At 39.3% G+C, this 72,089-nt stretch overlaps 3 protein-coding genes across 4 annotated transcripts; all 3 read right to left on the reverse strand.

Annotated features, from left to right (window-relative positions):
- Positions 1–8,897: 8,897 nt before the first annotated feature.
- Positions 8,898–54,834, reverse strand: LOC116569527 (olfactory receptor-like protein OLF3). Of its 2 annotated transcripts, none has more exons than XM_032305822.1 (3): positions 54,777–54,834; positions 19,329–19,462; positions 8,898–9,874 (listed from the first exon to the last, which is right to left on the reverse strand). In XM_032305822.1, exon 3 carries the CDS (start codon positions 9,849–9,851, stop codon positions 8,898–8,900), a length of 954 nt encoding a protein of 317 aa, XP_032161713.1. In that variant the 5' UTR covers positions 9,852–9,874; positions 19,329–19,462; positions 54,777–54,834. The 2 variants fall into 2 exon arrangements, with proteins under 2 accessions (XP_032161713.1, XP_032161712.1); XM_032305821.1 differs by lacking the exon at positions 54,777–54,834 and adding an exon at positions 34,240–34,320.
- Positions 29,992–30,945, reverse strand: LOC116569529 (olfactory receptor-like protein OLF3). Its single transcript, XM_032305823.1, has one exon. The coding sequence runs from the start codon at positions 30,943–30,945 to the stop codon at positions 29,992–29,994; it is 954 nt and encodes a 317-aa protein (XP_032161714.1).
- A 14,397-nt stretch (positions 54,835–69,231) lies between the features above and the next one.
- On the reverse strand, positions 69,232–70,185 carry LOC116569622 (olfactory receptor-like protein OLF3). Its single transcript, XM_032305992.1, has one exon. The coding sequence runs from the start codon at positions 70,183–70,185 to the stop codon at positions 69,232–69,234; it is 954 nt and encodes a 317-aa protein (XP_032161883.1).
- Between the last annotated feature and the right edge of the window lie 1,904 nt (positions 70,186–72,089).

A 72,089-nucleotide genomic window follows, 5' to 3' on the forward strand; every position in this document is an offset into this window, starting at 1 on the left:
CCAGGAGGCCGCTATTTTCATTCCGGTCCTCCGGAACTCTACGAAAAGCGCTCAGGGGACAAAAGCTCCCAAAAGCGAACCCGGGAGGATTACTCAGCCCGGCCCCTGGTAAGGGTGGTGCAATTCCGCCTCGGAAAAAGACACTGGAGAATCACTACAACAGGCCTCTCTCCAAGAAGATCAGCAAGAAATCCAGCCAAGACCAAGTTCACGTACCAAGGAGAACAGCAGAATTTCAGAGAAGGAGAAAGCAAAGCATGGAATTCATGGCTTTCTCCCCATGATTCCTTAGTCTTGCAGTTAATTTAATTTTTTTAACTTTATTCTTTTTCTTCTTCTAAATTTTTTTTAACTTTTACCCTTTCCTTTGAACATTTTTTAACTAGTTTATCTTAACAATACTTTTCATTTAAAATAATAATAATAATAATCTTTTTTGAAACTTCATTATTATAGTCATATTTTATCCTTCATTGTATCTAACTTAATTTTTTTGTATGCACACAGGGTTTTTTCTTCTAAAAAGTCTGGGGTACAACTTCTTCTAAAAGATCAAAATATGCCTTAAATCTAGCTCTAAGCTTGTTCTAGTCTCCAGCCCTAGCAACATCTCTCCACTTTCTTTTTCTTTATTCTCCCAACCAACTTACTTTATCAACTCCTTTTTTAGAAATTAAAAAAAAATTTTTTATCATCTTTATAGGCATATTCCATCCCTTCATTGTGTTTACCCCTATATATGTTTTTCATTCTTTAAAATTTTGGGAGGTAGTTTCTCCTAAGAGACCAAAATACTCCCAAAATTAAGTGGGTGACCCTGTTCTAGCCACCAGTCTAATATATTTTTTTTCTTTTTTCTATTTTTTAAATTTGTTTTCTTTTTTTTTTAATCTTTTTTTTTCTGAACTTCTTTTTTTTTTTTTTTAAAGATTTTTATTTATTTGACAGACAGATCAGAAGTAGGCAGAGAGGCAAGCAGAGAGAGAGAGGAGGAGGAGGCAGGCTCCCTGCTGAGCAGAGAGCCTGATGTGAGGCTTGATCCCAGGACCCTGGGATCATGACCTGAGCCGAAGGCAGAGGTTTTAACCACTGAGCCACCCAGGTGCCCCTCTGACCTTCTTTTTATCCCCTTTCTCCCCCCCCCCATGATTTGGGGGTCTCTTCTGATTTGGCTAAAGTGCATTTTCCTAGGGTCTTTGCCACCTTTTTAGGATTTTATTTGCTCCTTCATATATTCTTATCTGGACAAAATGACAAGGTGGGAAAACTCACCACAAAAAAAAAAAAAAAAAGAACAAGAGGCAATACCAAAGGCTAGGGATCTAATCAATACAGACATTGGTAATATGTCAGATCTAGAGTTCAGAATGACAATTCTCAAGGTTCTAGCCGGGCTCAAAAAAGGCATAGAAGATATTAGAGAAACCCTCTCTGGAGAGATAAAAGCCCTTTCTGGAGAAATAAAAGAACTAAAATCTAACTAAGTTTAAATCAAAAAAGGTATTAATGAGGTGCAATCAAAAATGGAGGCTCTTACTGTTAGGATAAATGGGGCAGAAGAAAGAATTAGTGATATAGAAGACCAAATGACAGAGAATAAAGAAGCTGAGCAAAAGAGAGACAAATAAATACTGGACCACGGGGGGAGAATTCGAGAGATAAGTGACACCATAAGATGAAACAACATTAGAATAATTGGGATGCCAGAAGAAGAAGAAAGAGAGAGGGGAGCAGAAGGTATATTGGAGAGAATTATTGCAGAGAATTTCCCTAATATGGCAAAGGGAACAAGCATCAAAATCGAGGAGGTGCAGAGAACCCCCCTCAAAATCAATTAGAATAGGTCCACACCACATCACCTAATAGTAAAATTTACAAGTCTTAGCGACAAAGAGAAAATCCTGAAAGCAGCGCAGGAAAAGAAGTCTGTAACATACAATGGTAAAAATTTTAGTTTGGCAGCAGACTTATCCACAGAGGCCTGGCAGGCCAGAAAGAACAGGCATGATATATTCAGAGCACTAAATGAGAAAAACATGCAGCCAAGAATACTATATCCACCTAGGCTATCATTGAAAATTGAAGGAGAGATAAAAACCTTCCAGGACAAATAAAAACTGAAAGAATTTGCAAACACCAAACCAGGTCTACGGGAAATATTGAAAGAAGTCTTTTAAGCAAAGAGAGACCCTAAAAGTGGTAGATCAGAAAGGAACAGACAATATACAGTAACAGACACTTTACAGGCAATACAATGGCACTAAACTCATATCTCTCAATAGTTACCCTGAATGTTAATGGGCTAAATGCCCCAATCAAAAGACACAGGGTATCAGAATGGATAAAAAAACAAAACCCATCGATATGCTGCCTACAAGAAAATCATTTTAGACCTGAAGACACCTCCAGATTTAAAGTGAGTGGGTGGAAAACAATTTACCATGTTAATGGACATCAGAAGAAGGCTAGGGTGGTAATCCTTATATCAGATCAATTAGACTTTAAGCCAAAGACTATAACAAGAGATGAGGAAGGACACTATATCATACTCAAAGGGTCTGTCCAACAAGAAGATTTAATAATTTTAAATATCTATGCCTCTAACATGTGAGCAGCCCACTATATAAACTAATTAATAACAAAATCAAAGAAACACATCGACAATAATACAATAATAGTGGGGGACTTTAACACTCCCCTTACTGAAATGGACAGATCATCCAAGCAAAAGATCAACAAGGAAATAAAGGCCTTAAATGACACACTGGACCAGATGGACATCACAGATATATTCAGAACATTTCATCCCAAAGCAACAGAATACACATTCTTCTCTAGTGCACATGGAACATTCTCCAGAGTAGATCACATCCTCGGTCCTAAATCAGGTCTCAACCAGTATCAAAAGATTGGGATCATTCCCTGCAAATTTTCAGACCACTATGCTCTGAAGCTAGAACTCAATCATAAGAGGAAATCTGGAAAGAACCCAAATACATGGAGACTAAACAGCATCCTTCTAAAGAATGAATGGGTCTACCAAGAAATTAAGGAATAATTGAAAAAATTCATGGAAACAAATGATAATGAAAACACAACAAAATCTGTAGACACGGCAAAGGCGGTCCTGAGAGGAAAATATATAGCGGTACAAGACTTTCACAAGAAACAAGAAAGGTCTCAAATACACAACCTAACCCTACACCTACAGGAGCTGGAGAAAGAACAACAAAGAAAGCCTAAACCCAGCAGGAGAAGAGAAATCATAAATATCAGAGCAGAAATCAATGAAATAGAAACCAAAAAACAATAGAACAAATCAACGAAACTAGGAGCTGGTTCTTTGAAAGAATTAATAAGATTGATAAAAGCCTGGCCAGACTTATCAAAAAGAAAAGAGAAAGGATACAAATAAATAAAATAATGAATGAAAGAGGAGAGATCACAAACAACACCAAGGAAACACAAACAATTATAAGAACATATTATGAACAAATCTATGGCAACAAATTTGACAATCTGGAAGAAATGGATGCATTCCTGGAGACATACAAACTACCACAACTGAACCAGGAAGAAATAGAAAACCTGAACAGACCCATAACCAGTAAGGAAATTGAAACAGTCATCAAAAATCTCCAAACAGTGGCACCTGGGTGGCTCAGTGGGTTAAAGCCTCTGCCTTCGGCTCAAGTCATGATACCAGGGTCCTGTGATCAAGCCCCGCATCTGGCTTTCTGCTCAGCAGGGAGCCTGCTTCCTCCTCTCTCTCTCTGCCTGCCTCTGCCTACTTGTGATCTCTCTCTGTCAAATAAGTAAATAAAATCTTAAAAAAAAAAAAAAAAAAAAAGCTCCAAACAAACAAAAGCCCAGGGCCAGATGGCTTCCCAGGGGAATTCTACCAAACATTTAAAGAAGAATTAATACCTATTCTCCTCAAACTGTTCCAAAAAATGGAAATGGAAGGAAAACTTCCAAACTCGTTTTATGAGGCCAGTATCACCTTGATCCCAAAACCAGACAAGGATCCCATCAAAAAGAGAATTACAGACCAATATCCTTGATGAACACAGATGCAAAAATTCTCACCAAAATACTAGCCAATAGGATCCAACAGTACATTAAAAAGATTATTCACCACGACCAAGTGGGATTTATTCCAGGGCTGCAAGTTTGGTTCAACATCCGCAAATCAATCAATGTGATATAATACATTAATAAAAGAAAGGACAAGAACCATATGATACTTTCAATAGATGCTGAAAAAGCATTTGACAAAGTACAGCATCCCTTCCTGATCAAAACTCTTCAAAGTGTAGGGATAGAGGGCACATATCTCAATATCATCAAAGCCATTTATGAAAAACACACCACAAATATCATTCTCAATGGAGAAAAACTGAAAGCTTTTTCACTAAGTTCAGGAACACAGCAGGGATGTCCAGTATCACCACTGCTATTCAACATAGTACTAGAAGTCCTAGCTTCAGCAATCAGACAACAAAAAGAAATTAAAGGCATCCAAATCAGCAAAGAAGAAGTCAAACTATCACTTTTTGCAGATGATATGATACTATACATGGGAAACCCAAAGGCTCCACTCCAAAACTGCCAGAACTTGTATAGGAATTCAGTAAAATGTCAGGATATAAAGTCAATGCACAGAAATTAGTGGCATTTCTCTACACCAACAACAAGACAGAAGAAAGAGAAATTAAGGAGTCAATCCCATTTACAATTGCACCCAAAACCATAAGATACCTAGGAATAAACCTAACCAAAGAGGCAAAGAATCTATACTCAGAAAACTATAAAGTACTCATGAAAGAAATTGAGGAAGACACAAACAAATGGAAAAATGTTCTATGCTCCTGGGTTGGAAGAATAAATATTGTGAAAATGTCTATGCTACCTAAAGCAATCTACACATTCAATGCAATCCCTATCAAAATCCCATCCATTTTTTTTCAAAGAAATGGAAAAAATAATCCTAAAATTTATATGGAACCAGAAAAGACCTCGAATAGCCAAAGGAATGTGGAAAAAGAAAGCCCAAGTTGGTGGCATCACAATTCCAGACTTCAAGCTCTATTACAAAGCTGTCATCATCAAGACAGCATGGTACTGGCAAATTAACTTTGGGATTTCATCAAGATCAAAAGCTTTTGCACAGCAAAGGAAACAGTTAACAAAACCAAAAGACAACTGATAGAATGGGAGAAGATATTAGCAAACAACATATCAGAGAAAGGGCTAGTATCCAAAATCTATAAAGAGCTTAGCAAACTCAACACCCAAAGGACAAATAATCCAATCAAGAAATGGGCAGAGGACATGAACAGACATTTCTGCAAAGAAGACATCCAGATGGCCAACAGACACATGAAAAAGTGCTCCATATCACTCAGCATCAGGGAAATACAAATCAAAACCACAATGAGATATCACCTCACACCAGTCAGAATGGCTAAAATCAACAAGTCAGGAAATGACAGATGCTGGCGAGGATGTGGAGAAAGGGGAACCCTCCTACACTGTTGGTGGGAATGCAAGCTGGTGCAGCCACACTGGAAAACAGCATGGAGGTTCCTCAAAAAGTTGAAAATAGAGCTACCCTATGACCCAGGATTTACCCTAAAGATACAAATGTAGTGCTCTGAAGGGTCACGTGCACCTAAATGTTTATAGCAGCAATGTCCACAATAGCCAAACTATGGAAAGAACCTAGATGTCCATCAACAGATGAATGGATAAAGAAGATGTGGTATATATACACAACGGAATACTATGCAGCCATCAAAAGAAATGAAATCTTGCCATTTGTGACGACGTGGATGGAACTAGAGGGTATTATGCTTAGTGAAATAAGTCAATCGGACAAAGACAACTATCATATGATCTCCCTGATATGAGGAAGTGGAGATGCAATGTGGGGGATTTGGGGGATAGGAAAAGAATAAATTAAACAAGATGGGATTGGGAGGGAGACAAACCATAAGTGACTCCTAATCTCACAAAACAAACTGAGGGTTGCTGGGGAAGGGGGCCGAGGAGAGGCGGGTGGGGTTATGGACATTGGGGAGGGTATGTGCTATGGTGAGTGCTGTGAAGTGTGTAAACCTGGTGATTCACAGACCTGTACCCCTGGGGATAAAAACATATGTTTATAAAAAATAAAAAATTAAAAAAAATACATTATATGTTTATAAAAAATAAAAAAATTTAATAAAATTAAAAAAAAAAGAAATGCAGATCTGGAAAAACTTTCAGGTACACCCAAACAAGCTAAGCTGCTGGGTAAGAGCAAAGAGATCTTTGGATGGGAGGTGGAGAAAACTAACTCTGGGACCACACATCAGTCACAGAAATGAGGTATAGCACCTGCCCATATTCTCCTCCATGAAGTGTCCTGCATATATTTGATGAATTTCCTTCTTTTATATCTTTCTCCTACACTGCACATAGGACATGTTCATAGTAGTCAATTTTTCAGTTGACTCCACAATTCATAGAATATTTAGACAGGAGATTGATATTTTAGAAGACAAATGAGATCCACATGGGAATTCCAAACTGAGAGCGGTTGAAGTATTCCTCTGGAATATCTTTTTAAATCACAGGATCTGACTTTTCTCTTTTCTCTATTACCACTATCTTAATTCAGATTCCTCTAATGTCTCAAACAGTGATTGTGGAGTAGTCCCCTAGCTAGTCTCCTCCATTCCAATCTTTTCTTCGTCTGACTTGTTTGCCAAAATGATATCTCAGGAATGTAAATTTTCATATGATCTCACTGATATGTGGAATTTGAGAAGCAAGGCAGAGGATCATAGGGGGAGAGAGGAAAAAATGAAACAAGACAAAACCAAAGAGGGACACAAACCATAAGGGATGTTTAATCTCAGGAAACAATCTGAGGGTTGCTGGAGTGAAGGGGATGAGAAGGATGATGGACATTAGGGAGTGTATGTGTTGTGGTGAGCACTGTGTATTATGTAAGACTGATGAATCACAGACCTGTACCCTGAAGCAAATAATACATTATAAATAAATAAATAAATATCGTTACCGGCTTGAATCTGGCATTCAAAGCACTCTAAGACCAGGCCCCTGTTTATCACCTGCCTTATCTTCACTAGTTCCTCATCCTCTCTGCCCTGTAAGCCCAGGTTTGGATATTTTTGAATTTTTGTGCTTGCTTTCAGCTCAGCACACTTCACAAGGTGCTCCTTTGCTTGGGTTGCTTGTTATCTGGATCATTTGTTCTCACTTTCATGGCCTCCAGCAAGATATTTTCTGGTCCTTTTATACAGGAAGACTTCTACAATCATCCCCAAAGCTTTACTCTCTGTGACTGTTCCCACCCTGCATTTTAATTGCTTCACTGTCATCCTTGCTATGCCCTTATATTGTCAGCACTGATTCATATTGACTGTTGTGTCTCAACAATTCACTGTCACTGATACACAGTAGATATTCCACTGATATCTGAATACCTAACGAGAATTTTAGCCCAGTACCACTGACATCTACCAAGACATATGCCAATTTTGAAAAATTTATGATTGATCACCTTTAGGTAAATTTAAAATGTCCAATGAGCTTTGGATTATATGAAACTTCAACTCATCTTGAACACTGTAATTGTATGATAACATGTTCACAAGTGGAAGAAGTGTGAATCCCCTGACTTACACAAGACACAGGAAGGAAGGACTTTGAGATTTTTTCTAGGGAGTGAGAAGATGAGCTACTACCATTCATTCTTCTCTTTCCCCTTCCTTGCCTATTGTACAATTCTTCTTCCCCCTTTTGTTCCTTACTCAGGTGTTTCTCAGCGATGAGCCCCAGTCTCATGTATTCCACCTCACCAATTTAGAAAGATCAGCTAGGACCCTGTTGTGTGTGGGAGGAGGAAGGGGTGAAGGTGTTCAGATAGAGACTAGAGGGCAATACTGAACAGCTGACCAAACTATCCTGATTCCCAAAATACATATTGAAATTGTCTTATCTTTCAGTGGCTTTGGCTCAGAACACTGTCCTTTCTCAGATTAACTGTATCTCTTGTATTTTATATGTTAATTCATATTTTATGTGCTTATTGTTTCTAAAGTCTCAGAAAAGAGGTTATGGATTTTTCAGAAATTGGACAGTTTTAATATTTAAATGGTACCTCTTACATATGCAGGAAAATTCCTCTCCAATTGCTTGTATGCTGTCAAGTAGTACCCAAATGTGGCTTTTCCTTGGTCAGTAGTAGCCTTGTCCAAACAGCTTTACTTATATTCCTAACACTATAAAGCAAAACCCTCAGTTAATGCTCCTTTGCTGAGGTATGCCCCACACTCAGATAAGATGATATGTGCACACTTAGTGGTCTAGCACAAAGATATCTTGACAGTGTCCATAGCATTTCTCTCAGAACAGTGACTCACACAGTTACTGGATGTGGCTTCATACGTCACACATTATTTTAAGTAAGTCTAAAATATGAAAATGTTTTAGTTCCCAATGGAAACACAATTACCTTGTACAAAATTTGGACGAATAAGAATGAGTGGTCCAAAACAGGTCCATGATTACAAACAATGTGACAAATCAAAAAGCAGTATGTTTTTCTTCTCATTATCCTCAGGCCATATGAATGGAGACAGAGAAAGTGTGGGAAGTTCTATTACAGCTGTGCTCAACTCCACTGAACATGCTGCTTTGACATAAAAATATATCCACACACCACACCCCAACCCAACCTCCAGCCTCCTATCCAGCATCACTAGCACATGGGTCACCATCTCCTTCCTGGTTGCTATGGCAATGCAGATGATGACTGCCATAAGTGAGTCAAGTGGGAGAAAACACAGGCAAAGTTACTCTCTCTAAGTGATGCTCAGGATTCATCAAGTTGCCAGTTTTGAAGTTATTCCAGTTAATTGACCTACTAATTTCTGCCAGGCCCCCTTCACCTCCTTATTTCTTACACTATAAATCATGGGGTTCAGCATGGGTGTCAACACAGCATAGAAGAGAGAGATCAACTTCTCCTGAAGAACAGAGGGGCTGGAGCGGGGCTGGATATAAGTGAAAATGGCCATGCCATAGCACAGGACAACCACTGTGAGGTGAGAGGCACAGGTGTGGAAGGCTTTCTTTCTTCCCTCTGTGGATCGGATCTTTAGGATGGTGGAGATGATCTGGATGTAGGACAGGAGAACCAGGCAGAAAGGTGTCATCAGCAGAACAATGCTAGAAACCATGATTGCGATCTCATTGGAGGAGGTGTCCACACAAGCCAGTCTGACCACAGCTAGGAGTTCACAGGATATGTGATCAATATACTTGTTTGTGCACATGGGCAGCTGAAAGGTGATTACAGTCTGTATGAGAGAGTTGACAGAACCACTAACCCAGGATGTGATGGCCAACCTAATACAGAGGCCTCCATGCATGATGACCGAGTATCTCAGGGGGTTACACACGGCCACATAGCGGTCATAGGCCATCACTGCCAGTAGAACAAACTCAATCCCACCCAAGCCCAGGGAGAAAAATAACTGGGCTGCACAGCTCACAAATGGGATTGCTTTATGTGCTGCAAGGAAATGTGCCAGCATCTGAGGAACGACGCTTGTGGCATAGGAGACATCAACGAGGGAGAGGTTGGTGAGAAAGAAGTACATGGGAGTGTGGAGTCGGCTGTCCAGTCTGATGAGAAGAATGATGAAGAAGTTCCCCAGCACTGTCACCAGGTATGTGATCAAGAAGAAGATGAAAAGGGAGATCTGTGTGTCCCAGTCACTGGACAGGCCAAGTAGAATAAACTCTCTCACCCAAGTCTGGTTACCCGTTCCCATTAAAAAATCTGAAGTTTAATAATCTGCAGACAAAGTCAGAAACAATTGAAATGGCTGAATCGAAGAATTATAAAAATAACTTTCTATGAATACAATCGGCCAGCCTTAACCAGATGTTTCAGACCATTTACTGGCCAAGATGACAGGCTTTGCCCCAACATCTATTACCTTTATTGTGCATCAGAGCCAAGCCAGCACTTTCATAAGAACATGAGATGGTCTCAGGATAACCCATTTAAAGGCTGGGGATAATGCAATGCAATTTTAGGAGCTCATATCTTTACCATCTTACCCCAGAGAGAGAGAGCTTGGTAGGTGATAGCAGTAGGTAAAATGACAAACAATGAAAAAAACTTTGGTTGGGATGTTACAAAAACTACCTTAATCATGATAAAATGGATAAATCATCCATTTTATCATGATAAAATGGACAAATCATCCATTTTATCATGATAAAATAGATAAATCTATTTACCCATCATGATAAAATGGATAAATCTATTACAAGAGACAGGAATTCACTCTTTGGGAAGTAGCAGGGCCTTGTGGAAAGTTAATCAGAGAAGCTGGGTTTGAAAACTGATTTTATTTAACAGCTTTGTTACTGTGGTTTAGTGACAAACTTTCATATATGAAACAGGACAATATTATACAACCCACAAACACTTTCAAGCTGAAATGTAGGTAACTTTGGAGAAAGTACTTTATAGACTGGACTGGTAATAATAGTACTATATTAGTCTGAGTAATTAGTAGTAACATGACCTCTGCCTTGTAGTAGAAAGAATAGCAAAGGATTTTACCATGTATAAACTCCACAAACTCAGATATAAATGAAATTGGAGGCATTCTATAATAGAACTGAGGACTTTAGGATGACTGGTCACCTTGAGGGACTGGGGATCATTTGTCTTTTTTATAACCCTGATCTATTCAGCCCTCAGTAGGATCAAAAGGAAAAGGGAATTATGTTCTTTTTATTTTTCTTCTCAACTTGATATTCTTAAGAATATATCCTTTGCTTATGGGCTCAAAATAAAGGAAAAGACAGTCAGTATGGGTGTTTGGCTTTCTTTCTTTTTTTTTTTTTAATTTCTTTTCAGCGTAACAGTATTCATTACTTTTGCACCACACCCAGTGCTCCATGCAATATGTGCCCTCCCGAATACCCACCACCTGGTTCCCCCAACCTCCCACCCCCCCACCCCTTCAAGACCCTCAGATTGTTTTTCAGAGTCCATAGTCTCTCATGGTTCACCTCCCCTTCTAATTTTCCCAAACTCCCTTCTCCTCTCCATCTCCCCTTGTCCTCCATGCTATTTGTTATGCTCCACAAATAAGTGAAACCATATAATAATTGACTCTCTCTGCTTGACTTATTTCACTCAGCATAATCTCTTCCAGTCCCATCCCTGTTGCTACAAAAGTTGGGTATTTGTCCTTTCTGATAGAGGCATAAAAGAGGAAGGGAAGCAATTGTTTAAGGTACATTCATCATTGACAAAAGCCGAGTACAATATATGTATGAATGTATGTAGATGAATGCCGGAATGGAGTTTCTTTTGTGTTTGCTTTCATCCTAGAAAAGCTTCTTAAGTAGAACTGTATGTTACAATATCAATGTTGAACACTAAACAGAAACTGTTAAAATTCTAAAAAAAATTTTAAAGTAAGGAAAAGGCAGTAAAAGGGCTTGAGGGCAGAAATAGAGCTGCTTGCCTGTCCTAGACTCCATAGGGGTCTTCCGAGGGTCTGTGAGCAGAACAGTAAGACTATCTATGCCTCTACTCTCTTATCTGATAAAGGTTGAATCAAAACAAGCAGTTCCCCCAAATGCCCATCTCTTTCAAGTTTCAGTCACATACATTTTCATAAACTCTGCTTAACTGATATCCCGTTTCAACTGTTCCTCCTCTTTGGCTCTGTCATACACCTTCCACCACCACTCTAAATTGGCTGTTCTTCAGTCACGGTCAGACTAAATGCCTCAAAGATGACATGCAAATTTAATTCCAAAATCTCAAGAAAAAAAAAATCTGTTAGCTGTTACTGAATTTTAACAAATCTGCAACAGAAAGTAGACGTTTCCTTTTCTACTCATCTGGCAAACATCCATGAGGTGCCATTGCTGCTAGATGCTGAGATTTGAAAGTTAGTATTACACTTTCCTATACTTAGGGTTCATGTAGATGAAAAAGACACAGAACAGATTGTCATCTTATCACTACCCCCCTGTTGCATGTGCAAGCTGCCTGGAGAACAAGCCAGACCATGACTCATTCTGGTCTTCCTGCCCACCCTGCATATCTCTCTACTACAGCCCTTGTCTCATGACAAATGAACAACAGTACCACATCTCACTGTAGGTGCGAGCTTCAGAGCTTAACAGTCTGTGTCCTGAACCCATTCTTTTCTGTTTCCTGGGACTTGAAGCAAGTCACCCAACCGCAACCTGTCTCACAGTTCTTCAGTGGTACAATGTGGATAATATTGGCCAAATAAAAGGGTAATTGCTGAAAGTAAGGAGTTGAAGATCCAACCTTCCTATACTAATGACTGAATCAGGGCAGGTATCCATTATTTGGCGATGGTAATTGACCTAAACCTTTGATTTCATACTCTCTATCTCTTTCATTATCTTTTTCATCTATCTCTTTCAATAAGAATCTTATTCTTTCACTTATTTCCTCTTTTTGCCATCCTTGAGTTTCTCTGGTCTCTCATTTCCCTTTCCCTCACTGAAAAAAAAATACACACACACACACACAACCTTTCAATATGGGAAGAGGAATCTGCTATTTATCATCCTAATTATTTCCTCTTTCACATCAAGAAATCTCAAATGATTGGTGTCTACCTGCTGGAATTATTTCCTCATAGGATTCATCCTTTGAGTCATAAAAATATAGTTTTCACTTCACTACATCATGGAAATTATACTCTTAAAGATCACTGATAACTTTCTCATATCAAATATACAGGTTTTCATTTGATTTTCCACTGTTTAACTTTTAACACTGTCAAATATTTCTCCTTCAAACCCATGACTCTATCCTGTGCTTCTGTCCTCACTTACCTCTGATCTGTTTTCCTTATCTGCATTCTTGGGGGGATTTCTCCAAACCCTCCCACTCCACTGTTGTGAAATTCTGGTCAGTTCTGTGCTCACCGACTGTATTCTTCTATGGTTTTTTCTCTTGAGGGGCTTGTAATTTCTAACAAGAATAATTGTGATCAGCTGTGTACAGCTCACCCTCAAGTCTACATTTCTCTCCTGGACTTCCCTCTGAAGGCCCAGGTGCTTTCCCCAACACCACAATGAATGTCTGTCTCATAAATGTCTCACCAAGGCTTTCTCTAACCTCCCCACACATGGGGTCCCTCCTGACTCCTTCATTTCTGTCAATACCACAAAAATTCTCCCACTCTCCCAACACTTCATGCTTGACTTTTTCCTCCTCTTCCCCACTCCATGGAATAAATTCTCTTTCTTCATTTGCTTTACTGCATATTCCCCACTTCACCTAGTGTGAATGCACACTTAAACACTTGCCCTCAACACCCCACTTCGTGGAGTGCAGGGCACCCTCATAAATGTCCCCGACGCCACCTCCACCCACTCCATACTCTTACATGCTCCCTCCAAGTTCATCAGGAGATACAAGTGTTTTTCCATCACTTCCCCACACAAACATATCTATGATGTCTACATGTACATAGAATTAAGGTTTTCCCACACAGAAGAATTTCCACACAATCCCAATCTGGTCTTGTTCTATTTCTAACTTTTATTATCTCTAGCATTTATTATCATACTTTGTGTTTTACAGCAAAGCATTTTATTAAAATAAGCTGTTAATACTCAAGTAACTTTCAGTGATATGTTAGCTGATTATCTTTAACCTCCTGAGGCTGCTATTCATTTCCAAAGACCACTGCCTTACTTCAAAATCATTTATATCCAAGTATACCTTTTGTTCACACTCACAGAGCCCTTTTTGGGACTCATAGTAGGTAAAGAAAATAGATACACCTTTGGAAAGGCAAATGCAGGAGGAAACATGTGCTCATCAGATGCTTTTAGCATGCCCTGCAGTTAATATGATCACCTTATTACTTTAGGAGCGGCTCCATTTAAATTTAGCTGGGTTCCATTCCTGGCCTACGGTGGAAAATGGACTGAGTGCCAGATGAAGACTTCAGACCTCACCACTCCTATCAGAAAGCCAGGATCTGTAGCTTTCCCTGAGCATGCATATTTCACTGAGGTCAAAAAACAGAGGAGAAATGTAGGAATGTTTGTTCTACTTGTCTGCATAATAAGATAAGAGAAACCTTTTAGTACAGGGTTAAGCTGGCAGCAGATGTTCAAACCAGTGTTGAACAATGACCACACTTAAGAGCCACATCTATTTAGCTCTTCCTCCTGCACAGTGTTTTGTTCTCTCTTCTGAGAATTTGTTCTAACTGTAGCTACTTTATTTTTCCTTGCCAGATTCACAGTATTCCTTTAATAAACAACAAAATACTATTTTACATATATCCTCAAAAATCCCAAACCATTCTCTATATGTTTTGAGCTCTCATGGTCTACTCACAAATGAATAATCCATGCTGTCTGTTTAGAACATAGTATCAAAGAATGACATATTCCTTCATTAATCTCCTCGGACGCAAACACCTTGCAGGAAGGACATCAGGCCTGGGTTTTACAAGGTAGGGTGGATGTAGGATAATTATTAGAGCCATAACAAATAGAGCATACTGTGTGACTTAGTATGAAAGATGCCACAGAAATAGTCAATGAAAAATTTTCTCTGGAAGATACTGATGCTAATGTCTGAAATGTGTTATTTTATGTGGAACATCTCCTTTTGAGGACATATTTAAATATGAAAAATATTAAATGGAAGTTTTACAATACAAAGCAAATAATCTTTTTGTGAACTAGTATGTAAATGACTCCGATGTTGCAGAAAAAGTCCAGGGTGAAGAATAGACAGCAAGATCAGATTTTCCCAGTTAAAATATTACATTTCTAGACCTTAGCTAAAACTAGCTCCTGGTGCCTCCTCCCATTATCCAGTAATTATTAGTTACACAAATATATCAGGACTAAAATGTTCTCTTCATGACAAAGAAATGAAGACATAAAGTAGGTGAAAAAATTTCTCACACACCTTTTATATGACACAATACACCTAATTTAAAAGTTAAATTTTAGCCAACCATTAAGATCTTTTTAAAAAATAAATCTATTCATTGATTCCATGGAAACGGTTATTTTTTTCTGTTATAAACTTGATGTAAATTATAACAAGTTAAATGTTATTTTTCTAACCTATTCCACCTCCTTAAATTCAACCACAATTACTTTTCTTATTGTTTCAATCTCCTACCACCTGATGACATTTTCTGTTGAAAGTACATGTCATCTGAACAAGACTGAACAGTGAATAATTCAGACAACAATGCTTGCTGATGTTAAAAGCCAGGACTGCCCTTTATCTCCATGGGGCAGATAAAATTTGGCTTTAGCTTACTCCTGCCTCCCTTTATCTTACTCTTGTTTCTAACCCTTCATTTACAAGCCCAATATTTTCATGCCGTCTCTGTAACTCTCTATACCAAGGTCTACCTTGTACTAAAACGGTCCATGCTCTAATAAAATTGCCCATTAGAAATAGGGTAAATTCTCAGGCAGTAATTTTTGGTAAAATTTGTAAACACATGGCATTTGGAAGTCATGGAAACAATGCATCTCCAACTCACCTGTCATAATTTACTTAAACTCTGACCAGTAGACCTCTCAGATGGGAGCCTCTTCCATGTTGAGCTCACTGAGCTCTGCAGAATGCCTGAGAGGAAGGGTTTTGCCTCAAGAAACAATATGACTTTTCAGTGTAGTAAAACACCCATTTAGCTTTTTACCACACCCTCCCCAGATTCTTGCTCTAATAGAACTGATAAGCCCTTGAAAAACTAGGAGCAACTGCTCATCAAGTAAAACAAGAAACCTGACCCACAGACAAAATCTAACAAGCACTAACAGAATTTTCACTACGTTGTGCCACATATACAGGATCATTCCTTGTGGTTCGCTGGAGATGTCTGCAGTTGCTGCTGCTCATGCTTTACATCATTTTTAATTGCATTTAGTTTCCACTGTTACTCTTTGGACAAACACTCCAAAATACTTGATTAAATTTTGTAAGGATGGAACTATTTAGAGTTTCACAATGGGTGAAAGGTTTCATATACTTTCTCAGCATTCATTGCCAAATTCATTCTCTTACTATCATGTGTAAACATTTTAAACTAACAACTTTTTTTCCACTTCTTTTGGCTGGCTACTTCAAGAAGTTATCTTGTCCCTCTCCATATTTGTCTTTGAAGAGACAAATATTGATTTGATCAGACTTAGGATGTATGTATACTACAGGATACCCCAGTGCCTCACTTTCCAGGATTATATTTCAGAACCATATATCTTCCCATAATTCATGCTAATTCAAAGAGGGCATGGATGGACAAAACACTGGATCAGCCTCAAAAATCCATTCTGAAACAGTGAGGCTTATGGTAAGCCCACTACCCATATTCCACCTTACCCCCAATGATTACATCAATAATGTCCTAAAGCTAAGGGAGGAAAAGCTTTTTCTCCTCTGAAAGTCTATGCCCACTTTTTGCAATCCTCCATTGAATCTTAATAGTATTTGTTTCCTATTTGGAATCCTCTACAACTTCATTGCAGCAGACAGAAACAAAGCACAGGAAGGTAAGTCCCACAACCTACAGACATGTTTTGTCTAATGCTGGTCAAAATAAACCAGACCATATATTTACATACTTGAATTGTCAATAGAAATAGCACTTTATTTTAGAGAAAGATTCATTAGACCTATGGCTAAACACTTGGATGCTGTATACATATAATGCATTCATCATGGGCAGAACTGTTTGCAACAACCTAATGTTTGGAACAGAGAACCCAAGGATCACTTGGGAGGGTGATCTCAAACAGGTTTTATATTTTCAGAAGGTAACCATTTTGCTACTTCCCATTTAGATATGGTGCCTGTCATTTCACATAATCAGCAATTACTGAAGCTCCGTTTCTCCAATATATGCAAGACTCAAGTCACCTTGAATGATGTTTTATTATGCTTTCATTTGGTAAATGCACAGCTTCTTTGTGTGTCTTGTCCCTAGTGGGGAGACTATGGCAGTATAATTCCCTCAATCTACCATGTCCCCACAGTGCAATCCCTACAGCCTCATCTAGAGGAACTAACCCCAAAAATGAGAGTCAGGAGACCTCAGTTCTAGTCCCAGTTCACATTCTGAGTGTTACAGGATTTGAACAATCCATATACTCATCTTATATTTCCATTTTCCAACACTAAAAGGAAAATCAAAATACTTTGTACACAAACTCTTTGGTAAATTTGAGAAAAGAGACTGCATAGTTATTAACAATTTATCTTTTTTGGAAATTTAATAGTCTCCTACTATATGTTCATGAATACAATACCTAACTATCATCTTACAGATCTGGTTTGTCCCTTAGGTCTTCCCCAAAGATGATGCAGAAATCCTCCCTACTATCTTCAGTTTCCAAATAGTAACCATACTCTTCTGCATCTCCCCCATTTCACTCTCTCTTTTTCTCTCTGTTAGTACATAAGTTCAACCTTGAGAACCCTTAGAACAATACCTGAGCCCCCGGCTTCAAGAAAGAATCACCTTACGATACTCGCCATATTATTTAGGGTGAGAAGATTGCAGCATTTGTGGCTTGTATCCTAATCCAAAGTCCCTAACAAGTCAGATCAGTCCTATCTCTGCCCCTCAAGACACATCTGTGTACACCCCCCCTCTGTTGGTGCCTCCATTCGAGCTCTCAGACATTGATTAGTGCCTGACAAACAGATGTGTCTACCTCAGTCCCAGTTTATGTTGGCTTCCAAAGAATGTTCCCTCCAACAAAGTCATGCACCAGAGAGATAAGAGTCCCAGACTTCCTAGGCTCTTGGCTAAGAACTCATCTGGGACTAGTTTAGATTGTGAGGGAAACAGCTGCAAGAAAGTTCACCGGTGCCCCACAACTGTCTCCAACATAAACCTAGTGAGGTGCAGCAGTGTGTGAATTAGCAATGTGAGGATGACAGTCTCCCTTCGGAAGCTTTATGCATTAGAATGTCCATCATTGTCACCCCTTCTAGTTCTCAAGGGCAGGGTCTCCATGCTGCCCTTCTTCTCCTTGTGAAGTCTGTTGTTCTCCACTCTTTAAAGAAGAAAACAGCAATCCCCTGAAGCTAAGGATCATTCTAAAAAGCCAAAGATGCCAGCTTACTGAGGTTTTAGAGTATTCTCCAACAGCTTAAACCTGATGTTTAGTTCTCTTGCCTCTTTTTTACGGAGCAGTGACTAGATCTGCAACCAAACCTGGTTAAAAACAAAGCAAAACAAAAACCAAAAACAAAAAAACCCAAGTGTCTCCTTCAGCTCCTGGATACCCTTGTCTATCCTGAACAAGGGTCATTGTCCCTCACTCCCCTGAGATGGGCAGAGACCCTACTAGACCTACTGAGAGTTTTACAAGGATTGATGAACTGTGAGGAGAGTCTATCTCTCATAGAACTAACCAAGTTCCAAAAATAATATCACTGTATAAAAAGATTTAAGACTCAAGATCTAGGGGTGCCTGGGTGACTCAGTATGTCAGTAAGTCTCTGACTTTAGGCTCAGGTCATGGTCTCAGGGTCCTGGGATCGAGCCCCACATCTGACTCTCTACTCAGCAGGGAGCCTGCTTCCCCTTCTCTTTCTATCTGTCTCTCTGCCTGCTTGTGATCGCTCTCTGTCAAATAAAGAAATAAAATCTTTTTAAAAAAAGATTACTAAAGAAAAACACTCAAGATCTATAAAAATAAAGTTTTATGGTCTCCAGGGGAAAAAAGCGAAAAGTAAAGGAGATACAAAATCATTAATTCAGTCAATTTTCTATACTTCTTCAATTTTTAATATTTATGGAAGATTGAATGTAATTTTAACAGACTGCAGTCACATTACATCTCTGATACATTCTTCAAGCAATACTTATGTAAGTGAATTATTTGTCCATTCATCTTCAAGTCCAATACCCAGTCATGCTAGTACCATCATTTACATATCTACACACTTACCCACTGTCTATAACCATCTCCATACTCAGTCACCTGCTTATCTGTTCCTCCACCAACATATGTGTCCCCTCATCATGCACTTGTCACCTCATCTATTTCCCTAATGTCTAGTAATTATCACCCACATCTTTTATTCTCACCAGTGTGAATATCATCCTGTTTGTCCCCTCATTCATTCTGCCCTGTCACTATAATGTCCGATACTCTAGCACCCAGTGACGCTGACAAAGTTTCTGTGATGTTCTAAGCAATAGAAAGAGAAAGTGGAGACATTTCTCATTCCTCACCTGAATTTCTGAACTCCCATAGATTGACAGAGTTGGTTGGATACTTTCTCTGAGGAAAGCAGGAAAAATTCCATGGCTGAAAGTGTTGTAGGGACGGTGTCCGGATGCTCACATCACTGCTGTTCTCCACTCATCTGCAGACAAAAAGGAAAACTCCCAAATGCTAAGCTTGGCAAAGATCCCATAGTTCTCTCAGTTGCTTCTGCTCCTGCTCCAGACCTAGGGCACCTTTCTTTTCATTCTACTTCCTTCACTCAGCAAGTTATATCACTCTTACTCAAAACATCTGTGCCATAGAAATTTCCTTTCCCTTGTTAATGCGGCTGACTGCTGTTGTTTCAGTATTTGTACCAGAGAGCCCAATAATTCATTGCATTTCAAAGTGTGATAGCCTTCTCTCTGCCCAAACTCACTGAATCAGACCCTACACAGGAAGGTCAGCAAACTGTGTCCTAATGAGCCTTTCAGGTATTTCTGAGAGAATGAATTTGAGAATTCTCGGGGCAATTCATTCTGTAAACCACGGCTACATTAATCTTTCATTAGAACACTTTATTCTACCATTATTCACTTCACAAATGTTTCATCTACAGTCTCCAATGACTTGAATTCCACATTTCAACTAACTGAGACAGAAGAGGTTCCAAGTCAACCACAATCTCAGTTTTCACTGCTTCTCTTCCCTGTGAACCCCCACCTATTTTCTAATTCCTGCTGTTCCCCAAACAAGAATTGCTCTCTTCTGCCCAGGAAGGTCATCTCATCAGTGACTGCCTGGGAATCGACATCGTTCTTTTGAGGAGTTTTTGTGACAAATGCAATAGCATATATAATCAATGTGAAGTCTTGGTTTCTAAGGCAAACATGAATATAATGACTTATTGTCTGTGAACTCTACACATATAATTTGGGTAAGCTCCTGTCAGAGAAACAATTTATTTTCCTTAAATTCCTTGGCTTAAAAATCATTGTTTCGCATTTTATATTATTACTTACCTGTAAATTATCACATCTCTAACTTATATTTTTTCTTTTAAAATATACCTTTAAAAGTAAGTGAAAATGTACTGCCTGGTATGGGATGTTTCTAGGGGCAAAGCGGAGAGGGGGACAGGGAATATATGGGAACACTCGGTACTTCCTGCTCAACTGTGCTATGAATCTAAAACTGTTCTAAAGAACACAATCTCCTTTAAAGGAAAAGATATAAAGTATTTGAGCATATTCTAGCTTCTATTTAGGCTGTAAAAACCTGGAAAGAACAATGCTTCCCTCCTAAAACAAGAAAGGTTAAACTACAGAATCATAGCTATTCTCAGAATCATCAGAGAGCTGAGATTACAGGCAACCCAAAAGCATGAAATCTCAGGGAAGATCGGCACATCCATGGAGAGAGAGGATGGGCGCTCTTACTCACCCGGCCAGAGCCTGGTGGTAAACAAGACCAGCAAACAAGCCCATGAGAATGGCCTTAACAAATGGCTAAAGTTTGAGGGTGGGTTACTAGAAGCATAGAATGGCTGCGAGCCACAGCAAAAAGAGGAGCGCCCACCAGTCCTCAAGATTTTCTCCACACACTTGGGACAGCACCGCAAGGATGTTCAGGGAAAAGTGGAGAGCAGAGAAAGTCTCCTTCATGGTGCAGGTTTGTTGAAGGCACCACAGCTATACAGCAGGAGAAGGCATGCTCTGGGCACAGGCTCTCCCTGCATCCTGAACAAAAGCCTGAGCCACTGGGGAAAGGGCAGCAAACTGCTTCCCTCAGAGACAGGTGGAGACTCATTACCAAGGGAGGAGAAGAGAAAACAAAACAAAACACTCTTTCTCGAGGGTCCTTGGGACAGGAAACCACAGTGAGCCATCTCCTCAGGCTGCAGAGGTGGAAAGAACACTAAGGAGACCCCAACCCTGAGACAAAGGGGCAAAGGATGTGCCTGAGACTGAGAAAGAGCCAGGACAAAGGCACAAAGCCCCACTGTCCACCCCAGGCCAGCAAGATTGAGGAACAAGTCACAGCTGTGGACCAGGGGGCAGGAGCAGCCTGTGCACAGATGCTCTCTCTACCTGCAGCGTCACAGCAGAACCTACAACTTAGGGTGGTTCAGCGACACCGGGAAAAGCCCTCCAAGCCCTGGACACCCCACACTAAGCACAAGTCCTGATACAGAAACTTAATTTGTTGGTAGAGGGGGATGATCACAGCAAAACAAAACTCAAGCCCCACTCAACCCCTGAGTGCATTGACTCCCACACTCTCCTCACCAAGCAAGACCACAGCATGGACAGAAGAGATGTGCCCATTTCAAGGCATAATGCTACGTATCTTAGTTTATTATTCTACACTCAAAATACTCAGTTGCCCGTCCAAACGAAAGGTCAGAGGAAAAGGCAAAAAAAAAGCCAGTGTCGTTGAACAAAGGAATTAACAGAACCAGAATCAGATGTACTTGGTTATAGGAACAATCACACAGGGGTTTTAGATAACTTTCGCAAATAAGTTTAAGGATCTAGGAGAAGAGATGGACAGGGTCATAAGTGCATGAGAATTTCCATAAAGATTGAACGCTGCACAGAGGAATTAAGTAAACAGACTGGATATGAAGAACACAGAAACAGAAATGAAGTTTGCTTATGAGTTGACTTGGTTGAGCTGAGAAAAAAATCAGTGAGCATGGAAGCAGAGGAGCAGGACCAGAGAGGTACCTGGGCTGCTGACCTTGTGGCCAACGGAAGGCAAAGGGATCCTGGGAAGAAAAGTGAGAAAGAGTCCAAACATGTCCACCAGATGCAGAAATGAGTGTGCAGCATCTTCACACTTTTCTTCTTTGTGTGTCATGAGTACATTTGTATTTTTGACTGATTTTCTGCTTCTTTCACTTCTTTTCCTACTATTGTATATAAAGGGCTGTGTCCATGGTGGTCAGTTTTCCAGTTTATTCCACAATTTACAGAACATTCAGACAAAATGTGACATTTTAAAGGCGTAGGTCTGTATAAGAATTGCAATTTGAGAGATGAAGTGTTCCTCTGTAATCTCTTTTTTTTTAAACTGAAGTATAATTGACATACAATATCAATTAGTTCCAGGTGTAGAGCATAGTGATTCAAAAATTTTATATACTATGAAATGATCCCCACAATAAATGCTGTTACCATCTGTCACCATACAAATTTATTATAATACTACTGATACTATTCACCCGCTATATATTACATCTTTATGACTTATTTTAGAGCTGGAAATTTGTATCTGTTAATCTCCTTCACTTATTTGACCTACCCACCACCTCTCCCCACTCTGGTAACCAACAGTTTGCTCCCTGTGTGGGTCTGTTGCTGTTTTGTTTTGTTTGTTAATTTGTTATGATTTTTAGAATCCAAACAGAAGTGAAATCATGTGGTATTTGTCTTTCTTTGATTTATTTCACTTAGCATAATGCTCTCTAGTTCCGTCCTTGTCACAAATGGCAAGATTTCATTCTTTTTTTTTGTAATGGCTGAGTAATGCATATATGTACCATGTCTCCTTAATTCAGTCATCTGTCCATGAACATGTAGGTAGCATCCATATCTTGGCTATTGTAAAGAGTGTTGCAATGAATATAGGGGTATATATGTATCTCTTCAAATTGGTATTTTTGTTTTCTTAGGATAAATACCCAGAAGTGGAATTGCTGGGTCATATGCTATTTCTATTTTTAACTTTTTGAAGAATCTCCATACTGTTTTAGAGTGGCTGCACTAACTTAACATGCCTACCAATAGTGCATAATGGTTCCTTTTTTTCAACATCCTCACCAACATCTGTTGCTTCTTTTTTTTTTTAATTTCAGCCAATCTGACCAGTGTGAGGTGATATCTCATTGTGGTTTTGATCTGCATGTCCCTAATAATGAGTGACGTGGAGCATCTTTTCATGTGCCTATTTGACATCTTTTTGTCCTCTTTGAAAAAATGCATATTCAAGCTCTCTGCCCAATTTTTATATGGGTTGTTTGTGGGATTTTTAATATTGAGTTGTATAAGTTTTTTATATATTTTTTAGTATATGTGCTGCTGAAGCGAGCACAGTTCTTTATATATTTTTAACATTAAACCCTTATCAGATATATGATTGTAAATATTTTCTCCTATTAAATGGGCTGCCTTTTGCTGATGGTTTCTTTGACTATTTTTAAAATTTTTGCCTTCATTGTGCTTGCCTAAGCAAACTAGTCCACAAAATATTGCCAAGACCAATTCAAAAGACCATAATGCCTTTTTAAAAAATTTTGTAGTTGTAGTTGTAGTTTCATGTTTTCAGATATTACCTTCAGATCTTCAAATCTTTCCATTTTGAATTTAATTGCATATGGTATGAGACAGTGATCCAGTTTCACTCTTTTGCATGTGGCTTTCCAGGTTTTCCAACGTCAATTATGGAAGAGGCTGTCTATTCTTCAGTGTGCATTCTTGCCTCCTTTTTCATTTAACTGGCCACATATTTAGGAGTTTATGTCCAGGTTCTCTATTTCATTCCATTGATCTATGTATTTGTTTTCATGCTAGGCCATATCTTCTTGATTACTATAGCTTTGTGGTATACTTTGAAATCAGTTATACCTTCAACTTTGTTCTTCTTTCTCAAGATGGCTTTGGCTATTCAGGGTTTTTTGTAGTTCCATATAAATTTTAGGAATCTTTGTCCTAGTTCTCTGAAAAATGCCATTGGTATTTTAATGGGGATTGCACTAAAGCTGTATGTTGCTTTGGGTAGTAAGGACATTTAACAGTGTTAAATCTTCCAGTCTATAAGCATGGTACATCTTTCCACTTATTTATGGAAAAAAATCTTCAATTTCTTTCATCAGTGTTTTTTTTGTTTTCAGAGTACAAGTCTGTCATCTTCTTGGTTAAATTTATTCGAAGCAATTTTATTCTTTTTGATGCAATTGTAAGTAGAACTGTTCCTAAATTCAGGGATCATTTCTATAGTTTGTTTCTTAATTTCTAATAGCTCATTATTATTATATAGAAATGCAACTGATTTCCACATGTTAATTTTGTATCCGGTGACTTTAGTGATTCATTTATTAGTTCTAATGGTTTTTGATGGCATCTTTAGGATTTTCTATATATAGTATCATGTCATATGCAAATAGTGATAATTTTACCTCTTCCTTTCCAATTTGGATGTCCTTTTTCCCCCTACCTAATTGCCATGCCTAAGACTTCTAATACTATGTTGAATAAACATGGCAAGACTGAGCATCCTTGTCTTATTTCTGATCTTAGAAGAAAAGCTTTTAGCTTTTCACCATTGAGTATGATGTTAGCTATGGGTTAGTCATACATGGCCTTTATTATGCTGAGTTATGTTCCTTCTACACCTTCTATATCCTTCTTATTATACTTTGTTGAGAGTTTTTATCATCAATGAATGTTGAATTTTGTCAAATGCCTTTTTGCCTCTATTGCAATAATCATATGATTTTTATTCCTGATTTTGCTAATGTGATAAATCCCATTGATTGACTTGGAGGTATTGAACCATCCCTGCATACCTGGAGAAAACACCACTTGATTGTGGTATATTAACCTTTTGATGTATTATTGAAACACCTAAGGTGTTTCTGTTGGTTCAGTGTCTGACTCTTGACATTTGTCTGATGCAATGTTTGACTCAGGTCAAGATCTCAGGGTCGTGACATCAAGCCCCAAATCACGCTCCACACTCGGCATGGAGCCTGCTTAAGATTCGCTCTCTCCCCATCCCTGTGCACCCCACCCACCCTCTCTCTCTCTCTCAAAAATATGTTTTGTTGAATTCAGCTTGTTAACATTTTGTTGAACATTTTCCCAACCTATGTTCATCAGGGATACTGGCTTATTGTGTGTGGGGGGGGGGGGGGGTGGGTGTTGTCTTTGTATGCTTTTTGGCATTAGGCTAATGTTGGCCTCACAAAATGAGTTTGGAAGTGTTCCTTCCACTTCATTTTTCTGGGAATCATTTGAATAGAATAGGAATTAATTCTTCTTTTTAAATGTTTGGTAGAACTCACCTGTGAAGCTGTCTGGTTCTGGACTTTGGGGATTTTTCAGATAACATGCATCTTAATTACTTGTAATAGGTCTATTCAGATTGTTTGTTTCTTTTTGATTTGGTCTTACAAGGTTGTTTTCCTAGGAATTGTCCATTTCTCCTAGGTTTTCCAATTTGTTGGCATATAATTGTTCATAGTAGTCTTTCTGATCCTTTGTATTTCCATGATGTCAGTTATAACTTGTCTTTCATTTTTATTTGAGTCCTCTTTTTTTTGATGAGTCTGACTAGAGATTTGTCACTTTTGTTATCTTTTCAAAGAATCAGATTTTAGTTTCATTGATATTTTCAATTGACTTTTTGCTCTATTTTATTTTTCCTCTTCTGATCTACATTATTTCCTTCCTTATACTAACTTTGGGTTTTTTTGTTATTCTTTTCATAGTTTCTTTAGGTATAAATTTAGATTATTTGGGGGTTTTCTTATTTCTTAAGGTAGGTATGTATTGCTACAAACTTCCTCTTAGAACTGCTTTTTTTTTTAATTTTCAGCATAACAGTATTCATTATTTTTGCACCACACCCAGTGCTCCATCAATCGTACCCTCTCTGATACCCACCACCTGGTTCTCCCAACCTCCCACCCCCTGCTGCTTCAAACCCCTCAGATTGTTTTTCAGAGTCCATAGTCTCTCATGGTTCACCTCCCCTTCCAATTTTCCCCAACTCCCTTCTCCTCTCTAACTCCCCTTGTCCTCCATGCTATTTGTTATGCTCCACAAATAAGTGAAACCAGCATTCCATTAATTTGGGAAGTTGTGTTTCCATTTTCATTTGTCCCAAGATATTTTTTGTTTTTCTGTCTGGTTTCTTCCCTCACCCATTGGTTGTTTACTAGCATTCTGTTTAGTGTCTACCACAAAACAGTGGTAGTTCCTATTAATGTTTCTCAAATTTTCTCATGACTGATTTCTGGTTTTACAACATTGTAGTTAGAAAAGATATTTGATATGATCTGAATCTTTTTAAATTTACTGAGACTTGTTTCATGACCTAATATGTGATCTATGCTGGAGAATGTTCCATGTGTACTTGAGAAGAATGTAGATTCTGCTGCTTTGGGGGAGAGTGTCCTGTAGGTATGTATTAAGTTCATCTGGTCTAATATGTTGTTTAAAGCCAATGCATCCTTATTGATTTTCTGTCTGGATGATCTATCCATTGATGAAAATGGGTATTAAAGTCTCCTACTATTATTGTATAAATGTCGATTTCTCCCTTTATATCTATTAATATTTGTTTGACATATTTAAGTGCTCTTATGTTGGGAGCATAAATATTTACAAATGTTACATTTTCTTCTTGGATTGACACCTTTATTATTATTTAATGTCCTCCTTGTCTTTTGTTACAATCTTTGTTTTAAAATCTATTTTAAAATTTATTGCATGGAGCACTGGGTGTTATACACAAACAATGAATCATGGAACCCTCCATCAAAAACTAATGATGTACTGTATGGTGACTAACATAACATAACAAAATAAATAAAATAAAATAAAATCTATTACTACTTCAGCTTTCTTTTCATTTCCATTTGCATGGACTCTCTTTTCTAGCCCTTCACCTTCATTCTGCATGTCTCTTTATTTTCCTTTTACAGATTTTATTTATTTGACAGAGAGAGAAAGTGCCTAAGCTGGGGGAACAGCAGGTGAGGGAGAGGAAGAAGCAGGCTTCCAGCTAAGCAGGAAGCCCAATGCAGGGCTCAATTGTGAGCCGAAGGCACATGCATAAATGGCATAGCCACGCCTACGCCACTGCATGTGTCTTAGATTTAAAGTGAGTCTCTTGTAGACAGCATATAGATGGGTCTTGATTTTTTAATCCATTCAGCTACCTTATGTCCTTTGACTGGAACATTTAGGCCACTTACATATAAAATAATTCTTGACATATGTATACATCACCATTTTCTCAATTATTTTCCAGTTTATATAGGGCTTCTCTGCTCCTTTTTATTCTTTCAGTCTCTTTCCTTGTGATTTGATGATTTTCTTCAGCTATATGTTTGGATTCCTTTATCTTTTATTTTTTCTGGATCTATTATAGGTTTTTGGTTTGTTGCTACCATGAGCTATGTGTAAAGATATAATATATATACATATATTTTTCAGTCTGTTTTTCAGCTGATGTCAATTAAGTTTGAACACATTGTAAACCAACTTTGAAAGCTGTTAAGTCATGTAATTTGACTTGATTTTTCTCTTTCCCCATTGCCACTACTTTAGTTCAGATTCCTTTAATGTCTCAGTAGTATCACTGCAACAGTCAGTCAGCTGGTCTTCTGGCCTCTAATCTCTTCTTCCTCTGAATCATTTTCAATAGTGGTAATTCTAAGATTTAAGATTTTTTTTTCTCTTTTTAAAATTTTTCTTTGCGGTTTTTTTTTTTTTATTTTATTATGTTGTGTTAGCCACCATACAGTACAAAGATGTAAGTTTCTATCACACAATACCCTTGCTTAAAAATCTTTACTACCTCCACAATGCTGGTAGTAAAGGTAAAAGATAGTTTGGCATTTGGTGCCTTCAGTAATGTGACCCTTCTTTACCTGCCTGCTTCATCTTCACAAATTTTTCAATTTTCTTTGCCCTGTAAACCAGCTTCAGGACATTTTTTTTTTTTAAATTCTTGTGCACTCTTCCAGCTTTGCACTTTTCACCATTGTTACTTTACTTGAGTTGTTGTCATCTCAATAACTCATTCTCACTTTCCTTATCTCCACCAGGACCTTTTCTCATTCTTTCATACAGGAAGACTTCTGCAATTACCCCAAAGTCTCATTACCTGAGAAACTTATCACACTGCACTTTAATTGCTTCATCATCTATCATACCTGCTATGTAGTTACATTACATTATGGTCAGGAATGATTCATATTCACTATTATGTCTCAAAAACCATTCAATGTTACAAACACATACTAGATTCTCCATTAATATTTCCTGAATTAATACCAAGAGAAATTTAGTTTACTAGCATTGACATCCTTTGACAATGCACCAATATCACACATTTTAAAACTGGATTATTTTAGATTAAATTAAAATATCAAATGGACTCTCGATTAAATGAAACGTCAAACTATCATCACTGAGATTGTGTGATAATGTGTTCAGAAAGGGGAAAACTACAAATCTGAAACACCAGAAGAAAGAACTTCGAGAATTTTTTCAAGTGAGTGAGAAGAGGAGCTACTATCCATTTTTTTCTCCTCTTTCCCCTTCCTTAACCCTTGTACAATATTTCTTCTCCCTTTTGTTCCTTACTTAGATATTTTCTCATAAATGAGGTCCAGTTTCACATATTCCACCTCACTAATTTACAAAGGTCAGCTAGGGTCCTGTTGTGTGTGGGAGGAGGAAGGGGTGAAGGTGTTCAGATAGAGACTACAGGGAAACACTGCACAGCTGACCAAACTATCCTGATTTCCAAAATACATATTGAAATTGTATTATCTTTCAGTGGCTTTGGCTTGGAACACTGTCCTTTCTCAGATTAACTGTACCTCTTATATTTTATATGTTAATTCATATTTTATGTGCCTATTGTTCCTAAAGTCTCAGAAAAAAGGTTATAGATTTTTCAGAAATTAGACAGTTTTAATATTTAAATGGTACCTCTTACATATGCAATAAAATTCCTCTCAAATTGCTTGTATACTGTCAAGTAGTGCCCCAAATGTTACTTTTCCTTGGCCAGTAGCTGTCTTGTACAAACAGCTTTACTTATAATCTTATCACTATAAAACAAGACCTTCTGTTGATGCTCTTCTCCTGAGGTACCTCCAGAACTCAGACAAGATGCTATGTTCACAAGTAGTGGTCCAGCACAAAAATATCTTTTTTTTTTTTTAATTTTACTTCTTTTTTTTTTTTTAAAGATTTTATTTATTTATTTGACAGAGAGAGATTACAAGTAGGCAGAGAGGCAGAGAGAGAGAGGAGGAAGCAGGCTCCCTGCTGAGCAGAGAGCCCGATGCGGGTCTCAATCCCAGGACCCTGAGATCATGACTTGAGCCGAAGGCAGCGGCTTAACCCACTGAGCCACCCAGGCGCCCAGCACAAAAATATCTTAACAGCCTCTATGGCATCTCTTTCCTCAAAACAAGGACTCACACAATTACTGGATGTGGATACATATGCTGTGCAGTATTTTGAGTCTAAAATGTGAAAATGCTTTTCCCCACAGTAGAAACACGGTAACTTCATACAAAATTTGATGAGTAAGAACCAGCGGTCCAAGGTAAGATCCATGAATAGGTCCACAATTACAAACAATGTAACAAATCAAAACAGCAAACTGTACTCTCAGGCCATAGGAATGGAGATTGAGTAAAGGTGGGAAATTCTATTACAGCTGTGCTCAACTTCACCGAACATGCTGCTGTGACATAGAAATACACCCACACCTCATACCCCAACCCAACCTCCAGCCTCCTCTACCCAGCATTACCAGTACATGTACCATCATCTCCTTCCTGGTTGCCAAGGCAATGCAGATGATGACTGCCATATCTGAGTCAAATGGAAGAAAACACAGGCAGAGCTCCTTCTTCTAAGTGATGCTCAGGATTCATCAAGTTGCTAGTTTTGATGTTAACACAGATAATTGCCCCAGTAGCTTCTGCCAAGCCCCCTTCACCTCCTTATTCCTTACACTATAAATCATGGGGTTCAGCACAGGCATCAAAATGGCATAGAAGACAGATATCAACTTCTCCTGAAGGACAGAGGGGCTGGAGTGAGGCTGGATGTAAGTGAAAATGGTCATGCCATAGCACAGGACAACCACTGTGAGGTGAGAGGCACAGGTGTGGAAGGCTTTCTTTCTTCCCTCTGTGGACTGGATCTTTAAGATGGTGGAGATGATCTGGATATAGGATAGGAGAACCAGGCAGAAAGGTGTCATCAGCAGAACAATGCTAGAAACCATGATAGCGATCTCATTGGAGGAGATGTCTACACAGGCCAGCCTGATCACAGCTAAAATTTCACATGATATGTGATCAATATACTTGTTTGTGCACATGGGCAGCTGAAAGGTGATTACAGTCTGTATGAGAGAGTTGACAGAACCACTAACCCAGGATGTGATGGCCAACCTAATACAGAGGCCTCCATGCATGATGACCGAGTATCTCAGGGGGTTACACACGGCCACATAGCGGTCATAGGCCATCACTGCCAGTAGAACAAACTCAATCCCACCCAAGCCCAGGGAGAAAAATAACTGGGCTGCACAGCTCACAAATGGGATTGCTTTATGTGCTGCAAGGAAATGCGCCAGCATCTGAGGAACGATGCTTGTGGCATAGGAGACATCAACGAGGGAGAGGTTGGTGAGAAAGAAGTACATGGGAGTGTGGAGTCGGCTGTCCAGTCTGATGAGAAGAATGATGAGGAAGTTCCCCAGCACTGTCACCATGTACATGATCAAGAAAAAGATGAAGAGGGAGATCTGTGTGTCCCAGTCACTGGACAGACCAAGTAGAATAAACTCTCTTACCCAAGTCTTGTTATCTGTGTCCATTAAAACAATAGGATTATTAATCTGCAGAAGGAGACAGAAAGAGCAGAAACTATTGAATTAAAGAACCGTAAGAATAACTTCTTAAAAGGATGCCTATTGTGTAAGACCTGTCAGTCAGCCAGATGCTTCTGATCATGTATGCACCATGATGACAGGCTTGATCCTAAGATGCATTATATCTACTCTACATAAGAGAAAAAGCCATTCTTTTAAACTGAGAAGATAGTCTTAGGGATTTCATGGAGACCTGGAGATAATGCAGTGTGATTTTTCAGAGCTCTGTATCTTTTTAACTTACCATAATTTCCAGGTCAAGAGAGGATTATGGGTGACAATAGGGGATCAAGTGATAAATAATGAACACAAACATGATTCAAAGTAAAGAACAACCTTACATAAATCTACTACAACAAACATGATAAAAAGAATAAATGACTTATAAAAAAATGAGAGAAATTTTCAGATGTGGAAGATGTATAGTATAAATATGGCTAGTGTCTCATGGACAGATCTGGAAACAAGAGCCTGGATATGAATCCTCTTTTATGACATACCTGATATGTGATTAGGTTAGAGACTTAAGTTTTTATATATGAAATGTGATGTTGCATAACTCAGAGGTAGATTTAAGGTCAAATGTAGATAGTTTATTAGGAAGTTGTTTATAAACTGTTACTGGTAATGGGACTTCAGCAGTATTCAGCACTAGGTATCATGACATGAGTTTCTCCATGGAAGAGACAGAGAAAGAAATGCACTTTCTTCACATCCCCTCCACCCTATGTTTAACACTAGAATAATCACACAAAATGCAAATTAAATGAGACAACTTCTGTGCACATACAGATTTGAGATATCTAACTGCCTACACAATTAAGAAAATCACAGACAAGGGAGTGCCCAAATACTCAGTAAGGAGGACATGCTCTGTCTTTTCTTTTATGAATTTCAGCATTTATTATTACAGGTGTGTTTTAGACCAAAGTGTTTTACCAAAGTATCCTGCTAATACTTCAATGTCTTGCATATATATGTCAACTAGTTATTATTTCTTAAAGATTTTTATTTTATTTATTTGACAGAGATCACGAGTAGGCAGAGAGGCAGGCAGAGAGAGAGAGAGGAGGAAGCAGGATCCCTGCTGAGCAGAGAGCCTGATGTGAGGCTCGATCCCAGGACCCTTGGATCATGACCTGAGCCGAAGGCAGAGGCTTTAACCCACTGAGCCACCCAGGTTCCCCAGTCAACTAACTATTTTTAACCCACCAAAAGAATATTTATTTCTAAAGACAATTGCCTTGATTTTAAAATAATTAAATTCAAAATAATTGATAATCAAATATACCTGTCTTCTACAGTTATAGAGTTTCCTGGATTCCTAGGAGATTAAGAAAATAGAAATTGTATCTATATTTGAAAAGCCAAGTGAAGGAGGAACTATGGGTCAGTCAGATGAGTTTAACACCTGCAGTGAACACTGTTTTCCATTACTTTGGATCAGCTTTCAGCTAAATAGAGCTGGATTCTTAGTCTGTCCTCAGATGCACAATGAAATGGTAGACAGTGTGCTACACATCTCAATCTTTTGTGTTAGAAAAATACAGCTTGGTGTTAGTGTTAGAAAGATAGAACTGAGAAGTCAACTCTACTGAATTAGGGGGCTAGCACACATCCCCAAAATTGTGCTACTCATTGATGTCAACAGGTAAGACACACTTTTGAGATTATTTGTTCCTTTTTTTTTTTTTTTTTTCAGGAGAAACAAGATGCCCAAATCCTTTTCATATAGGACAAGGGACACAACTCTTGTTTAAAGCCAGGTGTGAACAATGAACACAGCTAAGCAGCAGTCTGGATAGCTTCTCCTCCTGTACAAGACTATTTTGTGTTTTCTTCTCAGTAACTGTCCCAATTCCAGCTGCCCTTTCTGTAGGTACTTACCATTCCATTAATATATAATAATTAATAAATAATAATAAAATCCTGTTTTACATCCTTGGGTCATACCTTCCTCATACTCAACAATCCTCAAACCACACCTTTCTATGTACTTTTTGAGATTTATTTACTCAAAACTGAACAATTTGTGTTGCCTCTTCAGAACATAGCATTTAAAAATGATATACCACAGTCTCTCATGGTTCATCTCCCCATCCGATTTCCCCCAATTCACTTTTCCTTTCCTATTCATAATGTCCTCCATGTTATTCCTTATGCTCCACAAGTACGTGAAACCATATGATGACTGACTCTGAGAAACAAACTGAGGGTTTGGAGAGGAGGGGGTGGGGCGTTAGGTGAGCCTGGTGGTGGGTATTAAGGAGGGCACGTATTGCATGGAGCACTGGGTGTGGTGCATAAACAATGAATCTTGGAACAATGAAAAAATTAAATTAAATTTAAAAAATGATATACCTGTGTAGTTCATCTCCTTAGACATGAGAACTATGGAGGAAAGATTTTCAGATTCCTAGATTCTATGAATTGTGATGGATATAGGATATAGGATAATTATTGCAACCATAATGAATAAAACACAAGGTGCCATTGAAATATTCTGTTATAAATTTTCTCCTTTTTCTCATTCCTATCATGAATGCTTGAAACTCCAATAATAGTAATTTAGCCCCCCTTTTTTTTAAAGTTTTTATTTATTTTTAAAATTTCTTTTCAGTATTATGTTGAAATGGTTTTCTTTGTGAATTTTGTATAGTAATTATTCTAAATGGGACTTTTAAAACATGAATGACCTGAACTTATTGTGCCTTTAAAATAGGTCACAAAGCAGTTGATAACTGGGACCCATTCGGATAGAAGAGGCATCAGGAATGACCCTGAAATTATAGGGAAAATCAGGCCTCAGGCATGAATGCAGACATCAACTCTTCATTGTTAAAACAGAAACTTTGGCCCCAGTTCAAGTACCTCCATGTGCCTTCTCTCATTATCCAGTTATTAATACAAACAGCAAATAGAACCAAAATGCTTTCTCTCTAAGACAGAGATATGCAAACCAAAAACAAGTGTTCAGATTCCTAATAAAACACATTTTATCTAACTTAATACATCTAATTAGAAAGCTCAACTTTAATCAGTTATGGTTTTTTATTTAAATAAAGAAAATCCATCCATTTCCCTGAAATCAACATGACCTTGGATGTTGGGGAGCTTGTTTAGCTCCAGTCTTGTCTGGGACAAGTGAAAGTTCCAAATATAGAAGCAGAACACATGAAGGCAGGTCCCACAACCTACAGATAGCTCTCTCACACTGCTCAAAATAACTCGGAGCCATACCTTCAACAAGTTGACCTGTCCATGGAAATGGCACTTTCATTTAGGGAGAGATTTCTCTGACTCTTGACTGAAGTGTTGGTGATGTAGACACTGAGAGCATCCATCCAGAGCAGGAATGCTTGCATCATCCTAATGTATGAAAACAGAGAACCTATGGGTGGCTTGGGTGGCTGGTATCTCAAACATGGGTTTGGCATCCTGAAAGAAATTACTTTATTCTTTTTGTTGTCTTGTTAACTTCTATCCGGATTTGGTTACCGGACTTTTCACTTAATCAGAGACTAATTACCAAGACCAAGTTTCTCAAACATGTATGAACCTGACATTCACTTTTGGTGACATATTGTATTATGGTCTCATATAAATTCTTCTTCTTCTTTCTTGTTTCCAGTGGCTAGGACTAGCGTTTTCATGGCAATATAACTCCCTCTTGTCTGGCAAGTCTCCACAGTGCAATCTTGCAGCCAGCTCAAGAAAAACCAACCCTGAGATGAGTAAGGACACCTGAATCTTGCCTCCAGTTCATTCTCTGTGTCAAGGGTTTTTAAATAGCCTTAATTGTCTTACATCTTCATTTAACTATTACTAAAAAAGAAAATCATATGATTATCGAACCCTTCAGAAATAACTGAGATAGGAGGATTTTAAAAAATTGGTAATTTATCTTCCTGAAATGTAATAGAATACTCCCACATCCTGTTAACCAATATCAACACCTAATGAAAGACTGTATTTCTGGGCTTTCTCCCTAAGTGTCTTTCTCTCTCTGTCAGTACTGAGCTTTGGAATTGAGAAGCTTGTTGTAAAATTATACCCAAACTTCATGCTCCTGCAAAGCACAGTCATTTTACCACATTTTCTATAATACTTAAGATGAGAAGATTTCACCAGTCGTATTTCATGCCTCCCATTCAAGTCCCTAACAAGTCACATCATTTCTGTTTCAAGGCCACATTCCCACAGGCTGTGGATGCCATTCAGATGTTCATCAGTGCTCACAGAGGAGGTGTGTCTGCTTTCCTCTAGGTTCATACTGTTCTTAAGAGCTCTCCCTCCAACACAGGGTTGGACACATAGAAGAGATACCCCAAATTCCTTGGGTCCCCAGGATGCTTCAGTCACCTGGGACTAGTTGCCATTGCTAGGGACACTACTGGGAGGACATTGATGAGAGCTCAGAAACAGCTCACACACAGACCTAATGAGCTTTGGCAGCAGCTGCATTTGCAGGGGAGGGCTGACACATCCCCCCAGGAGCCTTCTGCGTGACAGTGTTAATTGCTGCCACCACTCCCAATGCACAGGACAGGGTCTCCACCCTGCCCTTTTCCCTGTGGAAGGCTCTTCTCCATCCCTCTGCCTCTCACATCTTCATTATAGCCTTAGGTCATTCCAAACAGTCAGAGAAGCTAGCCTTCTGAGGTTGGAGGATGTCCTCCTAGAGCCCAAACCTGATGTTAGCCTTCAAGGCCCCAATCCAGGGAGCAGTGACCGAGGCTGCATCTAAGTCTGATGGAAACACCAATTCTCTGCTTTTGGCTCCAGATGCCCTTACTTCTTCTGGATACAGAAGAGATGTGCTTCCCTCCCCTGATGTACACACTATGTCCACTGGGCTTCTGTGATCATTGCAAGTCTGATCCTAGCACATTCCTCATGATACTATTTAAGTTCCAAAAATAATAACATCACATAGATAGATTTAAAAATCTAAATGTACAGACAGTTGATAAAGGAGGTATTAGCAACTACTGAAAAAAAATGGAGAAGAATTAAGATCATCCAAGTTCCTTAATACAGAAAGGTAAAACTTCTACCCCCTTCAGACTTTTTAAATTTAATTTTGTGCTTATAGAGATTGCAGATTTATATGTTGTTGAATAAAATAATACAGAAGTAACTCTTATGCCATTTTCCCAATTCGCCCCAATGGTAACAACTTACAAAGTGATAGTACAATATAAGATAACGTGATATATAACGGGCTATAATTATATAAATTATATGATATGATAACATGATATTGTGATATTATGATATAACAAGATATTGGCATTGATACAGTCAAGATACAGGATGTTCCATCACCACAAGAATTTCTCATGTTCTCTTTTCATAGCCAAACCCACTTCTATGCAGCCCCTACCCTCTCTTTGACCTCTGGTAATCACTATCTATCTGTTCTCCATAATTTTGGAAATTGATGAGTTATATATTAATAGAATAATATAGAATACCCCTTCTGGGACTGGCTTTTTCACAAGCATAATTCTCTAGAGATTCATGCAGGTTTTGTGTATATCAACCGTTCATTCCTTTTTACTGTTGATGAATATTCTATGGTATGTATGTACTGCCTTTTGCTTAACTATTCACAGGTTGAAAAACATCCAGATTGTTTCTGGTTTGGAACTATTACCAACAAAACTGCTACAAACACTCACATGCAGGTTTTTGGGGTGTGTATGATCTTCATTTGAATAGGAAAACCCCAGGAGTACAATGGCAGGGTTGTATGGTAGTTGTATATTTAGAGTATTTGGACTTTTTGCTTTGTTTTGTTTTTTAAGAAACTACCAGTCCATTTTCCAAAGTGTCTGTATCTTTTAACATTCTTGTCACCAATGCATGAATATCCAGGTTGTCTTCATCCATGTAAGCACTTGGCATTGTCACTATTTTTATTTCATTTGCATTTTCCTAACAGTTCTAACTGTTGAAAGTCTTTCTATGGGCTTGTTTACCATTTGTCTATCTGATTCAGTAAAATGGATCTTTATGTCACTTTCAATTGTTTGTTTTTCTACTGTTGAAATTTGAATATTCCTTATGTATTCTAGAAAATGGCCCTCAGTTCAATACATGGTTTGCAATTTTTTTCTCCAGCCTGTACTTTAACTTTTCATATTCTCAACAGAGTCTTTCTCAGGGTAGAATTTTATAAGCTTGGTGAAATCCAGTTTATCACTTTTTATCTTATAATACATGTCACATCTAAGAAACCTTTGCCTGTCCTAGATTACATTACTCTCCTATGTTTTTTCTAAAAATTTATGGTCTTGTGAATTGTGATAAATCAGAGGGTGAGATGAATCATGAGAGGCTGTGGACTCTGAGAAGCAAACTGAGGGTTTTGGAGGGGAGGAGAGTGGGGGATAAGTGAGCCTGGTGGTGGGTATTAAGGAGGGCCTTTATTTCATGGAGCACTGGGTGTGGTGCAAACAATGAACCTTGGAACACTGAAAAAATAAAATAAAATTTAAAAAATAAAAATAAAATGGGGGAGGAGTCAGGATGGAGGAGGAGTAGCAGACTGAAATGATGTCAGGTCATGGGAGTTCAGCTAGATAGTTATCAAACCATTCCAAACACCTATAAACCCAATAGGAGACTGAAGAGAAGAAGAGAAGCAATTCTAGAAACAGAAAATCGATCACTTTCTGGAAGGTAGGATGTGTGGAGAAGTGAATCCAAAGTGATGGGAAGATAGACCACGAAGGAGGAGCTGGCTCCCGGCAAGTGGTGGAGCAATGGAGCACAAAATGCAAACTTTCAGAAGTCTCCTCCACTGAGGGACATTGCTCCTGAGGCTAAGCAGGTGGAGGAGAGGGTGACCCTCGAGGGAACAGTGTGGTCTCAGGACCCACGGGTCACCAAAAGATTGAGAGTGTCTGAGTGTAGCAGAGCTTGCAGGTATTGGAGTGGGGAAGCTGACTACAGAGATGTAGCCAAGGAGTGAGCTCTCAGCTTGGGGTTACCTTAAATTGTGATATGCACCACAGTTGGACCACTGATCATTGGGCAGGGACCCCACAAGTAGCAAATCCGGGGAGACCCACCTTCCTCCACAGGAAAAGCAGAGCAGCAGGAATCTGCTGGGTTTGGAGACTCCAAATGGAGCTGTGTGCCAGAGACAGAAATGCTTGGTCACAGGCCAGGTGAGCTTGGAGCACAGCCTGAGGCCAGGTAGACAGGAGTGATTGAACGCTTTTTTCCAAGGGTGCACTGAGGAGCGGGGCCCCAGGCTTTCAGCTCCTCCACTCCAGAGACTGGGAGGCTGCCATTTTCATTCCCATCCTCCAGAGCTCTATGGAAAGTGTTCAGGGAACAAAAGCTCCAAAGGGTGAACTCAAGCAGATTACTTAGCCTGGCCTCTGGCAAGGGCAGGGCAATTCTGCCTCAGGCAAAGACATTTGAGAATCATGACAACAGGCACTTACCCCAGAAGATCAGCAAGAACATCCAGCCAAGACCAAGCTCACTGACCAAGGACAGCAGAATTCCAGAGGAGGAGAAAGCAAAGCATGGAATTCATGGCTTTCTCCCCATGCTTCTTTAATCTTACAATGTTAATTAAAATTTTTTCAATTTTTTTCTTATTCTAATTTTTTTAACTTTTCCTCTTTCCTCTTTTAACATTTTTTAACTAGTTTATCTTAACAATGCCTTTATATATACACATATATTTTAATTTCTTTTCAGCGTAACAGTATTCATTGTTTTTGCACCACACCCAGTGCTCCATGCAATACGTGCACTTCCCAATACCCACCACCTGGTTCCCTCAACCTTCCACCCCCTGCCCCTTCAAAACGCTCAGGTTGTTTTTCAGAGTCCATAGTCTCTCATGGTTCACCTCCCCTTCCAATTTCCCTCAGCTCCCTTCTCTTCTCCATCTCCCTATGTCCTCCGTATTATTTGTTATGCTCCACAAATAACTGAAACCATCTAATAATTGGCTCTCTCTCTTCTTGACTTATTTCACTCAGCATAATCTCTTCCAGTCCCATCCATGTTGCTACAAAAGTTGGGTATTCATCCTTTCTGATGGAGGCATAATACTCCATAGTGTATATGGACCACATCTTTCTTATCCATTCGTCCGTCAAAGGGCATCTTGTTTCTTTCCACAGTTTAGCGACTGTGGCCATTGCTGCTATGAACATTGGGGTACAGATGGCCCTTCTTTTCACTACATCTGTATCTTTGGGGTAAATACCCAGTAGTGCAATTGCAGGGTCATAGGGAAGCTCCATTTCTAATTTCTTGAGAAATCTCCACACTGTTCTCCAAACTTGCATTCCCACCAACAGTGTAAGAGGGTTCCCCATTCTCCATATCCTCTCCAACACATGTTGTTTCCTGTCTTGCTAATTTTGGCCATTCTAACTGGTGTAAGGTGGTATCTCAATGTGGTTTTAATTTGAATCTCCCTGATGGCTAGTGATGATGAACATTTTTTCATGTGTCTGATAGCCATTTGTATGTCTTCATTGGAGAAGTGTCTGTTCATATATTCTGCCCATTTTTTTTTATGATTGTCTGTTTTGTGTGTGTTGAGTTTGAGGAGTTCTTTATTGATCCTGGATATCAAACTTTTGTCTGTACTGTCACTTGCAAATATCTTCTCCAATTCTGTGGGTTGCCTCTTTGTTTTGTTGACTGTTTCCTTGGCTGTGCGGAAGCCTTTGATTTTGATGAAGTCCCAAAAGTTCATTTTTGCTTTTGTTTCCCTAGCCTTTGGAGACATATCTTGAAAGAAGTTGCTATGGCTGATACCGAAGAGGTTACTGCCTATGTTCTCCTCAAGGATTCTGATGGATTCCTGTCTCACGTTGAGGTCTTTTATCCATTTCGAGTTTATCTTTGAGTACAGTGTAAGAGAATGGTCGAGTTTCATTCTTCTACATACAGCTATCCAGTTTTCCCAGCACCATTTATTGAAGAGACTGTCTTTTTTCCACTGTATATTTTTTCCTCTTTTGTCAAATATTATTTGACCATAGAGTTGAGGGTCCATATCTGGGTTCTCTACTCTGTTGCACTGGTCTATGTGTCTGTTCTTATGCCAGTAACATGCTGTCTTGGTGATCACAGCTTTGTAGTAGAAATCAGGTAACATGATGCCGCCAGTTTTATTTTTGTTTTTCAACATTTCCTTAGCAATTCGGGGTCTCTATGAAAGACCCACAGCATATATCATCCTCAATGGGAAAAAGCTCACAGCCTTCCCGCTGAGATCAGGAACACAACAAGGATGCCCACTCTCACCACTCTTGTTCAACATAGTATTAGAAGTCCTAGCAACAGCAATCAGACAACAAAGAGAAATAAAAGATATCCAAATTGGCAAGGAAGAAGTCAAACTCTCTCTCTTTGCAGATGACATGATTCTTTATATGGAAAACCCAAAAGACTCCACCCCCAAACTACTAGAACTCATACAGCAATTCAGTAACGTGGCAGGATACAAAGTCAATGTACAGAAATCAGTGGCTTTCTTATACACTAACAATGAAAATACAGAAAGGGAAATTAGAGAATCGGTTCCATTTACTATAGCACCAAGAACCATAAGATACCTGGGAAAAAACCTAATCAAAGAGGTAAAGAATCTGTACTCGAGGAACTACAGAACACTCATGAAAGAAACTGAAGAAGACACAAAAAGATGGAAGACCATTCCATGCTCTTGGATCGGAAGAATAAACACTGTTAAATGTCTATACTGCCTAGAGCAATCTATACTTTTAATGCCATTCCGATCAAAATTCCACTGGTATTTTTCAAAGAGCTGGAGCAAATAATCCTAAAATTTGTATGGAAACAATGCCTTTCTTAAAAAAACCAAACCGAAGCAAAACAAAACAAAAAAACCAACAACAGTAGAACAAATCAACAAAACTAGAAGCTGGTTCTTTGAAAGAATTAATAAGATTGATAAAACCCTGGCCAGACTTCTCAAAAAGAGAAGAGAAAGGATGCAAATAAATAAAATCATGAATGAAAGAGGAGGGATCACAACTAACACCAAAGAAATACAAACAATTATAAGAACATACTAGGAGCAACTATATGCCCACAAATTTGACAATCTGGAAGAAATAGATGCATTCCTAGAGATGTATAAACTACCAAAACTGAACCAGGAAGAAAGAGAAAACCTGAACAGACCTATAACCAGTTAGGAGATTGAAGCAGTCATCAAAATCCCAACAAACAAGAGCCCAGGGCCAGATGGCTTTCCAGGGGAATTCTACCAAACATTTAAAGAGTTAGCACCTATTCTCCTGAAACTCTTCCAAAAAATAGAAATGGATGGAAAACTTCCACATTCATTGTATGAGGCCAGCATTACCTTGATCCCAAAACCAGACAAAGACCCCACCAAAAGAGAGAATTATAAGCCAATATCCTTGATGAACAAATTCCCACCAAAATACTAGACAGTAGGATCCAACAGTACATTACACCAAGACCAAGTGGGATTTATTCCAGGGCTGCAAGTTTAGTTCAACATCTGCAAGTCAGTGTGATACAATATATTAATAAAAGAAAGGACAAGGACCATATGATACCCTCAGATTGTTTTTCAGATAGTCTCTCATGGTTCACCTCCCCTTCCAATTTCCCTCAACTCCCTTTTCCTCTCCATCTGAGGGTTTTTAAGGGGCGGAGGGTGGGAGGTTGGGGGAGCCAGGTGGTGGGTATTGAAGAGGACGCGGATTGCATAGAGCACTGGGTGTGGTGCAAAAACAATGAATACTGTTACGCTGAAAATAAATTTTTTAAAAAGATTAGTAGTTGCTAGGGGTTTGGGGGAAAGAAGAGAGGGAAGGAGAGAGGGAGAGAGAGATGAATAGGTTGAGCACAGGGCACTTTTAGGGTGGAGAAACTATTCTGTATAGTACTGTAATGGTGAATACATGATGTCATACATTTGTCAAAACCCACAGAATTGGGGGAGGAGTCAAGATGGCGGAGAAGTAGCAGGCTGAGACTGCTTCAGCTAGCCGGAGATCAGCTAGATAGCTTCTCTAAAGATTGCAAACACCTGAAAATCCATCGGCAGATCGAAGAGAAGAAGAACAGCAATTCTGGAAACAGAAAAACAACCACTTTCTGAAAGGTAGGACCGGCGGAGAAGTGAATCCAAAGCGACGGGAAGATAGACCCCGGGGGGAGGGGCCGGCTCCCGGCAAGCGGCGGAGCAACGGTGCACAAAATCAGGACTTTTAAAAGTCTGTTCCGCTGAGGGACATCGCTCCAGAGGCTAAACCGGGGCGAAGCCCACGCGGGTTCAGCGTGGCCTCAGGTCCCGCAGGGTCACAGAAGGATCAGAGGTGTCTGAGTGTCGCAGACCTTGCGGGTATTGGAACGGGAAAGCCGGCTACAGAGACAGAGCCGACAGTAAGCTCACAGCTCGGTGTTACCTTGAACTGGTCGCAGGCTCGGAGAGCTCGGAGCGCGGCCGGAGGTCAGGCAGACGGGAGTAACTGGGCGCTGTTCTCTGAGGGCGCACTGAGGAATGCGGCCCTGGGCTCTCGGCTCCTCCGGGCCGGAGACCAGGAGGCCGCCATTTGTATTCCCGTCCTCTGGAACTCTACGGAAAGCGCTCAGGGAACAAAAGCTCCTGAAAGCAAACCCGAGCGGATTACTCACCCCGGCCCGGGTAAGGGCGGTGTAATTCCGCCTGGGGCAAAGACACTTGAGAATCACTACAACAGGCCCCTCCCCCAGAAGATCAACAAGAAATCCAGCCGAGACCAAGTTCACCTACCAAGGAGTGCGGTTTCAATACCAAGGAGAGCAGCAGAATTCCAGAGGAGGAGAAAGCCAAGCACGGAACTCATGGCTTTCTCCCTGTGATTTTTTTTTTAGTCTTGCAGTTAATTTAATTTTTTTTCTTTTTCATATTTTTTTGTTTTTTTTTCTCGCCTTCGGGTAAAATTTCTTTTTTTTTAACTGTTACCTTTTTCTTTTTTAACGATTTTTTACTAGTTTATCTAATATATATATATTTTCTTTTTTACATTTTTCTTAGGTGTTTTCCTTTTTTTTTTTAATTCTTTTCTTTTCTTTTTTCTTTTTTTTTTTCTTTTTTTTTCTTTCTTCCTTTTTGAACCTCTTTTTATCCCCTTTCTCCCGCTTCATGATTTTGGATCTCTTCTAATTTGGTTAAAGCATTTTTTCCTGGGGTTGTTGCCATCCTTTTAGTATTTTACTTGCCCCTTCATATACTCTTATCTGGACAAAATGACAAGACGGAAAAATTCAACACAAAAAAAAGAACAAGAGGCAGTACCGAAGGCTAGGGACCTAATCAATACAGACATTGGTAATATGTCAGATCTAGAGTTCAGAATGACAATTCTCAAGGTTCTAGCCGGGCTCGAAAAAGGCATGGAAGATATTAGAGAAACCCTCTCGAGAGATATAAAAGCCCTTTCTGGAGAAATAAAAGAACTAAAATCTAACCAAGTTGAAATAAAAAAAGCTATTAATGAAGTGCAATCAAAAATGGAGGCTCTCACTGCTAGGATAAATGAGGCAGAAGAAAGAATTAGTGATATAGAAGACCAAATGACAGAGAATAAAGAAGCTGAGCAAAAGAGGGACAAACAGCTACTGGACCACGAGGGGAGAATTCGAGAGATAAGTGACACCATAAGACGAAACAACATTAGAAATTGGGATTCCAGAAGAAGAAGAAAGAGAGAGGGGAGCAGAAGCTATACTGGAGAGAATTATTGGGGAGAATTTCCCCAATATGGCAAAGGGAACGAGCATCAAAATTCAGGAGGTTCAGAGAACGCCCCTCAAAATCAATAGGAATAGGCCCACACCCCGTCACCTAATAGTAAAATTTACAAGTCTCAGTGACAAAGAGAAAATCCTGAAAGCAGCCCGGGAAAAGAAGTCTGTAACATACAATGGTAAAAATATTAGATTGGCAGCTGACTTATCCACAGAGACCTGGCAGGCCAGAAAGAGCTGGCATGATATTTTCAGAGCACTAAACGAGAAAAACATGCAGCCAAGAATACTATATCCAGCTAGGCTATCATTGAAAATAGAAGGAGAGATTAAAAGCTTCCAGGACAAACAAAAACTGAAAGAATTTGCAAATACCAAACCAGCTCTACAGGAAATCTTGAAAGGGGTCCTCTAAGCAAAGAGAGAGCCTACAAGTGGTAGATCAGAAAGGAACAGAGACCATATACAGTAACAGTCACCTTACAGGCAATACAATGGCACTAAATTCATATCTCTCAATAGTTACCCTGAATGTTAATGGGCTAAATGCCCCTGTCAAAAGACACAGGGTATCAGAATGGATAAAAAAACAAAACCCATCTATATGTTGCCTCCAAGAAACTCATTTTAAGCCCGAAGACACCTCCAGATTTAAAGTGAGGGGGTGGAAAAGAATTTACCATGCTAATGGACATCAGAAGAAAGCAGGAGTGGCAATCCTTATATCAGATCAATTAGATTTTAAGCCAAAGACTATAATAAGAGATGAGGAAGGACACTATATCATGTTCAAAGGGTCTGTCCAACAAGAAGATTTAACATTTTTAAATATCTATGCCCCCAACGTGGGAGCAGCCAACTATATAAACCAATTAATAACAAAATCAAAGAAACACATCAACAATAATACAATAATAGTAGGGGACAACAAGAAAGGTCTCAGGTACACAACCTAACCCTACACCTAAAGGAGCTGGAGAAAGAACAAGAAAGAAACCCTAAGCCCAGCAGGAGAAGAGAAATCATAAAGATCAGAGCAGAAATCAATGAAATAGAAACCAAAAAAACAATAGAACAAATCAACGAAACTAGGAGCTGGTTCTTTGAAAGAATTAATAAAATTGATAAACCCCTGGCCCGACTTATCAAAAAGAAAAGAGAAAGGACCCAAATAAATAAAATCATGAATGAAAGAGGAGAGATCACAACTAACACCAAAGAAATACAAACTATTATAAGAACATACTATGAGCAACTCTACGCCAATAAATTTGACAATCTGGAAGAAATGGATGCATTCCTAGAAACATATAAACTACCACAACTGAACCAGGAAGAAATAGAAAGCCTGAACAGACCCATAACCAGTAAGGAGATTGAAACAGTCATTAAAAATCTCCAAACAAACAAAAGCCCAGGGCCAGACGGCTTCCCGGGGGAATTCTACCAAACATTTAAAGAAGAACTAATTCCTATTCTCCTGAAACTGTTCCAAAAAATAGAAATGGAAGGAAAACTTCCAAACTCATTTTATGAGGCCAGCATCACCTTGATCCCAAAACCAGACAAGGATCCCACCAAAAAAGAGAGCTATAGACTGATATCCTTGATGAACACAGATGCGAAAATACTCAACAAAATACTAGCCAATAGGATTCAACAGTACATTAAAAAGATTATTCACCACGACCAAGTGGGATTTATTCCAGGGCTGCAAGGTTGGTTCAACATCCGCAAATCAGTCAATGTGATACAACACATCAATAAAAGAAAGAACAAGAACCATATGATACTCTCAATAGATGCTGAAAAAGCATTTGACAAAGTACAGCATCCCTTTCTGATCAAAACTCTTCAAAGGGTAGGGATAGAGGGCACATACCTCAATATCATCAAAGCCATCTATGAAAAACCCACCGCAAATATCATTCTCAATGGAGAAAAACTGAAAGCTTTTCCGCTAAGGTCAGGAACACGGCAGGGATGTCCATTATCACCACTGCTATTCAACATAGTACTAGAGGTCCTAGCCTCAGCAATCAGACAACAAAAGGAAATTAAAGGCATCCAAATCGGCAAAGAAGAAGTCAAATTATCACTCTTCGCAGATGATATGATACTATATGTGGAAAACCCAAAAGACTCCACTCCAAAACTGCTAGAACTTATACAGGAATTCAGTAAAGTGTCAGGATATAAAATCAATGCACAGAAATCAGTTGCATTTCTCTACACCAACAGCAAGACAGAAGAAAGAGAAATTAAGGAGTCAATCCCATTTACAATTGCACCCAAAACCATAAGATACCTAGGAATAAACCTAACCAAAGAGACACAGAATCTATACTCAGAAAACTATAAAGTACTCATGAAAGAAATTGAGGAAGACACAAACAAATGGAAAAATGTTCCATGCTCCTGGATTGGAAGAATAAATATTGTGAAAATGTCTATGCTACCTAAAGCAATCTACACATTTAATGCAATTCCTATCAAAGTACCATCCATCTTTTTCAAAGAAATGGAACAAATAATGCTAAAATTTATATGGAACCAGAAAAGACCTCGAATAGCCAAAGGGATATTGAAAAAGAAAGCCAACGTTGGTGGCATCACAATTCCGGACTTCAAGCTCTATTTCAAAGCTGTCGTCATCAAGACAGCATGGTACTGGCACAAAAACAGACACATAGATCAATGGAACAGAATAGAGAGCCCAGAAATAGACCCTCAACTCTATGGTCAACTAATCTTCGACAAAGCAGGAAAGAATGTCCAATGGCAAAAAGACAGCCTCTTCAATAAATGGTGCTGGGAAAATTGGACAGCCACATGCAGAAAAATGAAATTGGACCATTTCCTTACACCACACACAAAAATAGACTCAAAATGGATGAAGGACCTCAATGTGCGAAAGGAATCCATCAAAATCCTTGAGGAGAACACAGGCAGCAACCTCTTTGACCTCAACCGCAGCAACATCTTCCTAGGAACAACGCAAAAGGCAAGGGAAGCAAGGGCAAAAATGAACTATTGGGATTTCATCAAGATCAAAAGCTTTTGCACAGCAAAGGAAACAGTTAACAAAATCAAAAGACAACTGACAGAATGGGAGAAGATATTTGCAAATGACATATCAGATAAAGGACTAGTGTCCAGAATCTATAAAGAACTTAGCAAACTCAACACCCAAAGAACAAATAATCCAATCAAGAAATGGGCAGAGGACATGAACAGACATTTCTGCAAAGAAGACATCCAGATGGCCAACAGACACATGAAAAAGTGCTCCATATCACTCGGCATCAGGGAAATACAAATCAAAACCACAATGAGATATCACCTCACACCAGTCAGAATGGCTAAAATAAACAAGTCAGGAAATGACAGATGCTGGCGAGGATGCGGAGAAAGGGGAACCCTCCTACACTGTTGGTGGGAATGCAAGCTGGTGCAGCCACTCTGGAAAACAGCATGGAGGTTCCTCAAAATGTTGAAAATAGAACTGCCCTATGACCCAGCAATTGCACTATTGGGTATTTACCCTAAGGATACAAACGTAGTGATCCAAAGGGGCACATGCACCCGAATGTTTATAGCAGCAATGTCCACAATAGCCAAACTATGGAAAGAACCTAGATGTCCATCAACAGATGAATGGATCAAGAAGATGTGGTATATATACACAATGGAATACTATGCAGCCATCAAAAGACATGAAATCTTGCCATTTGCGACAACATGGATGGAACTAGAGCGTATCATGCTTAGCGAAATAAGTCAAGCAGAGAAAGACAACTATCATATGATCTCCTTGATATGAGGAAGTGGTGATGCAACATGGGGGCTTAAGTGGGTAGGAGAAGAATTAATGAAGCAAGATGGGATTGGGAGGGAGACAAACCATAAGTGACTTTTAATCTCACAAAACAAACTGAGGGTTGCTGGGGGGAGGGGGTTTGGGAGAAGGGGGTGGGATTATGGACATTGGGGAGGGTATGTGCTTTGGTGAGTGCTGTGAAGTGTGTAAACCTGGTGATTCACAGACCTGTACCCCTGGGGATAGAGTATTATGCCTCCATCAGAAAGGATGAATACCCAACTTTTGTAGCAACATGGACGGGACTGGAAGAGAGTATGCTGAATGAAATAAGTCAAGCAGAGAGAGTCAATTATCATATGGTTTCACTTATTTGTGAAGCATAACAAATAGCATGAAGGACATGGGGACTTAGAGTGGAGAAGGGAGTTGGGGGAAATTGGAAGGGGAGGTGAACCATGAGAGACTATGGACTCTGAAAAACAATCTGAGGGTTTTGAAGGGACGGGGGGTGGGAGGTTGGGGTACCAGGTGGTGGGTATTATAGAGGGCACGGATTGCATGGAGCACGGGGTGTGGTGCAAAAATAATGAATACTGTTATGCTGGAAAAAAAAAATATTAAAAAAAAAAACAATTTTGCAATGATTTGTATAAATCAACGATAATAAATTACACTAATGAACTAAAAAAAAAAAAAAAACCCACAGAATTGTACAATACAAAGAGTTAACCTAATATAGTCTTGGACCCTAGTTAATAACAAAGTATCAGTATTGTTTTATCAATTGTAGGAAGTATAACACACTAATGCATGATGTTAATAATAGGGAAAACTACACAGGTGAGGGGATATGTGAAAACACTGCACTATTTGCTCATTTTTTCTCAAAATCAAAAACTGCCCTGCAAAAAAAAAAAACCAAAACCAAAAACAAACAAACAAACAAAACCCAAGAAACAACAACAACAACAACAACAAAAACCCACAACCATATGATACTCTCAATAGATGCTGAAAAAGCATTTGACAAAGTACAGCATCCATTCTTGAACAAAACCCTTCAAAGTGTAGGGATAGAACTGAAGGTAAAACTGAATCACAGAGGAAAGTTGGAAAGAACTCAAATACCTGAAAGATAAGAAGCATCCTATCTTCATCAACACCATCTATAAAAAACCCACAGTGAATATCATTCTCAATGGAGAAAAACTGAGAGCTTTTCTACTAAGGTCAGGAACATGGCAGGGATGTCCGTTACCACCACTGCTATTCAATATAATACTAGAAGTCCAAACTCAGCAATCAAACAACAAAAAGAAATTAAAGGCACCCGAATTGGCAAACAAGCCAAACTATCACTCTTTGCAGATGATATGATATTTTATGTGGAAAACCCAAAAGATTCCACTCCAAATCTGCTAGAACTTGTATAGGAATTCAGTAAAGTGTCAGGATATAAAATCAGTGCACAGAAATCAGTTGCATTTCTTTACACCAACAATAAGACAGAAGAAAGAGAAGTTAAGCAATTCACAATTGCACCCAAAACCATAAAAAACCTAGGAATAAACCTAACCAAAGAGGCAAAGAATCTGTACTCAGAAAACTATGAAGTACTCATGAAAGAAACTGAGGAGGACACAAAGAAATGGAAAAATGTTCCATGCTCATGGATTGGAAGAACAAACATTGTGAAAAAGTCTATGCTAGCTAAAGCAATCTACACATTTAATGCTATCCCTATCAAAATACCACCACTTTTTTTCAAAAAAATGGAGCAAATAATCCTAAAATTTATATGGAACCAGAAAAGACCCTGAATAGCCAGAGGAATGTTAAAAACAAAACCAAAGTTGGTGGCATCACAATTCCAGATTTCAAGCTCTATTACAAAGCTGTCATCACCAAGACAGTATGATACTGGCACAAAAACAGACACATAGATCAGTGGAACAGAATAGAGAGCCCAGAAATAGACCCTCAAGTCTATGGTCAACTAATCTTGGGCAAAGCAGGAACAAATGTCCAATGGAAAAAAGACACTCTCTTCAACAAATGGTGATGGGAAAGTTGGACAACCACATGCAGAAGAATGAAACTGGACCACTTCCTTACACCACACACAAAAATAGACTCCAAAAGGACAAAAGACTTCAATGTGAGAGAGGAATCCATCAAAATCCTTGAGGAGAACTCAAGCAGCAACCTCTTCGACCTCAGCCATAGCAACTTCTTCCTAGAAACATCGCCAAAGGCAAGGGAAGCAAAGGCAGAAATAAACTACTGGGACTTCATCAAGATCAAAAGCTTTTGCACAGCAAAGGAAACAGTCAACAAAACCAAAAGACAACTGACAGAATGGGAGAAGATATTTGCAAACAACATATCAGAGAAAGGGCTAGTATCCAAAATCTATAAAAGACCCAAAGAACAAATAATCCAATCAAGAAATGGGCAGAGGACATGAACAGACATTTCTGCAAAGAAGACATCCAGATGGCCAATAGATACATGAAAAAGTGCTCAACATCACTTGGCATCAGGGAAATACAAATCAAAACCACAATGAGATACCACCTCACACCAGTCAGAATGGCTAAAATTATCAGTCGGGAAATGGCAGATATTAGTGAGGATGTGGGGAAAGGGGAACCCTCCTACACTGTTGGTGGGAATGCAAGCTGGTGAAGCCACTCTGGAAAACAACATGGAGGTTCCTCAAAAAGTTGAAAATAGAGCTGTCCTACAAACCCAGCAATCACACTACTGGGTTTTTACCTTAAAAGACACAAACGTAGTGATCCGAAGGGGCACATGCTCCCAAATGTTCATAGCAGCAATTCCACAATAGCCAAACTATGGAGAGAACTTAAATGTCCATCAATAAATTAATGGATAAAAATGAAGTGGTATATATATATATATATATATACACACATATATATACGTATATATATGTGTGTATATATATATATAATGGAATACTATGCAGCTATCAAAAGAAATGAAATCTTGCCATTTGCAACAACATGGATGGAACTAGAGGGTTCCATCAGAGAAAGACAATCAGAGAAAGACCATTATCTTATGATCTTCCTGATATGAGAAATTTGAGAGGCAATGTGGGAGATTTGGGGGGTAAGGAAGGAAAAAATGAAACAAGATGGGATTGGGAGGGAGACAAACCATAAGAGACTCAATCTCACAAAACAAACTGAGGGTTGCCAGGGGTTGGGGTATGGACAGGATGGTTGGGTTATGGACATTTGTTGAGGGTATGTACTATGGTGAATGCTATGAAGTGTGTAAGCCTGACGATTCACAGACCTGTATCCCTTGGGCAAATAATACATTATATGTTAATTTAAAAATAATAAATCTTCACAAATAAATAAATAAATCTTTTTTAAAAACATGCAGAAAAAAATAAAATAAAATAAAATGCATTTTAGAAAAAAATAAAAATGTATAGTCTTATATTTTGTAAGTCTGTAATGCTTTGGGCAGTAACTTTTTCTTAAGCTATGAGATGGAGTTTTTTCTTGGCATACAAATTCTATACATGGTTATATTTGCACATAATTGTTTTATCTTTGAACTCTTGCATGAGTGTGCTTATGGAGACATTGACCCAGGATGTGATGGCCAACCTAAAACAGAGGCCTCCATGCATGATGGCCAAATAATGCAGTGGGTCACACAAAGCCACATGGTCATATGCCATCACTGCCAGTAGAACAAACTCAATCCCACCCAAGCCCAGGGAGAAAAATAACTGGGCTGCACAGCTCGCAAATGGGATTGCTGTAAGAATATGTATATGCTATAAGAAAATGTACCAGCATCTGAGGAATGATGTTGTGGCATAAGAGATGTCAATGAGGGAGAGGTTGGTGAAAAAGAAGTACATGGGAATGTGGAGTTGGCTGTCTAGTCTGATGAGAAGAATGATGATGAAGTTCTCCAACACTGTAACCATATATGTGATCAAGAAGAGGACAAAGAGGGACCCCATGTGTCCTAGTCACTGGATAAGGTGCGAAAATCAATTCTCTCACCCATTTCTGGTTTTCTATCCCATTAAAAATTGTCATAATTCTTAATCTGCTGAGAGAGTTAAATATAACAGAAGCTGTTAAAAGAAAGAACCATAAAGATAACTTCTTGTGAAACATAGTGTATACCTCTGACCAGACTTAATCTGATGTTTCAGATCATTCGTGATCCAAAAATGGCAGGTGTAATCCCAACAGGCACTACATCCACTCTATCAGAGTTGGGCCAGCACCTTCATAAGGACATGAGGTGGTCTCAGCTAGACCCAGTGAAAGCCTGGAGATAATGCAGTACAATTCTAGGAGCTCACATCTTACAAATTTACCTCAAGGGCAAGGAAAGAAAAGTAGGTGACAACTGTATGTAAAATGATAAATGATGAAGAAAACTTGGTTGGAGAGCTTTTAAAAAACTACCTTACATATGTCAACTAGATCCATCATAATGAAATGGTTGAATTTATTACAAAAGGAAATATTTGGAAGAGTCAGACCCTTACGGAAAGATCTGGAATCAGAGACTCTAGATTTAAAATCTGATTTTATTTAGGAACTCTATTGTTTTGGTTCAGTGATAAAATTTTATGAAACAGACACTGTTTCATAACTCACAAGTACATTTAAGCTGAAATGTAGGAAAATTACAGAGAACATCCTTGTGAACTGAGTACTGCTGTAATAGTGTAGCTATGACCATTAAGGTGACCACTGCCTTGGAGGAAACTAACAAACAAGATTTCCCCATACATGCCCTCTGAAAATTCAGATGTAAATAATATTAGAGGCAACTTCTAATAGGTCTTAGGGCTTACAGATGACTGGGAAGCTTTGAGGACCTGAGGCCATTTGTCTTTTTGATAAACTTTGGTCTCTGGATTCAGAGGGATAGGATGGGCTAGGGAATGTAATTGTATCTTGTTCTCTCTCTCTCTCTCTCTCTCTCTTTTTCCATTTTCAACTTGTTACTATTAAGAATCTACCCTTTGTATACAGGACCCAAAGAAGGGAAGTAAGAGTATGGATGCATAGGCTTTCTCCAGACCAAAGAGGAAGGGAAAGCATGTGTTTAAGGACCCTTCTTCACTGGAAGAGAGGAGGATAAGAATTCATTTAGCTATATATTACAGCAGAGTTTTCTTCATTTTCTTTCACTCAAGAAGTACTTTTTCAGTAGAACTATGTAGTATAATATCAGTTTTAAAATTTAAACAGAACTGTTTCCTTTCTAGAAGCTTTTAATAGGATAGACTCATTCTCATTATTACTCTATGCCTACCTATTCACTAACCACCTTTTCCTGCAGTGTGCAAAATCAGGGAAAGTAGAGGATAAGGGAGGATAAGGAGCAAGAGGGCATCGGGGCATAAATAGAGCTGCCTGCTCATCTCTGAACCCTTAGGGGTCCTGCTAGGGTCTCTGAGTAGGAAGATGAAGACTGTCTACAATCTTATTCTTTGCTAAAGCATAAACAAAACCAAACACACACATAGTCCCAAAATGCCCATCTCTTTATGGTTCAGCCACAAACATTTTCATGAACTCTGCTGGTATCCTCCTCTTAACCTGATCTCCCCGTTCAACTATTCCTCCTCTTTGGCTCTATCATGATCCTTCCACCACCACCCCTCATTTGGCTTTTCTTCAGTCATGTTCAGACCAAAAAAAAAAAAAAAAAAAATCTACTTGCCTCAAAAATGACATTCATATTTAACTCTAAAAATAAAAACAAAAAAATCTGTTAACTGTTGTTGAATTTTAACAAATCTGCAACAGAAAGTAGATGTTTCTTTTTCCACTCATTTGGCAAACATTTGTGAAGTACCATTGCTGCTAGATGCTGAGATTTCAAAGTGAATATTACACTTCCCTACTCTTAAGTTCATGTGGATGAAAAAGACATAGAACAGATTGTCATCCCATCATAATTCTCCTGTTCCAAGTATGAGCCACTTGGAGAACAAGCCAGCACATGACTCACTCTGCTCCTCTCGCCCAACCCACACATCTCTCTACTACGGTTCTTGTCTCATGACAAATAAGTGACAGTGTCATATCTTAGGGAAACTATGAGTTTCATAGTAAAAACAGTTCCTGCTTTGAATTTATATCTACTGCCTGAAGCCTAAAGCAAGCTACTCAGCCTCTGGGAGCTTCACCTTTCTTCATCTAAAATATGTGGTCAATACAGATGGTTCGAAAGGGCATTGGGAAAAATCAAGGAGTTAAAGGTCTAGTTGCTGCATGAGTGCCTGAACCAGGGCAGGTGCCTTTCATTTAGTGATGACATTCGTATACATCATGCTCTTGATCACATTTTGGATCTTATTCCTTCATTCATTCCCCTCTCTACCATCCTCAGGTTACTCTTGCACCTGAAGGACTCCTTTCTTATTTAAAAAAAAAAAAAAAAAAAAAAAGATTCCCCCAAAATGGAGAAAGAACTATAGCCTCTGTACTTATTATTCTAAATCTTACTTTATTTCACATCTCAAACTTTTGCTGTCTGCTTTCTAAATTCATTTCCTTGTAACATTCATTCTGAGATTATGAAAATTTCTGCCCTTCTTAGACAAAAGAACTATCAACTTAAAGACACTAATAAGTTGCCATCACTAATTCCACAGATTTTTTTAAATTTCATTCTTCATTTTAACATGTAATGTATTTGCTTCTTCAAACCCTCCTGCTCCACTGCTGTGGCCAGTTCTGTGCTCACCAACTGTATTCTTCTATGTTTTTTTCCCTTGAAAGGCTTGTAATTTCTAACAATAATCTCCAATCTGGTCCTGTTCTAACTTCTATTTTATTATCTCTATCATTTATTATCATAGTTTGTGTTTTACAGCAAAGCATTTTATTAAAATAAGCTATTAATACTCAAGTAACTTTCAGTGATATGTTAGCTGAGTTTTTAACCCACCAAGTCTCTTATTCATTTCCAAAGACCACTGCCTTATTTCAAAATCATTAATATCTAAATACACCTTCTGTCCACACTCATAGAGTCCTTTTTGGGACTCATGGTAGGTAAAGAAAATAGACAGACCTTTGCAAAGGCAAATGCAGGAGGAAACATGTGTTCATCAGATGCTTTTAGCATGCCCTGAAGTTAATACAATCACCTTATTACTTTGGGAGCAGCTCCATTTAAATTTAGTTGGGTTCCCATCCTGGCCTAGGGTGGAAAATGGACTCAGTGCCAGATGAAGACTTCAGACTGCACCACTCCTATCAGAAAGCCAGAGCTTGGTCTTCTCAGATTTAACTGATTTGTAGGATCTGTAGCTCTCCCGGAACATGAATGTTTCACTGAGGTCAAAAAACAGAGGATAATTGTGGGAATATTTGTTCCATTTATCTGTATAATAAGACAAGAGAAACCTTTTAGTACAGGGTTAGGCAGGCAGCTGATGTTCAAAACCAGTGTTGAACAATGACCACAGTTAAGAGCCATATCTATTAAGCTCTTCCTCCTGCCCACTGTGTTTTGTGTTCTCTTCTAGGAATTTGTCCTAACTCTAGCGACTTTACCTTCTTTGCCAGGTCCACAGTATCCCTTTAATCAACAACAAAAACCTCTTACATTGTTTGGGTCCTATCATTCTCATACTCAACAAATCTGAAACCACACCTATAGGTTTTCAGTTACCATTGTCTGCTCACAAATAAACAATTCATGCTGCCTGCTAGAACCTAGTATTAAAGAATGACCTACTCCTTGGTTCATCTCCCTTAATGAAGGACTTTTTCATGCCTGGGTTTTATAGATTATGGTGGATGTAAGGTAATTAGTGGCTATAAAAATTGAGCACACTATATGACTTAATAGGAAAGTTGCCATAGAAATATTCATGAATGATTATCTCCTTAAAGTATAGTTACTTACACCTGAAATCTGTTACTTTTATGTGGAACATTGTCCTTTTAGTGAAATGTTTAAATATAAAATGATATCAAGTGGGAGGTTTAAATTATGAAGTACCAAGTCTTATTGTGAACTGTATGTGAATGGCACGACCGTGCAGAAAGAGTTGGGGTAAGGCATGGAAAGCAAGACCAAATTTTGACAGTTGGAATATTATATTTTTAGAACTTCATTAAAAATACCTCCACGTGCCTTCTCTCATTATCTACTAGTTATATAAATATCAAGACTAAAGTGTTCTTTTCTTCATAACAGAGAAATAAAAGTAGACATAGACATTTCTCAAACCACAACTCCCATTACATGAGAAAATACACCCAATTTAAGTTAAATTTTAGTCAACCTTTATAAACTACTTAAAAAAAGAAATGTATTAGCAATTCCATGGATATATTTTCTGGATTATAAAGCTGATGTTTTTCAACATCTCTGCCTCTATAAATTCAACTACAAGTGTTTTTCCTATTGTTTCAATCCCTACCACCTGATAACATTTTCAATTGAAAGTATATGTTACCTAAACAAGATGAACAGTGAACAATTCAGACAATGCTGCTTGCTGAACCCACAGAATGGGAGAAGATACCTGCAAATAACACTACAGACAAAGGGCTGATACTTAAGATCTATAAAGAACTCCTCAAATTCAACACACACAAAACAGATAATCACATCAAAAAATGGGCAGAAGACATGAACAGATACATCTCCAAAGAAGACATACAAATGGCTAACAGACACATGAAAAAATGTTCATCATCACTAGCCATCAGGGAGATTCAAATCAAAACCACATTGAGATACCATCTTACACCAGTTAGAATGGCCAAAATTAACAAGACAGTAAACAACAAGTGTTGGAGAGGTTGTGGAGAAAGGGGAAGCCCCTTACACTGTTGGTGGGAATGCACGTTGGTACAGCCACTTTGGAAAACAGTGTGAACATTCCTTAAGAAATTAAAAATAGAGCTAGCCTATGACCCTGCAGTTGCACTACTGGATATTTACCCCAAAGATACCAATGTAGTGAGAAGAAGGGCCATCCGTACCCCAGTGTTCATAGCAGCAATGGCCACAGTAACCAAACTGTGGAAAGAACCAAGATGCCCTTCAACAGACGAATGGATAAAGGAGATATGGTCCATCTATACCATGGGGTATTATGCCACCATCAGAAAGGATGAATATCCAACTTTTGTATCAACATGGGTGGGACTAGAAGAGATTATGCTGAGTGAAATAAGTCAAGCAGAGAGAGTCAATTATCATATGGTTTCACTTACTTGTGGAACATAAGGAATAACACAGAAGACATTGAGAGATGGAAAGGAGAAGTGAGTTGAGGAAATTGAAGGGGGAGACAAACCATGAGAGACTGTGGACTCTGAGAAACAAACTGAGGGTTGTGGAGGGGAGGGGAGTGAGGGGTTGGGTGAGCCTGGTGGTGGGTATTATGGAGGGCACATATTGCATGGAGCACTGGCTGTGGTGCATAAATAATGAATTCTGGAACACTGAAAAGAAATAAAATAAAGTAAAATAAAATAAACAAAAAAGTATTGGCTTTATGTCTATGGGGTAGATAAAATTTAACCTTAGCTTATTCCTGTCTCCCTTTACCCCATGTCTGTCTTCTAACACTATGAACAAATACTTTCCTGCCATCTCTGTAACTCTCTACACCAGGGTCTGCCTTCTAGTAAAATAGTCCATGCTCTAAAATTGTCCTTCCCAAATAAGTAAAAACATAAAATAAAATAGCCCTCCTCTCCCCACATCTGAAAAAGAATGTCAGTGAAGTCAAGATCTTAAGTCGAGTTAAATGAATTTCTAATGGTTAACTCAGGCAGTAATTTTTGGCAAAATCTGTAAACATGTGGTACTTGGGAGTCATGGAAATGAGACATCTCGATTCATCTGTCATAATTTACTTAAACTCTGACCAGTAGACCTCCAAATGGGCACCCCTTCCATGCTGAGCTCACTAAGCTTTGCAGAATGCCTGAGAGGAAGGATATCGCCCCAAGTAACAATATGGATTTTCAATGTAGTAAAGCTTTTTACCACACCCTCCCCAGACCTGCTCTAATAGAACTGATAAGCTCTTGAAGAACTATGAGCAACTGCTCATCAAGTAAGACAAGAAACGTGACCCACAGACAAAATCTAACAAGCACTAACAGAATTTTCACTATGCTATGCTCATAGACAGGATCATTCCTTGTGGTTCTCTAGAGATGTCTGCAGTTGCTGCTGTCCCCACTTTAAATCATTTTTAATTGCATTTAGTTTCCATTGTTACTTTACGGACGCACACTCCAAAATACTCAATTGAACTCTGCAAACATGGACATTAGGCCTTAACACAAGGGTTTCTTTTCTACTTGCACTATTCATTGCCACATCACATTTTCCTGCCCCAGTGAGTGCTTTATACACTTGAAACTATCCAACTTTCCCCACTTCTTTTGACTGGCTTCTTCAAGAAATTATCTTTGCCTTCCTTATCTACATTATGAAGGGAGAATTATTGATTTTAACAGACTCGGGAGGTATGTACCACATGGATGGGCAAAACGTTGGATCAGCCTCAAAAAACCAATCTGAAATACAGGCTTATGGGAAAGCCTACTACCCATATACTCCCCCCCCCCAATTCATTACATCAATAATGCCCTACAGCTAAGAGGGAAAAAAAGCTTTTTCTACTGTGAAAGTTTATGCACATCTTTTGCAAACCTCCATCAAGTCTTAACGATATTGGGTTCCTATTTGGAGTCCTCTACAATTTCATGACAAGAGACAGAAATCCTGAATACAGAGACTAAGCACAGGAAGTTGAGTCCCACAACCTACAGTCATGTTTTGTCTCATGCTGCTCAAAATACACAAGAACCATAACTTCACACACCTGACTATCAATATAAATGTCTCTTAAATTTATAGGATGATTCATCTGAGCTGTGGCCAAACACTTAGTTGTATATACTTAATATATCCATCATGGGCAGAAATATTTGCACCAACCTAGTGTTTTATATTTTAATAGTTTTATATCCTCAGAAAGCAATCAAGGTGCACCTGGGTGACTCAGTGCTTTAAACCTCTGCCTTTGGCTCAGGTCATGGTCTCAGGATCCTGGGATCGAGCCCCGCATCAGGCTCTCACCTCAGCAGGGAGCCTGCTTCCCCATCTCCCTCTGCCTGCCTCTCTGCCTACTTGTGATATCTCTCTCTCTCTCTCTCTCTCTCTCTCTATCTCTCTCTCTCTGTCAAATAAATAAATAAAATCATTTAAAAAGAAAGGAAAGCAACCAGTTTGCTACTTTCCATCTGGACTTGGTGCCTGGTGTTTCATATAATCACCAAATATTAAGGCTCAGTTTCTCTGATATATGAAATCCTCAAATCACCTTGATGATGTATTTTATCATTATTTCATTCAATAAATGCTCAGCTTCTTTGTATGACTTGTCCGCAGCAATGAGACTACAGAAGTATAATTCCCTCCTTCTATACTCTTTCCACAATGAAAACCCTATAGCCCAATCTAGAGGAACTAACACCAAAAATGAGAGCTAGGAAACCTCAAGTCTAGCCCCAGTTCACATTCTGAGTATTGTAGAACTTTCAATAATCCACGTACTCATCCTATGTTTCCTAACACTGAAAGGAAAGTCAAAAAAACTTGGTATACAAACTCTTCAGGAAAATTGAGAAAAGAGACTTCATCGTTACTAACAATTCATCTTTTTTGGAAGTTTAATAGACTCCTACTACATGTTCATTAATATTAACACCTATCATTTTACAGATCTGGGCTTGTCCCCTAGGTGTTCCCCAAATATGGTGAAGAAGTACTCCTGAGTATCTTCAGTTTCTTTTTTTTAATTTAAATTCAAGTCAGATAACATACACTATATTATTATTTTCAGAGGTAGAATTTAGTGATTCATCAATTATATAACACTCAGTGCTCATTCCATCAAGTGCCCTCCCTAGTGCCCATTAACCAGTTATATTTACCTCATCCACTCACCCATCTCTCTTCCAGCAACCCTGTTGGTTGCCTATAGTTAAGAGTCTCTTATGGTTTGTCTCCTTCTCTGTTTTGTCTTATTTAATTTTTCCCTCCCTTCCCCCATGTTTCTTTGTTTTGTTTCTTAAGGTCCACATGTAACTGAAATCATATGGTATTAGTCTTTCCCTGACTTATTTCACTTGGCATAATACCCTCTAGTTCCATCCACATGGTTGTAAAAGGCAATATTTCATTCTTTTTGATGGCTGAGTAATATTCCACTATATATTTATACCACCTCTTTTCTACCCATTCATTTCGTGATGGACATCTGGGCTTTTTCTATGTTTTGTCCATTGTGGACATTGCTATCATAAACATTAGGGTACATGAACTCCTTTGAGTCACTATGTTTGTATCCTTCAGGTAAATACATAGTAGTGCAATTGCTGGGTTGTAGAATAGCCCTATTTTTAACTTTTTGAGGAACCTCCATATTGTTTTTCAGAGTGGCTGTACCAGTTTGCATTCCCACTAGCAGTGTAAGAGGGTTCTCCTTTCTCCACATCCTTGCCCACATCTGTTGTTTCCTGAGTCGTTAATTTTAGCCATTCTGACTGGTGTGAGGTGATCGCATTGTGGTTTTGATTTTTATTTCCCTGACATTGAGTGATGTTCAGCATTTTATCATGTGTCTGTTAGCCATTTGTATGTATTCTTTGGAGAAGCATCTGTTCATGTCTTCTGCCCATTTCTTGACTGGATTATTTGTTCTGTGGTTGTAGAGTTTGATAAGTTCTTTATGATTTTAGATACTAGCCTTTTATCTGATAAGTCATTTGCAAATATCTTCTCCAATTTAGTTTTGTTGACTGTTTACTTTACTATGCAAAAGCTTTTTATCCTGATGAAGTCCCAATAGTTCATTTTTGCTTTTGTTTCCCTTGTGTTTGGAAATGTGTCTAAAAAGAAGTTGTTGTAACCAAGGTCAAGGTTGCTGCCTGTGTTTTTTTTCTAGGATGTTGATGGATTCCTGTGTCACATTTAGTTCTTTCATCCATTTCAAGTTTATTTTTGTGTATGACATTAGAAAGAGGTCAGTTTCATTCTTCTGCATGTGACTGTCCAATTTTCCCAACACTATTTATTGGGAAATATCAATGGGATATTTCTTCCTGCTTTGTTGAAGATTAGTTGACCATAGAGTTGAAGGTCAATTCTGGGCTCTCTATTCTGTTTCACTGATCTACGTGTCTGTTTTTGTGCCAGTACCGTACTGTCTTGATTACAATTTCTAAATATTAATCATCTTTTTCTGCATCTCCTCATCTCACTTTCTCTCTCTGTGAATACATAATTCAGATATGAGAACCCTTAGAACAGAAATGTACCTGAGCCCCCAGCTTCAGGAAGGCAGAATCACATTATGAAATATGTCATACTATGTACGATGAGAAGACTGCAGCATCCATAGGTCACATCCATGATCCAAACTCCCTAACAAGTCAGTTAACAAGTATCAGATCAGTTCTATTTTTGTCCCGTTAGACACCCCCGTGTATACCCACCCTCTGTTGGTACATCCATTAGAGCTCTCAAGCATTGATTAGTGTTTGACAAATAGATATATCTACTTCAATCTCAGTTTATGTTAATTCTAAGAATGCTTCCCTCTGACAAAATCATGGACCAGAGATATGAAAAGCCCCAGACTCTTTGTGCTGCTAGCTAAGTACTCACCTAGTTTAAATTGTGAGGGGAAACAGCTGCTAGAAAGTTCACACATACCCCACAATTGGCTCCAACATAAACCAGGTGAGGTGCAGCAGTGTCTGAACTAGCAATGTGGGGCTGACAGACTCCCCTCAGGAGCTTTACACATTAGAGTGTCCATCACTGTTACCACTCCCAGTTCAAAAGTGTAGGACATCCATGCTGCCCTTCTTGTCCCTTTGAAACATGTTCTTTCTCATCCTCTTCAACCACAGTAACCTCCTAAAGCCAAAGGTCATTCTAAAAAGCCAAAGTTTCCAGATGTCTAAGGTTCTAGGATATTCTATAGCCCAAACCTGACATTTAGCATTCATGCCCCTATTCTACTGAGCAGTGATTAGGTCTGCAACAAAACTTATGAAAAAACAGTCATCCCCTTTGGCTCCAGAATACCCTCATCTCTCCTTATGAACACAGGAGCACTGTGCCTCACTCTCAGGGGATTTCTACCAAACATTTAAAGAAGAATTAATACCTGTTCTCCTGAAACTGTTCCAAAAAATAGACATGGAAGGAAAACTTACAAATTTATTTTATGAGGCCAGCATTATCTTGATCCCAAAGCCTGAAAAAGACCCCATCGAAAAAGGGTAATTACAGACGAATATCCTTGATGAAAATGGATGCAAAAATTCTCATCAAAATACTAGCCAATAGGATCCAAAAGTACATTAAAAGGATTATTCACCAAGACCAAATTCTATTTATTCAGGGCTGCAAAGTTGGTTCAACATCCACAAATCAATCAATGTGAAATGATACATTAATAAAAGAAAGAACTAGACCCATATCACACTCTCAACATATGCTGAAAAAGCATTTGACAAAGTACAGCATCCTTTCTTGATCAAAACTCTTCACAGTGTAGGGACAGAAGGTACATATCTCAATATCATCAATGCCATCTATGAAAAACCCACAGCGAATGTCATTCTCAATGGGGAAAAACAGAGCTTTTCCCCTAATGTCGGGAACATGGCAGGGATGTCCACTATCACCTCTGCTTATTCAACATAGTACTAGAAGTCCTAGCTTCAGCAATCAGAGAACAAAAAGAAGTAAGTCATCCCAATCAGGAGAGAAGTTAAACTCTCACTCTTTGCAGATGATATGATATTTCATGTGGAAAACCCAAAAGACTCCACTCCAACACTGCTAGAGCTCATACAGGAATTCAGGCAAGTTTGAGGATATAAAATCAATGCACAGAAATCAGTTGCAATTCCATACACCAACATCAAGGCAGAAGAAAGAGAAATTAAGAAGCTGATCCCATTTACAATTGCACCCAAAACCATAAAATATCTAGGAATAAATAAACCAAAGAGGCAAAGAATCTATACTCAGAAAATGTTATAAAGTATTCATGAAAGAAATTGAGGAAGACACAAACAAATGGAAAAATGTTCCATACTCATGGATTGGAAGAACAAACATTGTGAAAAAGTCTATGCTACCTAAAGCAATCTACACATTTAATGCAATCCCTATCAAAATACCATGAATTTTTTTTCAAAGAAATGGAACAAATAAGCCTAAAATTTATATGGAACCAGAAAAGACCCCAAATAGCCAGATGAATGTTGAAAAACAAAACCAAAGTTGGCAGCATCACAATTCCAGACTTCAAGCTCTATTAGAATGCTATAATCATTAAGGCATTATGATACTGGCACAAAAACAGACACATAGATCAATGGAAAAGAATAGACAGCCCAGAAATGGACCCTCAATGCTATGGTCAACTAATCTTGGACAAAGCAGGAAAGAATGTCCAATGGAAAAAAAGACACTCTTTAAAACAAATGGTGATGGGAAAGTTGGACAGCCCCTTGCAGAAGAATGAAACTGGACCATTTCCTTACACCACACATGAAAATAGACTCCAAGTGGATGAAAGACCTCAATGTGAGACAGGAATCCATCAAAATCCTTGAGGAGAACACAGGCAGCAACCTCTTTGACCTCAGCTGCAGCAACTTCTTCCTAGAAACATCGCCAAAGGCAAGGGAAGCAAGGCCAAAAATGAACTACTGGGACTTCATCAAGATCAAATCCTTTTGCACAGCAAAGGAAACAGTCAACAAAACCAAAAGACAACTGACAGAATGGGAGAAGATATTTGCAAATGATCTATCAGATAAAGGCTAATATCCAAAATCTATAAAGAACTTATCAAACGCAACACCCAAAGAACAAATAATCCAATCAAGAAATGGGCAGGGGACATGAACAGACATTTCTGCAAAAAAGACATCCAAATGGCCAACAGACACATGAAAAAGTTTTCAACATCACTTGGCATCAGGTAAATACAAGTCAAAATCACAGTGAGATGCCACTTCACAGCAGTCAGAATGGCTATAATTAACTAGTCAGGAAACGACAGGTGTTGGCAAGGATGCAGAGATGGGGTACCCTCCTACAGTGTTGGTGGGAATGCAAGCTGGTGCAGCCACTCTGGAAAACAGCATGGAGGTTCCTCAAAAAGTTGAAAATAGAGCTACCCTCTATTGAAAACTGAACTACCTTGATCACACTACTGAGTATTTACCCTAAAGATACAAATGTAGTGATCCAAAGGGGCACATGCACCCGAGTTTTATAGAAGCAATGCGCACAATAGCCAAACTATAGAATGTCCATCAAGAGAAAAATGTATAATTAAGAAGTGGCATATGTGTGTGTATGTGTGTGTGTGTGTCCCTATATATATATAGACACACATATATACATATATATGTATGTATATATGCAGTGGAATACTATGCGGCCATCAAAATCCCCCTGAAATCTTGCCATCTTCAATGACATGGATGCATCTAGATGGTATTATGCTCAGCAAAAATAAGTCAATCAGAGAAATACAATTACCATAAGATCTCTCTAATATGAGGAATTTGAGAGGCAGGGCTGGGGGTCTTGGGGGAATGGAGGGGGAAAAATGAAACAAGATGGGACCGGGGAGGGAGACAAAAGATAAGAGACTCTTAATCTCAAGGAAGAAACTGAGGGTTGCTGGACGGGAGGGAGGTGGGAGGGATGCGGTGCCTGGGGTGATGGACATTGGGGAGGTTACGTGCTATGGTGAGTTCTGTGAATTGTGTAAGACTGATGATTCACAGACCTGTATTCCTGAAGCAAATAATACATTATATGTTACTAAAATAAAATTTAAAAAAATAAATAAAGGTAAGTGAAAATGTAGTGCCCTGGTACGGGATGTTTTGGGGGCAAAGCAGGGAGGGGGACAGGGAATATATGGGAACACTCGGTACTTCGTGCTCAACTGTGCTATGAATCTAAAACTGCTCTAAAGAACACAGTCTCCTTTAAAGGAAAAGATATAAAGTATTTGAGCATATTCCAGCTTCTATTTAGGCTGTAAAAACCTGGAAAGAACAATGCTTCCCTCCTAAAACAAGAAAGGTTAAACCACAGAATCATAGCTATTCTCAGAATCATCAGAGAGCTGAGATTACAGGCAACCCCAAAGCATGAAATCTCAGGGAAGATCGGCACATCCATGGAGAGAGAGGATGGGCGCTCTTACTCACCCGGCCAGAGCCTGGTGGTAAACAAGACCAGCAAACAAGCCCATGAGAATGGCCTTAACAAATGGCTAAAGTTTGAGGGTGGGTTACTAGAAGCATAGAATGGCTGCGAGCCACAGCAAAAAGAGGAGCGCCCACCAGTCCTCAAGATTTTCTCCACACACTTGGGACAGCACCGCAAGGATGTTCAGGGAAAAGTGGAGAGCAGAGAAAGTCTCCTTCATGGTGCAGGTTTGTTGAAGGCACCACAGCTATACAGCAGAAGAAGGGCTCTGGGCACAGGCTCTCCCTGCATCCTGGAACAAAAGCCTGAGCAACTGGGGAAAGGGCAGCAAACTGCTTCCCTCAGAGACAGGTGGAGACTCATTACCAAGGGAGGAGAACAGAAAACAAAACAAAACACTCTTTCTCGGGGTTCTTGGGACAGGAAACCACAGTGAGCCATCTCCTCAGGCTGCAGAGGTGGAAAGAACACTAAGGAGACCCCAACCCTGAGACAAAGGGGCAAAGGATGTGCCTGAGACTGAGAAAGAGCCAGGACAAAGGCACAAAGCCCCACTGTCCACCCCAGGCCAGCAGGATTGAGGAACAAGTCACAGCTGTGGACCAGGGGGCAGGAGCAGCCTGTGCACAGATGCTCTCTCTACCTGCAGTGTCACAGCAGAACCTACAACTTAGGGTGGTTCAGCGACACTGGGAAAAGCCCTCCAAGCCCTGGACACCCCACACTAAGCACAAGTCCTGATACAGAAACTTAATTTGTTGGTAGAGGGGGATGATCACAGCAAAACAAAACTCAAGCCCCACTCACCCCCTGAGTGCATTGACTCCCACACTCTCCTCACCAAGCAAGACCACAGCATGGACAGAAGAGATGTGCCCATTTCAAGGCATAATGCTACGTATCTTAGTTTATTATTCTACACTCAAAATACTCAGTTGCCCGTCCAAACGAAAGGTCAGAGGAAAAGGCAAAAAAAAGTCAGTGTCGTTGAACAAAGGAATTAACAGAACCAGAATCAGATGTACTTGGTTATAGGAACAATCACACAGGGGTTTTAGATAACTTTCGCAAATAAGTTTAAGGATCTAGGAGAAGAGATGGACAGGGTCATAAGTGCATGAGAATTTCCATAAAGATTGAACGCTGCACAGAGGAATTAAGTAAATAGGCTGGATATGAAGAACACAGAAACAGAAATGAAGTTTGCTTATGAGTTGACTTGGTTGAGCTGAGAAAAAAATCAGTGAGCATGGAAGCAGAGGAGCAGGACCAGAGAGGTACCTGGGCTGCTGACGTTGGAGAGGGGGAAGAAGGGGCGACTGCAAAGGCATGGGAGATGGCCAGCAAAGTGATGCTGCGATAAACAAGGAAGAAGTGTCAGAACATGTCCACCGGATGCAGAAATGAGTGTATGGCATCTTCACACTTTCCGTCTTTGTGTGTCATGGGAACCTTTGATTTTTTACTGATTTTCTGCTTCTTTATCTCTTTCTGCTACCATTTAAAAAAAAAAAAGATTTTATTTATTTATTTGACAGAGAGAGATCACAAGTAGGCAAAGAGGCAGGCAGAGAGCCAGGAGAAAGCAGGCTCCCAGCTGAGCAGAGAGCTGGATGTGGGCCTCGATCCCAGGACCCTGAGATCATGACCTGAGCCGAAGGCTTAGAGGCTTAAAGCACTGAGCCACCCAGGTGTCCCTCTCCTACCATTTTACATATAGTTGTTCATGGTGGTAAAATTTACACTTTACTCCGTGATTTACATAATATTTATCCCAGGATAATGAGGTTTTGGAGGGGGTATGCGGTCCATACCTCCTTCCATACCTGGAACTGCTATCCAGCAGAAGTGCAATGTCCTTCTGAAATCTCTTTTATTTTTTTTTATTTATTTTTTAGATTTTATTTATTTATTTGACAGACAGAGATCACAGGTAGGCAGGCAGGCAGAGAGAGAGGAGGGGAAGCAGGCTCCCCACCGAGCAGAGAGCCTGATGCAGGGCTCGAACCCAGGACTCTGAGATCATGACCTGAGCCGAAAGCAGAGGCTTTAACCCACTGAGCCACCACCCGGCGCCCCTGAAATCTCTTTTAAATCATTGAGACAACCTCTAATGTCTCAATAGTGTCCTTGGAGCAGTCAGCCAGCTGGTCTCCAGGCCTCTAACTTCTTCTTCCTCTGAGTCATTGGCAAGAGTAGTAATTCTAAAATGTAAATTTTATCAAGTCATATCCCTGCTTAAAAATCCTTGCTAGTTACGCATTGATATTAAATAAAGTTAAAATATAATTTGGCATTCAGTGCCCTCTGTTTTCTGACCCTCTTTACCTGCCTGTTACATTGTCACTATTTCCTCTTCTCTGCCCTGCAATCATGGCTTTAGGGAATTTTTGAACTCTTGTGCTCTCGTCCAGCTCTGTATTTTTCACTGGCTGTCCTCTTTTGGGTTGTTGTCATTTCAATAACTGGTACTACTTTTCTGGTCTCCAGATAAACATTTTCTGGTTCTTTCATACAGGAAGACTTCTGCAATCACCCCCAAAGTCTTACTCTAACGACTCTACCTCACTGAGATACAAGGGCCAATTAGGGTCCTGCTGTACATGGGAGGAGAGACGGGAGAAGGTGTTCAATATAGAGACTAGAAGGAGACAGTGCATAAATTCCCTGATTCATCTAATGCATATAAAGTTGTCTTATCTTTCTTTGGCTTTGGCTGAGGAATCTGTACTTTCTAAGATTCACTACTTCTTTTACATTTTATACATTATGTAAAAATTTATGTGTTATTCTGCATATAAAGTCTAAGAAAAGAGTTAATACTTATTTCAGAAATGGGATGGTTTTAACATTAAAGTGGTACTCCTTATATATGCAATTAATTCCTCTCAAACTGTAGTGCCCCAGATGTGGCTTTCCCATGGCTTTGCCTTGTACACTTTTAGTTATATTCCTATCACTATAAAGCAAGATGTTCAGTTGATGCTCCTCTCCTGAGGTACCTCCCACACTCAGACAAGATGCTATGTGCACAGGCAGCAGGTCCAGCAAAAGGACATCTTAGCAGCCTTGATAGCATCTCTTTCCTCAGAACAGGGACTCACACAGTTACTGGATGTGGATACATATGCTGTGCAGTATTTGAGTCTAAAATGTGAAAATGTGATTTTGGCCTTTGTGCTATGAACATTGGGGTACACATGGAAAGAGCCAAGATGCCCTTCAACAGACGAATGGATAAAGAAGATATGGTCCTTATATACAATGGAAGATTACTCAGCCATCAGAAAGGATGAATACCCAACTTTTTTATCAACATGGACAGGACTGGAGGATATTATGCTGAGTGAAATAAGTCAAGCAGAGAAAGTCAATTATCATATGGTTTCGCTTACTTGGGAAGCATAAGGAATAACATGGAGGACATAAGGAGAAAGAAAGGAAAAGCAAATTGGGGGAAATCTGAGGGCAAGATGAACCCATAAGAGACTGTGGACTCTGAGAAACAAACTGAGGGTTTTGGAAGGGAGGTGGTAGGGAATGGATTAGCCTGGTGGTGGGTATTAAGGAGGGCATGTATTGCATGGAGCACTGGGTGTGGTGCATAAACAATGAATCTTGGAACACTGAAAAAATAAAATTAAAAAAATAATAAAATGTGAAAATGCTTTTCCCCCCAGTGGAAACATGGTAACTTCATAGAAAATTTGGATGAGTAGGGACGCCTGAGTGGCTCAGTCAGTTAAGCATCTGCCTTCAGCTCAGGTCATGATCCTGGGATCCTGGAATCAAGGCCCACATTGGGCTTCCTGCCCAGCAGAGAACTCGCTTCTCTTTCTGCCTGCTGTTCCCCCTGCTCATGCTCTTTCTCTCTCACTCTCTGAAAAATAAGTAAATATCTTAAAAACAAACAAACAAACAAATAAATAAATAAATAAATTTGGGTAAGTAAGAACCAGTGGTCCAAAGTAAGATCCATGAGTAGGTCCATAATTACAAACAATGTGTAACAAATCAAAACAGCAAACTGTACTCTCAGGCCATGTGAATGGAGATTGAGTAAGGGTGGGAAGACCAATTACAGCTGTGCTGAACTCCACTGAACATGCTGCTTTGACATAAAAATATACCCACACCCCATGCCCCAACCCAACCTCCAGCCTCCTACCCAGCATCACCAGTACATGTACCGTCATCTCCTTCCTGGTTGCCAAGGCAATGCAGATGATGACTGCAATATGTGAGCCAAGTGGAAGAAAACACAGACAAAGCTCCTTTCTCTAAGTGATGCTCAGGATTCATCAAGTTGCCAGTTTTGATGTTAACACAGATAATTGCCCCAGTAGCTTCTGCCAGGCCCCCTTCACCTCCTTATTCCTTACACTATAAATCATGGGGTTCAGCATGGGGATCAAAATGGCATAGAAGACAGAAATTAACTTCTCCTGAAGGACAGAGGGGCTGGAGTGAGGCTGGATGTAAGTGAAGATGGTCATGCCATAGCACAGGACAACTACTGTGAGGTGAGAGGCACAGGTGTGGAAGGCTTTCTTTCTTCCCTCTGTGGACTGGATCTTTAGGATGGTGGAGATGATCTGGATGTAGGACAGGAGAACCAGGCAGAAAGGTGTCATCAGCAGAACAATGCTAGAAACCATGATTGTGATCTCGTTGGAGGAGGTGTCCACACAAGCCAGTCTGACCACAGCTAGGAGTTCACAGGATATGTGATCAATATATTTGTTTGTGCACATGGGCAGCTGAAAGGTGATTACAGTCTGCATGAGAGAGTTGACAGAACCACTGACCCAGGATGTGATGGCCAACCTAATACAGAGGCCTCCATGCATGATGACCGAGTATCTCAGGGGGTTACACACGGCCACATAGCAGTCATAGGCCATCACTGCCAGTAGAACAAACTCAATCCCACCCAAGCCCAGGGAGAAAAATAACTGGGCTGCACAGCTCACAAATGGGATTGCTTTATGTGCTGCAAGGAAATGCGCCAGCATCTGAGGAATGATGCTTGTGGCATAGGAGACATCAACGAGGGAGAGGTTGGTGAGAAAGAAGTACATGGGAGTGTGGAGTCGGCTGTCCAGTCTGATGAGAAGAATGATGAGGAAGTTCCCCAGCACTGTCACCGTGTATGTGATCAAGAAGAGGACGAAGAGGGACACCCGTGTGTCCCAGTCACTGGACAGGCTGAGGAGAATAAACTCTCTCACCCATGTCTGGTTGTCTGTTTCCATTAACAAATGTGAAGATTAGTAGTCTGCAGAGAGTCAGAGAGAAGAGAATCTCTTGAATTAAAGAACCATAAGAATAACTTCTTAAGAGAATGAACATCTTAATGATCTGCCATAGCTAGATATTTTTGATCATATGTGCCAAGATGATAGGCTTGATCCTAACACCCATTGTGTAAACATGGGCCAAAGTTCAAGGACAACCCTACCCATATTTATTGCACAAAACATGATGAAGTGTATAAATAAATTAGAAAAGAAATAAATAAGGCTGGTGTCTCATGGAAAAATCTGGAATTAAAGGACCTGTATATGAATCTTATTTTAATGACTTAACAGAGACGAGATTGAGTTAGATATTTAAACTTCTATGTACAAAACGGGCAAGATTGCGTAACTCACAGGCATGTTTAAGTTCAAATGTAGATAACTATGAGGAAAGTACTTCATCAACTCTTCTGACAGTAGCACTCCATTTATGAGTATGAGTTATAGCAGGAGCCCCACTCTGGCAGAGACAGAGTAACCCTTTCTGGGTTCTCCTCTCATATCCTGTCCACAATTTCAGACATAAAAAAAGGAAGCAAAACCTTTAGTAGATTTGAAATCTGGAAGGTGGGAAAATAAGGGTCTTTTGAGAATTTGGTGTCTTTGGTCTTTGGAAGGAGAGGCAGAAGAATGGTCATTTCATCTTGTTCTTTTCATTTTGCTATCCTTTTTTTCCCACTCATTCTGACTTGCTTTGTATTTTTCTACAACTCCAGCCCTTGTGGATGGTCTCAGTAAAAAGGGCAGTATGTAAATGACTGCTTTGGCTTTCTAGTATAAACAGAGGAAGAGAAAACAAATCTGTTAACTTTTGTTGACTATTTAGCAGATCTGCATAGGAAGTAGACATTTGTTTTTGATTAATTTGGCAAATATCTCTAAGTGTCATCTTTGCCAGACGCTGGGATTTCAAGGGCCATATTACACTTTCCTGTTCTCCTAATGCTCAAGAGGAAGAAAAAGACACAGAACAGATTGTCTTCCCATCACTGTCCCCCTGTTGCCTGTGCAAGCTGCCTGGACAACAGGCCAGCCTATGAGTCACTCTGCTCCTCTCGCCCACCCAGCACATCTCTTTATTACAGCCTTTGTCTCATGACAAATGAGAGACAGTGTCACACCCCAGAGAAAGCAGGACCTTTAGAGCCTGGAAATTCTTGCTTTAAACCTCTTCTCTCCTGCTTACTGAAAGACAGAGCAAGCTACTTTGCCTCTTCCAGCTTTATATTTTTTAATTTGTAGAATGTGAGAAAATATGGCCAACTGAAAGCGTCATTGGTGAACTCAAATGTCTGGCAAATCTACAGTTAGTAGTAGTACAGTTAGTTGCCATTAGTGACTGAATAGGCTGGTCTCCATCATTTAGTGAAGATAGCTGGTTGACCTTTCATTTCACATTGATCACAAGTGGGATCTTAAACCTTTGTTCATTCCCCTTTCTACCATCCTGGGTTTCTCTTGCTCCTGGTTGATTCTTTTTCCCTCATTACAGAAACTCAATCCTTGCTACATAATTACCATCCCGATTCTCTCTTCCTTTCACACCCAGAGTTCTTACATGACTGGTATCCACTAGCAGGGTTTATTTCCTCACAACATTCATCCTTCAGGCCATGGAAATCTGGTTTCCATTTTCACTAGTCCATGAACGCTGCATTCTTCAAGGGCACTCATGGCTGTGTAATCATCAAATTCAGATATCTTATTCTACTTTATTTCTTTATTGTTTAAACAACTGAACTATTTGTTCCTTCAAATTCTCCACTCTGTGATGCTCTTCTGTCCTGATTTTCTTCCAAACTAATGGTTTTGTCTGTAGTCTTTGATAATTATTTTGAACTCTGTTCCTATATTACTGT

Source organism: Mustela erminea, chromosome 11 (assembly GCF_009829155.1).
Source record: "Mustela erminea isolate mMusErm1 chromosome 11, mMusErm1.Pri, whole genome shotgun sequence".
Taxonomy (NCBI): Eukaryota; Metazoa; Chordata; class Mammalia; order Carnivora; family Mustelidae; genus Mustela; species Mustela erminea.

Coding starts and splice junctions, on each gene's coding strand:
- LOC116569529 (XM_032305823.1), bottom strand. CDS start 30,945: ATGGACACAGATAACAAGACTTGGGTAAGAGAGTTTATTCTACTTGGT.
- LOC116569527 (XM_032305822.1), bottom strand. CDS start 9,851: ATGGGAACGGGTAACCAGACTTGGGTGAGAGAGTTTATTCTACTTGGC.
- LOC116569622 (XM_032305992.1), bottom strand. CDS start 70,185: ATGGAAACAGACAACCAGACATGGGTGAGAGAGTTTATTCTCCTCAGC.